The following is a 72089-nucleotide window of genomic DNA, read 5'->3' as shown; positions in this document are numbered from 1 at the left end:
TTAAATATATTCAATCACCCAGCCTCCACTGCCTAGGCTTTTTTTTCACAACGCACAATAGGCTCTTTTTTCGCGGGTGAAAGGGCTACAATCATTTTAAGTTTACCCATGGCTTCACCATTCTGGATTAGCGCTCCCGCCGCTTCAGCGAGTGGGTTGAATTCCATTGCTGCCATAATTTCAGGTGGGGCTGATTTTGGCCTCATCCAAAAAAATCCACCTTTTCTAAGCAGTGCTGTGTTTGACTTTGCTGTGGTCAGAGCAGATGTGCAGCTGCTGATGTGGGGCGCTGTGATTGTATAGTAGTTAGTAGTCTGTGTTGTGGCCTGTGCAACCTCGATTTGTATCGAAGTTACGGCACAGGGTGCTTTTTATATATTGTCCTCTGTGGCACCAGCTGATAGAACACAGCAAATCATCAATCTTTACCATATAAAACAAATATAATTTTGTTGGAGGTAGAAGCATGTTTGCTCATTCAAGCGCGCCTCTTGTCTCACCTTTTCCTTCTTTGCAGAAACATATAGCCGTTTGCTGACCATTCTCCCCACAACAATTGTTGTAGCGGCAGCAGTGGCTGCGTGGGCTAATGGAAAAGGCGCTTGACTTCGATACTAATAACGACCTGGCATGGTCGTTTAATTCACTGTGTCAAATATATTTTTTGTCTGTTCTGAATCTGTTTCACTTTCTGGCACTCTCTCACCTGAGGCAACAGAAGGACTTTTACTGACAGAGGGCTAATTGTGCACCTTGACCTTTGTTGTAACTGGGTGCACGGACAGGACAAGCGTTGATTACCGTTTGTAGCTGAGGATTTCTGTTTGGGTGCAAAATGCAGAAAGCAGAATGACTGATTGCACTTTACCAGTAATACGAGGTGGCCGAGTGGTTGAGGCGAAGTACTACTGATCCAGTATGCGCTACACGCGCGCATTCAAATATCACTCTCGTTGTTATGGCGTTGAACATTTGATAACTCTGTTTGTTTTGTTAATCATCGTAAGCTTCATGTCCAAATTCATCTTTTACTGCAAGTATGCTACACTCAGCTCATGTCATGTCTCAAATTACTAACATTTATATTAATGGGAAAACTTTTGCAGGATTATATGGAGTCAGAGTAATTTGCTAGTTCTCTCAGGGACACTGCACAGGCAGGATAGGAGTTTACACTTTCTTCTTTACCAACGGAATATGAGATTTCAATAGGTAAAGAGTTGCGTTGTTTTTTATCGGAGGCTTGTTGGTCCAGCGATTTGATTCTCGCTTTGGGATTTTCAGCGTTGCAAAGCGACAGATCCTGTTCTGCAAATCCCGGACTGTGGTCCCTCGAATTTAGTCATAAATCACATTCTAACAGCCGAAAGGCACTGCAGAAAAGGTCAATAATTTAATGTAGAAACCTGTGAACTTGCGCCGTATTTTGCATATCGTCCAAAATCACAGAGCTTCACAGGAGCAACGTTGAAACCAATCAACTGAGTTAAGTTATTGGCTTCCGGGTGTGTGAGGCTCAGTGTCTCATTGGACGTCTTACACACGTGGCGGGTGAGAGGAGCCTGTTTCAAGAGGCAGAACATGAGGAGCGGATGTTCAAAGAGCGGGAGCAGAGAGGAGCGGCTTTTCATAGAGCGGGAGCAGAGAGGAGCGGCTGTTTCAGAGCGGTAGGAGGCTGAGAGGCAGTACCTGGTGCTGGGCCTCTGGCGGTTTTCGAGCAGTTGTTGAATAAATTCTTATTCCTCCTCTGAAGTACTTTGCACCGCTTTATTGTGCTTCACTTCTGTATCAACAAAGGCAATAATTAATTGCACTGGGTAGAAAATTAAATGACGAAACAATTTAAGCTTTGGTCATTCAGGGCTGTAATATTCACCTGCCATGCAGGATAAATGGTTATTGTGCAAACAAAAAATATTTCAAATCCCTTAAACATTGTTGCAATATAAAGTATAAATTAAATAAAAACTGTAAGCGACAATCGAAATTAACAGATCACTTGATTCTGACAATATTTATTGCCCCAACAAGGAACGTCGATTCCTTGAATGTGAGGCTGGCCCAATGAAATCGTGCGATCGAGACGTGATTGGAATAAGCTGCCGTCTGAACTGGAATCAGAACCGCTGCCATTGCAGCAGAAATTCCAAAGCCGACAAGTGCAGCCGCATCTATAGGAAGGGTATAAACTGGACATGCTGGGAATACACAGAAGCTCAGGCAATATCCGTCGCGTGCGAAACGGAGTTAACATTTCAAGTCCACAATGCTCCCTCAAGACATATCGATAGGAGGGTGCAGTGACGAGCACCTGTTTAAATGTGGGATCAGAGAAGACACAGTTTCGATTCCCGGCCAACGCCGATTCCCAGCCTTTACTGAGGAATTTCAGTAAACAAATTATATTGAAAAAGTTACATGCAGCGCTGTACAAAGAAATCTCTCACTGTGTGTGTCAGACCGTCATATCTCGGTCTGTGACGCTGCTCTATTTGCCTTTGAATCGCGGTGCAGCATATATCGGCCAGACTTGGACTACGTTCATGCAAAACAGTTCAGTTGTTGCTTTTCTTGTGACAGGAAAGCTGACTGCCCTAATTGCTCAATGCAGCAACAGAATATATATAAAAGGCCGCTTTTGATCTATCGGGCATTGCTCTATTCCGGCGCTGCGCGGTGTGTGTTTCAATTCATTCACCGGGTGGCTAGATTATTGTTCCAACAAAATGACTACTTCTTCGTCTGGGTTTGGAATCGCAACCACGTCCTCATCACCCAAGCCATGACAGGATCTGATGACTGCTGGATATAGCACCTCCTAATGCACCCTGTTATTAAAATTAATGTAGACTGAAACAGAAGCGGGAACAGAAAGGCTGGCGCAGGAAAACCAGCTCTGGAAATCTGAAAGCACAATTCAGACAGCGCCCCACAACCAACTTCAGGAATTCCAGTCAGCCGGAGAGGCAGAGTGTCCATAGTGACTGGTCTCCCGTCCAAGCCTCTATATTTAGCACCTATGTTGAGACGCTTGGCAAATCCACCAGGAAACATCAAGACTGGTTCGCCGAGAATGACGAGGAGATCCAGGAACTAATAAGACAAAAATGCATGGCATTCTTGAACTATAACTAGAGGCACAATTCGAGAGCAAGAAACCAGTTCTTTCGATGTCTGAAGGACGAGGTCCAAGATGAAATTCGCGACCTAAAGTACCGATGGCTCGTGGAAATAGCGTAGGAGATCGAGCAACTAGATGACAAAAAAGATGAGTATGGATTCATTGACGCAGTCAAGACCAGCTGCGGTCGAAGCAGTGAAGTGTGTACCCCACTGAGGGACAGGAACAGAAAATTGCTTATCAAAGAAAGACAGGCACTCTGTGACCGCTGGAAGGAGTACTTCGAGATTTCCTTAAAAGAGGCTCTGTCTTCGACATGAGTGCCCTCGATTCCATCCGACAGCATGCTACCCGCCACCAACTCAGTGCAAGCACAGCCCGGTAGGAGGTTGAAAAGGCCATCAGATAATTGAAGAACAAAAAGTCCTATGGAGCCCATGGAATCCCCACAGAAGCACCAAAGCATGGCGTGTAATTACTCTTGGGGCGACTCTATGAAATAATTGTTCTTATTTGGAATGAGGAGAGCATGCCAGGGTATCTTGGAGAGGCTGTAATCGTGATGTTCTTCAAGAAGTGCGACAAGTCCAATTGCGGTAATTACAGAGCAATTTCACTGCTGCCTGTCCCAGAGAAAGTCAGCGGAAGAATCCTCCTCAATCACGGTCTCCCAATGGCTGAAGTGTCGCAGATCCGTAGTGCTGATTCTGCCCACTAATGTACACAATGTCCATGACCTGCACCACGCGCCAAATTCAAGAAAAACTCAGGGAGAAACATCAATCTCTATATATGGTCCATTTTTACCTCAATAAGCCCTTTCGCACCGTCAACTGTGAGGGATTATGGAGTGTGCTCTTCAAATTCGTCTGCCCACAAAAGTTTTTCACTGTCGACCGCCTGTTTCATGATGACAAGCAAGCCGTGATACAGACCAACGGATCCAACACACATGTGCGAACCGGAGTCAAGCAAGGATGTGTCATCGTACCAACGCTCTTCTAGAGCTTCCTTTCTCTAATGATCCATCTCACCCTCAATAAGCTGTCTGCTGGATTTGAGCGAATCTACGGAATAAACAGAAAATTGTTCACTCCGTCACCTCCAGTCCAGATCAAATGGTCGTCCCATCATCTGCGATTGTATTACCGTACGCAGACGATGCTTGCGTCTATGCATAGTGGGTGGTCGAACTTCAAACCGTTGTCAACACCATCACTGAAGCGTATGTGAGCGTACTGCCTTACATTAAACATCCATAATGCAAAAGGTTTTCTACCAACCTGCCGCCGCCACTCAGTATGGCCCGCTTACTTTCAAGATCCATGACGAGGTCTTTGAAAACAAAAGAACATAAGAATTAGGAAGAGGAGCAGGCCATCTAGCCCCTCGAGCCTGCTCCGCCATTCAACAAGATCATGGCTGTTTTGGCCGTGGACTCAGCTCCACTTTCCCGCCCGCTCCCCGTAGCCCTTAATTCCCTTATTGGTTAAAAATCTATCTATCTGTGACTTGAATACATTCAATGAGCTAGCCTCAACAGCTTCCTTGGGCAGAGAATTCCACAGATTCACAACCCTCTGGGAGAAGAAATACCTTCTCAACTCGGTTTTAAATTGGCTTCATGTATTTTGATACTGTGCCCCTAGTTCTATTCTCCATGACCAGTGGAAACAACCTCCCTGCCTCTGTCTTGACTATCTCTTTCATTATTTTAAATGTTTCTATAAGATCCCCCTCATCCTTCTGAACTCCAACGAGTAAAGACCTAGTCGACTCAATCTATCATCTTAAGGTAACCCCCTCATCTCCGGAACCAGCCTAGTTAATCGTCTCTGTAACCCCTCCAAAGCTAGTATATCCTTCCTGAAGAAAGGTGACCAAAACTGCACGCAGTACTCCAAGTGCGGCCTCACCAATAACCTATACAGTTGCAGAAGGACCTCCCTGCTTTTGTACTCCATCCCTCTCGCAATGAAGGCCAACATTCCATTCGCCTTCCTGATTACTTGTTGCACCTGCAAACTAACTTTTTGGGATTCATGACAAGGACCTCCAGGTCCCTCTGCACAGCAGCATGTTGTAATTTCTCCCCATTCAAATAATATTCCCTTTTACTGTGCACCATTTGCCATACCTTGTGAGTCTACCGTCAACAAAGGAAGACGTCCATGGCAAAGTCCAAAACCGACTTCAGTGTGCCAGTGCGTCATTCTGTCGCCTGAGGAATAGAGTGTTTAAAGACCAGGATCTCAAGTCTGGCATCCAGCACAATGCCTACAGGGCAGTCGTGATGTCCGCCCTCCTTCTTGCTTCACAGACATGGCCTGTGTACTGACACGTTACTGGTTATGAGGGATTTATCCTGTCTATATGCACTCACTAAAACCCAGTGCCCATTGAACTACAAATATACACCGCCCATTTCCTAACATGGGATGGTTTCATTCTATGAATAAAATCTCTGAATAGACAGTAAACATTTACATTCCAATATACAAAGCCCATGACCGGATATTGATCCATGGGAGGGATTTCTCTGCTGACTATAATCGGTATTATTCAATCTCATTATATTTCCAACACATTAAACCGATGCCCAATATTGACATGACTGTTATGGTAGGGATTTATTTTGTCAACATCCCCCCATTTATTGACGCACAAAATTGGGTGGTAATAGGGCAGTAACGAAAAAAAGATTGTCCATAGTTGGTGTTAGTGTGAACAGCAGAATCATTACCAGCATCTACTGCCCATGAGAGCGGGAACACTGGGTAAGATCCGATTTATTGTTGAGGCCAGAAGGTTGCAAAGTTCCGAATTGAACGATCAGGTGTGCAGCCCATTTAATAAGACCAGGGAGCCTGGCCAAGCCTATTTCATTCCTGGCCAATACAGAACCCTGTACGGTTTGTATTCGGCATTGTGCGACAAAATCAAAATCCAACTTCTTATATCTTTAACCTTTAGGGCGGCTGACTAAGTGCCGTGTGGCTCTTTGTCGGCTGGTGCGGACACAATGGGCCAGAATGGCCTCCTTCTGCGCTGTAAACGTCTATGTTTCTATGTTTCTATCTTTTCAGCGCAAGAATAAACACATCTGACTGATATTCTGGGCAGAGGGTGTTTCAAGAAGATGTGAAGTTGACGATGAAAGTAAGTTTGTCCCAACTCAGCCGCGCTCGTGGAATCAGAAAGTTAAATGTTAAGGTCCTGCATTGGCCAAAATCGAAAACAGGTGTAAGACATCCAATGACACATGGAGCCGATACACCTGGAAACATTTAACTTTATTGAGTTTCTTGGTTTTCATAATGCTCCTCTGCAGATCTGGGATTTCAGTCCATGTGGCAAAATGACACGGGAGCACAAGAATTTAATTTAAAATATTTATTTTTTCTGCAAAGTCGATCAGATTTGGTTATCTGATTTTAGACTAAAATTGAACGTCGTTCGTCCAGGATTTGAACACGGAGCCGCTCGCAACTCAGCTCTAAGATCCCGAAAGACAGAATCATACCTCTAAAGCAAAGCAACCCGGTATTGAAATTTCAGATTCTGACGGTCCTGCAGTCGGCTATTGGGTCCATCCTGCCTGTGCTGGCCCTCTGATTGTCCCAAACCTCTTGGTCCTATAAAGTATATATTAATAATTTAAGACGTGATATGAGTGCAATGTAGCATGCTTGGGATATAAAGGTGAATTTGGACATGAGGTTTCAGGTGAATGACAAAATACTACAGTCATCGTATGTTTGACACAATAACGACGAAAATGGGATTCAAAGCCACTACTGCAGAGCACAATGGATTTACAGTCTGTCGCCTTGACCTCTCAACCAATTCCTCTCCATGGTAAAGTGCGATTCGCCATTCCATTTCCTGTCCATGCACCTTGATCGGCAATGTTGAAAATGTACAATCAGCTTCTGTCGTTAAAAAGCCTTCCATTACTCTTTGTGAGTGTTGATCACAAGTGACTGGTTTTGAGACAGAATCAGAAAAGGGAAGAACACTTTACGATGGGTGAGTTACATGACGACGACAGGACGTCATCAGCATCGAAGTCAGGCGCCTTATCCATTCGGCCAGACGGCAGCGGCCGTCGCCAGAAAACTTGTTCTGGAGCGAATTATGAGCAAAGAGTTATTGATTGTGCAAGGCAGATAAAATCTGGGAGGTGAGGCGGAGTTAAAGGAGAAAATAGGTTTTCAGCACCAACAAAATAGTATTTGTTTCCTGCAGTAATGAATATCTATCAGAAGGTTCTGCAGATAACAAAAGATATAAAATGAGCTGTGCCATAACTGGGATTTAAATATGGGTTGCTGCGGCCACAACGCAGAGTATGAGCCACTACACAATCAGTGCGCCACACATCAGCTACTGAAATTCTGCTCTGACCAGAGCATAGTCTCACACAGCACTGAGAAAAGATGGATTTTTTTGATGAAGCCTAAATCAGCCCCGCCAGAAATTATGGTAGTGGTGAAATTCGACCCAAACACCGCAGCGACGGGAACCTGAATCGAGAATGCGAACTCGCATTGCCGTAGACATATTTAATATGATTGGAGCCCGTTCACACGGGAAGAAATTCGCATATCGTGTGTTATAAAGACAAAAAATATCAGGCCCCGCTGGAAATCGAAGCCAGATTTATTTATTGACTCGAAAGGCGCTCGACCAGGTAAGCCACGGAGTCAAATCATGCTTTTGATGCATCGCCTCCACTAACTGATATCTATCAGATGTATGTCACTGTCGGATGAAGGCTGAGGCACTTTTTACCTCAATGCATCTCTCTTGTCTATTCCGCCATGTGTGCCGATACGGCCCGTAGCACTTGCTGCTTTTATCTCTGTGTCAATCTCTGAATTGATTCGGAATGTATACCTGAGTTTATTTCCGACATGGAAAAAATGTGAGGATAAGACAATTTCTATTCTGACACTGGGTAACTAATGTGGCAACATTTAAAAAAATATATTGTTTTCTGTGATGCAGTAAATAAATTAATCCATCTTGAATGATGTACGTTCCATTCTGTTAAAAGCGAAATGGTGACACAAGCATACTTTTATTAATCATTTATATTTGATGTCAGAAGCTCTAAGGTGATTCATAACTAATAAATACAGATATCAAGCAGTAAAACCGTTTTTGTAGAAAGTTTTGCGAGACTGTGGACATCACTGGCCCAGAGCAGCAGATTTAAAATAAGATTTGAACATGGCAACGTGTGGGCGAAATTGGAGCGAGAGACAAGCGAGCCACGAGAAAGCTGCACAGCAGCTTCGAGAATTTATTTCTGACCAAAGCATTGTTGCGTAAGCACGGATTTCTTTGCTGTTAAATATTAATAAAATGCAACGTGTATTTGCACCTGTTTCTAGTCCTATCCTGTTACATTCATAGGCTATTAGAAACAGGAGGTGGCCATTCAGCCCCTCGGGCCTGCACTGCCTCTTAAATATATAACGGCTGATATGTTTGATTTGCCTGTGATAAGTCCGTAAATTCTAATATTCTAGCTTACCAAATATCTACGTATTCTGTATTTTGAAATTGATAATTGACCCCCAGCTTCAAAAGCTTTTGAGGGAGAAAGTTCCATGTTCCGCTATCCACTGCGTCAGAAAGTGATACCTTATATCATCAATGAATGGGATATCTATACTTTTACGGTTTTTCCCAATTGAGCTGGAAACTCGCAGCAGAGGGAATAGTTTCTCTCTATCTCATAATTATGTGTTTGCAGCTCTGACCGAAGTCCACACCCCAGAAAATTAACTGTTCCTCTGATCCTGTCTCTTTCATTTCGAGTTTGAACTCATGCCTCTCTCCCTGATGATACTTTGTGTCAAATATTAGCAGACTGGTATTTAACCGGTGGCATAACTTTAGTTAGTTGGTAGAAGGATTTGAGAGGAGGGGATAAGGAAACAGTTCTTCAACCAGAGAATGGTATGAGTCTGGAACTCAACACATGAATGGACTGCAGACGCAGAAAGCATTACCACATCGAAAAAATATTTGGTGGTGCTCTTAAAGAGCAGTCATCTGCCTATCCCTATCCCTACCGCTGAAACCCAACAATAGAGCGCCTACCCCTATCCCCATCACTGTAAGCCATCCATGGACCGCCTATTCTTATCCCTTCCTCTGTAAAGCATCGTTGGATAACCTAATCATATGCCTACCGTTGTAACCCATCTATGGGCAGCCTATTACTATTCCTATCTATGCAAACCTGCCATGGAATGCCGATCTCTATCCCTATCTCTGTAACCCATCCATGGAGCGCCTACCCCTATCCCCATCACTGTAACCAATCCATGGACCGCCCAGTCTTATCCCTATCTCATTACACCTTCGTTGGACAGCCAAATCCAATGCCTACCGCTATAAGCCAACCATAGACCGCATATCGCTATCCCTATCGCTGCAACCCATTCATGGACTGCCTAGTCCGTTCCATATCTGTAAACCATCCATGGATCACCTACCCCTATCCCCATCACTGTAACCCATCCATGGACTGCCTATTGCTATATCTATTTCTGCAACCTATCTATGGACTGTCTATTCCTATCCCTATCGCTCGAACACAACAAGGCCTGCCTATTTCTAACACTGTCTCTGTAACCCATCCATGGACTGCGTATCTCTAATGCTATCATTTAACCCATCCATGGACCGCCTATTGCTGTCTTTAACACTGCATCCATCCATTGTCGAACTATTCTTATCCCTATCACTGTATCCCCATTGCTGTGATCCATCCATGGATTGCCTACTCCTATCCCTGCTATCAACCACTGGGAAGGTTGTTGCTAGAGTTCTCCTCAATCGTCATTTCCCTGTGGCCAAGGAGCTCATCCCAGCTTTCGTCCCCTGTGGGGAACAACGGACATGATCTTTGCATCACGACAACTGCAGGATAAATACAGGGTTTAGCTCCAGCCCTTGTACATGGCCTTTTTCGATCTTACAAATACCTTTGACACTGTCGATCGTGAGGGCACATGGAGCGTCCTCCTCCATTTTGAATGTCCCGAAAAGTTGTCAACATCCTTTGGCTGCTCCACGAAGACATGCAGGCCATGATCCTTACCAGCAGAACCGTTACCTATTCATTCCACGTCTGGACGGGTGACAATCAGGGGTGCATCATCGCTCCAACCCTCTTTCCAATCCACCTCGCTGCCCTGCTCCACCTCAATATCAACAAGTTCCCCGCTAAAGAGATACTTCACTAAGGAACCAGTGGGAAGCAGTTTAACCTACGCTGCGTCCAGCCCACACCTAAACCTCTGTCGTTGTACTGCAGTACGCGGACAATGCCGAAACCTGCACACATTCAGAGGCCGAAATCCAGGATATAGTCGATATATTTTCCGAGGCATATGAATGCATGGGCTTCATGCTTAACAGCCGTAAGGCAAAGATCCTCCACCAGCCTGTCCGCGCCGCACAACATTGCTCCGCGGTCATGATTCATGGTGCAGCCCTCAACAACGTGGACCACTTCCCATACTTCGGGAGCCTCTTGCCAACAAAGGCAGAGATGGCTGTGGAGATTCAACATCGTCCCCAGTGCGCCAGAGCAGCCTTCAGCCGCCTGAGGAAAAGTATGTTTGGAGCCCAGACGCTCAAACCTACCATCAAGCTCATGGTCCAAAGGGCTATAATAATACACACCCTCCTGTGTGGATCTGGCATGGACGATGTACAGAAGACACATCAAGTCGTTGGTGATAAATCACCAACAATGTCTATGCAAGATCCTGAAGATCCCCTGGGAGGACAGATGCACCAACATCAGTGTCCGTGCCCAGGTTAACATTACCTGCATTGAGGCACTAAACACTCTCGATTAGCTTTGTTGGGCAGGCCACGTAGGTCCCTCGCCAGACACGAGATTCCCGAAGCAATTATTCTACGCGAAGCTCCTTCTTGGCAAACGAGCCAAAGGTGGGCAGCGGAGACAGTACAAGGAAACCCTCAAGGCATCCCTGGTAATTTGCGACATCACCACTGATACCTGGGAGAGCCGAGCCGAAGACTGCCCTAGGTGGATAAAGTGCATCGCGGAAGGCTTTGAGCTCCTCGAATCTGAACGCCGTGAGCATGAAGAGAATAATTGGAGGCAGTGAAAGTTGCGTGTTTTAAATCAGTGCCACCCCCCACGTTCCCTCGACGAATATCTGTAGCACCTGTGTCCGAGGGGGACAGCATCGCGAGAGGAGCGGTGCGGGAGGATAAAGGACGACGGCAGCGAGTGTGTGTGGAGGCAGTCCGAGGGGCTTGCTACTACTGGTGCAGAGGCCGTAGGTAAAGTAAAGAAGTAAAACAAAATCGAAGTGTGACATCACCGCCAAGCCGGTAACTGACTGGCTGGATTGGTGAGAATTTAATCTTTTACTTTTTCTTTTTTTTTTCAGTTGGTAACCTTTGGCATTGTTGCCAAATTAAGTTAATTTAATGATTGTGTCATGGCAGGAAAGCCCAGATCCATGTCATTCTCCTCCTGTGCGATGTGTGAAGTCAGGGACGCTCCCAGTGTCCCTGGCCGCTATGTGCGCAAGAAGTGTATCCAGCTGCAGTTCCTGACAAGACCGCTTTGCCGCATTGGAACTGCGCATGGACTCACTCTGGAGCATCCACGATGCGGAGGCTATCGTAAATAGCATATTTAGTGAGTTGGTCACTCCTCAGGTAAAGGTTTCGAAGGCATAGAGGGAATGGGTGATCATCAGGCAGAGCAGTGGAAGGAAGGTAGTGCAGGTGTCCACTGCGGTCATCTCCCTCCAAAACAGATATACAGTTTTGAATACGATTGGGGAGTAAATTATCAGGGAAAAGCAGCAGCAGGCAAGTTCATTGCACCAGGGGTGGTTCTGCTGCACAAGTGGGCAGGAAAAAGAGTGGGAGAGCTATAGCGGTAGAGGATTCTATTTTAAGGGGAATAGATAGGCGTTTCTACAGCCACAATCGAGACTCCAGAATTGTATGTCGCCTCCCTGGTGCAATGGTCAAGGATGTCTTTGAGCGGCTGCAGGGCATTTTGGAGTATCTGGATGAACAGGCAGTTGGCATGGTGTATGCAGATTCTATTTAGGTTAAAGCGGTATCAAGTCCTACAAGCAGAATTTAGGGAGCTAGGAGTTCAATTAAACAGTAGGACCTCAAAGTTAGTAATCGCAGGATTGCTACCAGTGCCATGTGCTAGTCAGAGCTGAAGTAACAGGATAGTTAATATTAATACGTGACTTGAGGAATGGTGCAAGAGGGAGGAATCAAATTCCTGGGATAATTGGAACCGGTTGTGGGAGAGGTGGGACCAGTACAAACCTGATGTTCTGCACCTGGGCAGGACCAGAATCAAGATCCTGGGGCGGGGCATCGGAGAATTTGCTAGTGCTGTTGGTGAGGGTTTAAAATAACATGGCAGGAGGATGTGAATGCATGCAGAGAAACAGATGCAAGTAAAATGGGGACAGAAGCAAAGGGTAGGAAGGAGATAAGGAACGGCGGAGAGCACAGAAATCAAAGGCAAAATCAAAAACCAACATAGTACAATATTATTCTAAAAGGATAATGAGTTAAAAAAAAACAATCCTGAAGGCTCTCTGCCTCAATACAAGGAGCATTCATAATGAGGTGGAAGAATTAACTGGACAGAAGTCTGTTTACGGATATGATGTAATTGCGATTATGGAGACAGAGCTCCAGGGTGATGAAGGCTGGGAACTCAACATCCAGGGTATTTTAATATTCAGGAAGGAAAAGAGAATGGAAAAGGAGCTGGGGTAGCGTTGCTGGTTAAAGACAAGAATAACGCAATTTTAAGGAAGTATATTAGCTTGGATGATGTGCAATGTGTATTGGCAGAGCTGCGGAACACCAACGGGCAGGAAACGCTGGTGTGTGTTGTGTTCCGTTCAACAAACAGTGGTAGGGAGGTTGGGGATGGCATCAAACAGGAAATTAGGGATGTGTGCAATAAAAGTAGAGCAGTTATCATGGATGACTTTAATCTACATATAGCTCGGGCTAACTAAACAGGTAGCAATACGGTGGAGGAGGCTTTCCTGGATTGTGTAAATGATGGTTTTCTTGATCAGTACGACGAGGAACCAACGAGAGAGCAGGCAATCCTTGAATGATTCTTGTGTAATGAGAGAGGATTCATTGGCAATCTTGTTGAGCGAGGCCCCTGGGAGAAGAGTGAACATAATACGGTAGGATTCTTCAGTAAGATGGAGAGTGACACAATTAATTTAGAGACAATTTCCTGAACTTATAGAAAGGTAACTTCGATGGTGTGAGACGTGATTGGTTGGATAGTCCGGCGAATGATACTAAAAGGTTTGACGGTGGATAGGCAATGGCAGACATTTAAAGATCACATGGATGAAGTTCAACAATTGTATATCCCTGTCTGACGTAAAAAATAAAACGTGGAAGGTAGTTCAACTGTGAATATTACAGGATATTAGGGATAGTGTTAAATTCAAGGAAGAGGCATATAAATTGGCCAGAAAAAGGAGCAAATCTGACGACTGGGAAAAATTTAGAATACAGCAGAGGAGGACAAAGGGTTCAATTAACAGGGCGAATAGAGTATTAAATAAGGTGCAAAGAATAAAAAACTGACTGCAAAAGCTTCCATTGGTATGTGAAGATAAAGCGATTAGTGAAGACAAAGGTAGGGCCCTTTCAGGCAGAATCAGGTGAATTTACAATGGGGAACAAAGAAATGGCAGACCATTTGAACAAATATTGTGGTTCTGTCTAGATTAAGGAAGACACAAATAACCTTCCAGAAATACTACGGGATCGAGGGTCTAGCGAGAAGGAGAAACTGAAGGAAATCCTTATTAGTAAGGAAATTTTCTTATGGGAATTAATGGAGTGAAGGCCGATCGATCCCCAGGGCCTGCGGGTCTGCATTCAGGAGTAGTTAAGCAAGTGGCCCGAGAAATAGTGGATGCATTGCTGTCGCTTTTCAAACATTCTACAGATTCTGGATTAGTTCCTGTGGATTGGATGGTAACTAATGTAACCCTACTTTTTTAAAAAGGAGGGAGAGAGAAAATATGGAATTATAGACCGCTTAGCCTGGCATTGGCCGCGGGGCATGTGTTGGAATCAATTATGAAAGACATAAAAGCAGCGAATTTGGAAAGCAGTGACAGGATCGGTAAAGTCAGCATGGATATATGAAAGGAAAATCATGCTTGACCACTCTTCTAGAATTTTTTAAGGACGTAACTAGTAGAGTGGACAAGGGAAAACCAGTCAATGTGGTGTATTTCGACTTTCAAAACGCTTTTGACAACGTCCCACAAGAGATTAGTGTGCAAAATTAAAACACATTGTATTGGGGGTAATGTATTGACGTGGAGAGAGAACTGGTTGGCAGACAGGAAGCAAAGAGCAGGAAACAACGGGTTTTTCAGAATGGCAGGCAGTGACTAGTGGCGCACTGCAAGACTCAGTGCTTGGCCCCGAGATATTTATAACTTTCATTAATGATTCCCGGGATGGCGGAACTGACATATCAAGAAAGACTGGGTCAACTGGGCTTGTATTCACTGGAGTTCAAAAGAATGAGAGGGGATCTCATAGAAACGTTTAAAATTCTGACGGGTTTGTTCAGGTTAGATGCAGGAAGAATTTTCCCAATGATGGGGAAGTCCAGAACCAGGGGTCACAGTCTAATGATAAGGGGTAAGCCATTTAGGACCGAGATGAGGAGAAACGTCTTCACCCAGAGAGTGGTGAACCTGTGGAATTCTCTACCACAGAAAGTTGTTGAGATCAATTCACTAAATATATTCAAAAAGGATTTGGATGTCGTCCTTATTACTAGGGGCATCAAGGGGTACGGCGAGAAAGCAGGAATAGGGTAAAGAAGTTGCGTGTTCAGCCATGAACTCATTGAATGGCGGTGCAGGCTCGAAGGGCCGAATTGCCTACTCCTGCACCTAGTTTCTATGTTTCTATGTTTCTAAGATTTGAACGAAGGAACTGAATGTAATATCTCCAAGTTTGCAGATGACTCTAAGCTGTGTGCAGTTTGAGCTGTGAGGACGATCCTAAGAGACTGCAAAGTGATTTGGACAGTTTAGGGGAGCGGTTAATGCATGGCAGATGCAATATAATGTCGATAAATGTGAGGTTAAACACTTTAGTTGCAAAATCAGTGAAGCAGTCTATTATCTGAATGATGACAGATAAATAACATTTAGGACTGAGATGAGGAGACATTTCTTCACTCAGAGAGTTGTTAACCTGTGGATTTCCCTGCCGCAGAGAGTTGTTGATGCGAGTTTGTTAGATATATTCAAAAGAGAGTGAGTAGATATGGCCCTTACGGCTAAAGATATCAATGAATATGGAGAGAAAGCACGAAAGGGATACTGATGGAATGATCAGCCATGATCTTATTGAATGGCGGTGCAGGCTCGAAGGGCCTAATGACCTACTCCTGCACCTGTTTTTACGTTTCTATGTTTCGATGTTTCTATTATTGTAAATCATCCATGGCGTGCGTATCCCTATCACGATCGCTGCAACCCATCCACGGACCACCTATTCCATTGCCTATCTGTAACGCATCCATGGATAAATGGAGCTGAGTCCACGGCCAGATCAGCCATCATCTTGTTGAATGGCGGAGCAGGCTCGAGGGGCTAGATGGCATACTCATGTTCCTAATTCTTATGTTATGTTGTTATGATCACTTACCGCTATCCACTTCACTGTAACCCATCCATGGATTGCCTATTCCTATATTTATTTCTGCGACCCATCCATGGACCGACTAGTCCTATCCCTATCGCTGTGACCCATCAAAGGATTACCTATACCTCTCCGTATCTTTTTAACCCATGCATCGACTGCCTATCCATTTCGCTTTACCCCTCATTGGACTGTCTATTCATATCCCTGTCGCTCAAACCCAACATGACCTGCCTATTGCTAGCCCTAAATCAGTAACCCTTCCATGGACTGCGTCTCCCTAACGCTATCATTGTAACCTATCGATGCACCGCCAATTCTTATCCCTGTCTCGGTAACCCATCGTTGGACAGCCTAATCCTATGCCTATCTCTGTAACCCATGCATGGGCCGCCTATTACTATCCCTAGCTCTGTAACCCATCCAAGAACTGCCAACCCATAATCCCATCATGGTAACCAATCCATGGACTGCCTAGTCTTATTGCTATCTCTGTAAAACTTCGTTGGACAGCCGAATCCTACGCCTACCGTTATAACCCACCATGTGCCACGAATTACTAACCCTATCTCTGTAATCCATCCATGGTCTGCGTATCCTTAACGCTATCATTGTAACCCATCCATGGAACACCTATTCCTGTCTTTGATGCTGTATCCGTCCATTGTCTACCCATTCCTATCCCTATCGCTCTATCCCATCCATGCACTGGCTATCCGTATCCCCATTGCTGTAATCCATCAAACGATTGCCTACTGCTATCCCTGCTATCAACCACTAGGAGGTTGACGCTAGAGTTCTCCTGAACCGTCTTCTCCCTGTGGCCGAGGAGCTCCTCCCGAAGTCACAGTGCAGATTTCGTCCCCTATTGGTAACAGCGGACATGATCGTTGCTGCACGACAACTGAAGGAAAAATACAGGGAACAGCGCAAGCCCGTACACATGGCCTTTTTCGATCTTACAAAGGCCTTTGTCACTGTCAAACTTGAGGGCTTATGGAGCGTCCTGCTCCATTTTGAAAGCCCTCGAAAGTTTGTCAAGATCATTCGCCTGCTCTATGACGACATGCAGGCCATGATCCTTAACAGCAGATCCATTAACTACCAATTCCACGTCCTGGCCAGTGTCAGTCAGTGCTGCATCATCGCTTCAATCCTCTTTTCAATCTTCTGCGCTGCCATGCTCCACTTCATTATCAACAAGCTCACCTCCCAAATTAACTAAACAACAGAACCAGTGGGAAGATGTTTAACCAAGCCACATCCAGGCCACATCCAAGATCACCCAAACGTCTCTCGTTGTACTGCAGTATGCAGACGACGTCTGCACCTGCGCACATTCTGAGGCTGAATTCCAGGTTTATTCGATGTATTCACAGAGGCATATGAAAGCATGGCCCTCATGCTTAATACCGGTAAGGCAAAGATCCTCCAACTGACTCTCCTCGCCGCACAGCATTGCCGCCCAGTCATCAAGATTCACGGCACAGCCCTGGACAACGGGGACCACTTCCCATACCTCGGGAGCCCGTTGTCAACAAAAGCAGACGTTGATGCGAAGATTCAACATCGCCTCCAGTGTGCCATTGCAGCCTTGGCCGTCTGAGGAAAAGAGATTTCGAAGACCAAGCCCTGAAACGTAACACCAAGCTCATGGTCTACAGGGCTGATTAATACCCGCTCTCCTTTATGGATCAGAGGCATGGACGATGTGCAGAAGACACATCAAGTCGCTGGTGATATATCGCCAACGATATCGCCGCAACATCCGGCAAATACACTGGGAGGACAGAGCACCAACATCAGTATCCTCGCCCAGGCTAACAACCCCTGCATTGAAGCAATCACCACTCTCGATCCGCTTCGCTGGTCAGGCCACTTAACTCGCACGCCAGACGCGAGACTTGCGAAGCAACTATTCTATGCAGAGCTACTTCATGGCAAACGAGCGAAAGGTGGGCAACGGAAGCGTTACTATAGGACCCTCAAAGCCTTCCTGATGAAGTGTGACATCACCACTGACACCTGGGAGACGCTGGCCGAAGACCACCCCAAGTGGAGAAAGTGCATCATTGAAGGCGTTGAGTACCTCGAGGTCAACGCTGCGAGCATGATGAGAACAGGTGCAGGCAGCGGAAGAAGCGTGTTGTAAACCGGTTCTGGGGGAGCTTGGACCTATACAAGCCTGATGTCTGCACCTGGTCAGGACCAGAACCAATGTGCTGTGGGGACTGTTTGCTGGAGCTGTTGGTGAGGGTTTAAAATGCTATGGCAAGAGGATGTGAATCTATGCAAGGAGACAGATGGAAGTAAAATGCGGGCAGAAGCAAAAGGTAGAATGGAAGTAAGGAAAGGTGAACAGCACAGAAATCTAAGACAAAATCAAAAACGGCCACATCACATCATAATTCTAAAAGGACAAAGAGTGTTAAAAAAAACAACCCTAAGTCTCTGTAACTAAATGCGAGGAGCATTCGTAATGAGGTGGATGAATTAACTGCACAGAAAGCTGTTAACGGATATGATGAAATTGGGATTATGGAGACATGGCTCCAGGGTGAACACGCTTGGAACTCAACATCCAGGGCTTTTCAATATTCAGGAAGGATAGACAGAAAGGAAAAAGAGGTGGGATAGCGTTACTGTTTAAATAAGAGATTAACGCAATCGTAATGAAGGCTATTAGCTTGAATGATGAGGAATCTGTATGGGTAGAGCTGCGGAAAACTAAAGGTCAGAAAGCGCTAGTATGAGTTGCGTACAGTCAATCCAAACAGTGGTAGAGAGGTTGGGGATAGCATGAAACCGAAAATTAGGGATGCGTGCAATAAAGGTGCAGCAGTTATCATTGGTGACTTTAATCAACATGTAGATTGGACTAACCAAACTGGTATCAATGCGGTGGGGGAGGATTTCCTGCAGTGTAAAAGTAATGGTTTTCTGGACCAGTATGTCGAGGAACCAACTAGGGAGCAGGCCATCCTAGGTTGGGTCTTGTGTAATGAGAGAGGATTAATTGGCAATCTTGTTGTGCGAGGCACCTTGGGGATGAGAGACCATAATATGGTAGAATTCTTCATTAAGATGGAGAGCGACACAGTTAATTTAGAGACTACTAAAAAGCAGCAATCCTGTGGGCCTGCAGACATTTAAAGATTAAGCAGAGGAGGACAAAGCTTTATAAATAGGATGGTAAAAATAGATTATGAGAGAAAGGTTGCAGGAAACATAAAAAACTCACTCCAAATGCTTCTTTAAATATGTGAAGAGAAAAAGATTAGTGAAGACCAACACAGGTCCCTCGCAGTCCGTATCAGGTGAGATTATAATGGGGAACAAAGAAATGACAGACCAGTTTACCAAATACGTTGGTTTTGTCTTCATGAAGGAAGACACAAATAACTTTCCAGAAATACTAGGGAACGGAGGGTCTAGTCAGAAGGAGAAACTGAAGGAAATCCTTATTAGGCGGGAAATTATGTGAGGGAAATTGAGGCATTCAAGGCCAATACATCGCCAGGACATGATAGTCTGCACCCCAGAGAAATAAGGAAGTGGCCCTAAAAATAGTGGATGCATTGATGATCATTTTCCAGTCGTCTATCGACTCTGGATCAGATCCTATGGACTGTAGGGTAGCTAATGTGACACCACTTTTAAATAAGGAGGGAGAGTGAAAACCGGTAATTATATACTGGTTAGCCTGACATCAGTAGTGGGAAAATGTTGGAGTCAAATATTTAATGTGAAATAACAGCGCATTTGGAAAGCAGTGATAGGATCGGTCCAAGTCAGCATAGATTTATGAAAGGGAAATCAGGTTGATAAATCTTCTAGAATTAATTGAGGATGTAACGAGAAGAGTGGATAAGGGAGAACCAGTGGATGTGATGTATTTGGACTTTCAAAAGACTTTTGACAAGGTCCCACACAAGATTTGACGTGCAAAAAAAAAGCACTTGTTATTAGAGATAATGTACTGACCTGGATAGAGAACTGGTTTCAGACAGGAAGCATAGAGTCGCGATAAACGGATCCTTTTCAGAATGGCAGGCAGTGACTTTTGGGGTAATGATTTGGACGAAGGAATTGATTGTATAATCTTGCAGATGACTCTAAGCTGGGTAGCGGTGTGAGCTGTGAGGAGGATGCTTAGAGGCTGCAGGATGACTTTGACAGGTTAGTTGAGTGGGCAAATGCACGGCAGATGCAGTATAATGTGGATAAATGTGAGGTTATCCACCTTGGTAGCAAATACACTATGGCAGAATATTATCTGAACGGTGGCAGATTAGGAAAAGGGGAGGTGCATCGAGACCTGGATGTCATGGTACTTTACTCATTGAATGTTGGCATGCAGGTACAGCAAGCGCTGAAGAAGACAAGTGGTATGTTGGCCTTCATAGCTAGGGGATTTGAGTATAGGAGCAGGTAGGTTTTACTGCAGTTGTACTGGGCCTTGGTGAGGCCTCACCTGGAATTTTGTGTTCAGTTTAGGTCTCCTGTCCGAGGAAGGACGTTCTTGCTATTCAGGGTGTGCAGCGAAGCTTCACCGCATTGATTCCCGGGATGGAGGGACTGACTATGGGGAGAGACTGGATCGTATGGGCTAGTATTCACTGGAGTTTTGAAGGATGAGGGAGGATGTCGTAGAAATATATAACATTCTGACGGGATTGGACAGGTTAGATACAGGATAATCATCCCGATGTTGGGGGAGTCCAGAACCAGGGGACGTAGTCTAAGCTTAAGGCGTCAGCCATTTAGGCTTAAGATGAGGTGATACGTCTTCACTCAGAGAGTTATTAACCTCTGGAATTCTCTATCGCAGAGAGATGCTGATGCCAGTTCATTAGATATGTTGAAGACGGAGTTGATATGGCCATTACGGCTAATGGGATCAAGGGGTATGCAGAGAAAGCAGGAAAGGGCTACTGAGGTGAATGATCAGCCATGATCTTAGTGAATGTTGGTGCAGGCTCGAAGGGCCGAATTGCCTACTCCTGCACCAAATTTCTATGTTTCTATATTTCTAAACTGGTCCCACACATACTACCCTGCTCATTACGTCCTCAAAGATCTGCAGCAAATTCGACAAACATGATTTTCCTTCAATAAAACCATGCTGACTCCGTTTCATTGAATCATGCTTTTCCAATGTCCTGCTACTGCATTTTTAATAATGGACTAAAGCATTTTCCCAAGGACAGATAATCGGCTAATTGGTCTATATCATCCAGTTTTTGTCTGCCTGAGGAACACCATCATATGTGTCTAGACAACAGATGTCACCAATTAGTGCAGGCGCGAGATGAGGTATTTGAGGCTGTGTGTTAGGGATTATCATCTTTTACAGGTCACTGGTGACATTCCAGAGGGTCCTGACAGATCGGCTCTCCGCTCCCAGGGAGCTCAGTGCAGGCAGCGTGTGAGTGAGTGTGATAATATTCACAACAAATCAGAGCGGCTGGTACAGAATGGACCTAAAATTCTGGCATGGTCCCGGCGAGGCCTCCCAAAAGCTCGTTTTCGGGGTGCGATGTACATGCGCGGAAAATCGACATTTCCAGTCTGACAAAAATTTCTCCATGTGGATTCTCCACATCCCTGAGACACTGATATTCAGACGGATGAGATTGGGCTATTTGTTCAACTCATGCCCAGCGAATGTCCTTCAATTTCTGAAGACTGGTAAAAGCAGGTGCAGAGCCTACCAGCGTAAGAGTTATAAAATATATAAAAATTTAAGTTAAGTACACACTTTTATCATTAAAAACCCTGTCCACTATGGTTAGTTTATTTTAAAAACTTGTAGAACGCATTTTTTTTAATCCCAAAGACATGTATTTTTCCAGTATTTAATTAACTTTAATTTCAATGAATTTTATACATGTGAGCTGTTTTTTCATTTATTTTGCTGAGTTTCTTGTATTAGGGGGATATTCGCATTTATAGTAATCGGAATTAGTAAAAACGGAGTTCCCATTATTACCAATGAGATTACTGAAGAGTGATAGGTGGTCCAGGCCCACATAACTTCAGCTTTACCGGACGTATGAGGAAGTTATTTTCCCGTATGCTCCACATGGAATAAAGTCCTCTGATGGGAATCGAAGGCACCTCCGTGACCACCTCTTAATTTCGCAAAAAAGCTTCGTATCAGGGCGTTCCCAAAGGAAGCCGGCATCTGCAATTTCCCTCCCAATATCAGGCGTTATTGCGCTCTGAGGCTGTAAAGTCTCAACTGCATGTTATCGTTTAATGACTTTTACAATTAAATAAAGGGATATTTCATCACATTCATCCACTGCTCCTGGAACCTAGTCAGTGTCACGACATAAATACCAGTATTTGTGCAGTAACTCACAGTGACAGCATTCTATGATTATGTCCCCGAGTTCAAATCTCGCCTATCAGTGGAAACATCCTCTCTGCATCCAAGTAATCAAGTTCCCGAATTTCCTTATATGCTTCGATATGATCGTGTCTCATTCTTCTGAATTTCAATGCGTAGAAGCCCGACGTACGCAACCTTTCCTCAGATGTCACCCCCCTCATCACCGAGTGGAACCTCCCTGTGCTGCCTCCTAAGCAAGGATATCATTTTTCAAATATAGTAACCAAAACTACACGCAATATTCCTGGAGTAGCCTCACCAATACCATGTATACAAAATATCAACAAATATTAACTAAATGCAACAACTTGAACGACAGCGTGCCATTAATAACTGATTATCCCTTGGTATATAGCAAGAATGATATTACATTGCAACGTGGTGGACACAATTAATAACTGAACATTGATATTAAATGGAACACCAACAGCTGCTAGTAGAGGATTGTAAATGTTTTGTATATCCCACAAATTTTATTTTTATCTGCCCTTCCAGCAGCCACCTATCAAAATTGGTTTGCAAATCATCAGTAATGGAAGGGGGTGATGGCGAGTGAGGCACCGCCATGACTACCCTTCTGTGGGTCACTTCTGGTATCTGTGCTGGAGTCACCACGTTGATTGCGTGAGCTTACACAGTGAAGTGAGCTCCTTACATAGAGCAGAGGGAAATCTCCAAATGACATCATTAAGCGTCACTGTAAGAGGCATTAATTACAGTCAGTGTACAAATAGACGCATTGAACCATTTCACCACAACACTTTACTGCAACTTCATCTAGCTCACCTTATTATACACAGTTTTAAATTAAAAGTAAGATAATGTGTAATTTTTCACCAAACCATAATGTACCGAAAACTGGGCAGAGGGAACAGAATTCATCGTTCTGTTCTGAATTAAAACTGAGAACGAAAGTGGAGAAAGTGACAGAAACAAAGAGGGAATAAAAGGTGAAAAGATTTAGAGTCCCAATCTTGTCTCTGTTTTAATCGAACCCATGCCATCAGGATAAAAATATTCCCCAAAAATAAATGTGCCTAAACTGCAATATCTGGGAGATAATCGCTGCAATGAAACAATGGGACACGCCGAAACGACACAGCTCCAGCCTTAATCCATGAATTCCATTCCGAGAGCCCGATAGATTAGAGTGGTTCCACTTCAGTCCAGGAGTTCCATTCCCGGGGTTTTCTACATTGTCTGACACTCGATCCAGAACAACAGTTTAATTCTAAAGAATGACATTACCCAGCAAAACGCCCTTTATCGAGGGGAACAATCATAAAAGGAGCAAAGGGTTGATACCAAATAATCAAAGGCAAATTCTTAAAATATTAACCATTGAGGTAAATACCCTGTATACAATTCAATACTCCATGAAACGCTCTGGTTACATTGGATCCTCGCACAATCTTACTCAGATAAACGTCCCTAACTATCAACATTCTGGACTATTCTATCATCATCCCAGTGTAAGTCCTGTTCCAACGGCAGCACATCACCAGTGAAGTTGGTGGCACATTAGTCTACATTCGGAAAGAAGTGGCCCTGGGATTCCTAACATTGACTCCGGACCACATGACTTCTGATGGAATTAGGTCAATCACGGACAAGAAAACCTCATGCAGTTTACCACCTGTCGCCCTCCCCCAGTTGAGGAATCGGTACTCTTCCATGTTGAACAACACTTGGAAGAAGAATTGAGAGTAGCAAGGACACATAATGCACTCTCATTTGGAGATTTCAATGTCCTTCACCAAGAGTGGCGCTGGGGATCCAGTACTGACAGAGCTAGCTGAGTTCTGGTCATGTGACAAATGGTGAGAGGACCAACATGAGAGAAACACCAACTTGAACAGGTCCTCCCTAATCTACCTCTCGCACACATTATTGAAAACTGTGAACACAACACAGTCATTGTGGAGACAAAGACCCTTCTTCACATTAAGACACCCTCCATCGTGTTGTGTGGCACTACCACTGTGCTCAATGTTATTGCTTCAGTACAGTATTGGCAGTCCAAAACTGGGCATCCATGATGGTCCAATAGCAGCAGCAGAATTGCATTCCACGACAATCTGAAACCTCACGGACCAGTACGCTCCTCACTCTACGATTATTGTCAAGCCAGTGGCCAACACCGTTTCACTGTGGAGTGCAGATGAGCATGCCAGAAGCCGAATACAAAAAAAATAACGAACCAACCTTGTGAAGCAATAACACAGGACAACATATATGCTAAAGTGTGGAAGCAGCAAGTAAGCTAGTAAAATACAAAGCTAAGAGAGATGACAATCAAAGTAAAAGATAAAAGCTCTGCAGTAGTTTCGCATCGAGGCTTGAACGGCGATGGATGATTAACAATTAATAGTCAGAGAAGGCACCATGAACGTGTTGCCCTTGTCGTTCAGGTTAGGCTTAGTCGGGAATTTGGGAGGTGCAGCCGAAGAAGCCTCGGCGAGTTGCTGCAGTGCATCTTATAAATGGTACACACATCACTTCAAAAGTCTTGATGTTAGAATCCGTGGATACACCTTGTAACTCCGAATTAAACCTACTGGGAATGTGTTGCATTTTCAAAAGCAGCCCAGTTAAAATCGCAATAGCCCATCACTCTACAACAGATGGGCACCAATATTCCAGTCTCCGACCCATCAAATTCAGAAAGTTTTTTATTTTCTGTTGCAATTGCCATGGAGTATTTTATGAAGCCGCACAAAGTTTTATAAATCAGAATGTTAAAAAATACTTCGTCCACGTGGGGAATTTGATTCCCGGTGTCCTGTGAGACAGGCGTGGATACTCACCATTATATAACCGAGCAACTGACAAATGTAGAAACTGTGAGAGCAGGAATCAAGCTGTGATCACAACTGGAGACAGTGAGAAAGGAATATTAAAACAGAAAATGCTGGAAATCTCAGCCAGGAGGCAACATCTGTCGGGAGAAAAACACTTAACGTTACAGGTCGATGACCCTTCGTCAGTTTCTTCCTGACCTGATGAGATTTCCTGCATTTTCCGTTTTATTATAGATTCTGGCATTCACAGTACTTTGCTTTTGTATTAGTGAGGAAGAGAAAGACAAATTGTGAGACAGAGACAAAGCATTTGTTATAATTTGAACAAGAGTCCCTAAACTTCGAAAACTTCTGGAACTTTTCAAGGACCGATGTCGAGATCCAGAACCTGTTACCAATACTGTCTTCTGGTTTTTACATGGCTTCCAGTTAGGCCGTTTCAGTGTCCGCAATATGCTGGTGACGGAACCTCGCTACCAATTCCTTTGGCTTTCCCATTGTGTACTTGGCGAGAAAGTTAAGCTTCTGCATGGCTGGTGTGGTCGCCAATCTACCATGGCTTGGAACGTGTGGCGCCGTGACTGAAACATGATCGGGTGCCCCTCATAAACATCGGTCTTGTGTGCAGGCTGGCGCTGCTGAACATGATTGTTGGTAATGCTATCATTAGGTCGAGATTTGGCTCCCCACTGTTGCTGCCAGCTCAACAGGACGGAGGATAGAATAGCTCTTAGTAACTGCTGACTGGTGGCACAGTTCTTCGTTCCGTTCCAGATGGATGAAAGATTGGGTCCGCTGGCTGAACGCGGAAAGAAGGAAGACTGCAAGGTGCAAAAACTAAGAGGCATCATCATTTGGGGTCTGCTTCGATATGGTTCAGACCCAAGGGCTCCGTACCTCTTGCTCGGCTTGCTGCATTTCCTCGACCCTTGCTTGCTGTACGTCGGTGGTTTTCCAGGCTCGAAGTATACTGAGGTCCGCCGCGATCTTCACTCCTGCCACTTTCACCTCAGCCGTTTGTCTCGCTATGACCTCCTCGAAGTCTGAATTCTTTGCGGCAGCGGCAGCTTCGGCACGAGCATGGATCAAACAAAAGCAGTGCAGATGCAGTACAATGTGGAAAAATGTGAGGTTATCCATTTTGGTGGCAAAAACATAACAGGAATGCTGAATATTACCTGAGATGCGACAGATTTGGAAAAGTGGAGGTGCAACGAAACCTGTGTATCATGGAAGATCAGTCATTGAATGTTGGCATGCTGGTTCAGCAGGCGGTGAAAAAGGCAAATGGCATGTTGGCCTTCAAAGCGAGGAGATTTAAGTATTGGAGAAGGGAGGTTTTACTGCAGTTTTACAGGGCCTTATTGAGGCCTCAACTGGAATATTGTGGTCAGTTTCGTCACCTAATCTGAGCATGGGTCTTCTTGCTATTCAGGGAGTGCAACGAATGTTCACCAGACTGATTCCCGGGATGGCTGGACATTCATGTGAGGAGAGACCGGATCAACTGGGCCTGTATTCACTGGAGTTTAGAAGAATGAGAAGGGATCTCATAGATACATATAAAATTCTGACGGACCTGGACAGGTTAGATGCACGAAGTATGTTCCTGATGTTGGGGAAGTCCAGAACCAGGGGTCACAGTCTATCGATAAGGGGTAAGCCATTTAGGACCGAGATTAGGAGAATCTTCGTCACTCAGAGAAGTGTTAAGATATGGAATTCGCCGCCGCAGAGATCTGTTGAAGGTAGTTCATTAGATATATTCAAGAGCGAGTTAGAAATGGCCCTTACGGCTGAAAGGTTCAAGGGGTATGGAGAGAAAGCTGGAAATGGGACTGAGATGAATGATCAGCCAGAATCTTATTGAATGGTGGTGCAGGCTCGAAGCCGGAATGGCCTAATCCTGCACCTATTGTCTCTGTTTCTCTGTTTCTATTTAGTCCGACGAGAGGACGATGCACTGCAGGTCCTTGTGGAGCGTCCCAACCATCTCTTGCCATTCAAGCTAATGCTAGACGGTGAATCCAGGGCCGTGGTGCGGAGCGACTCCGTCACATGAGCAATGGCGACGATGCCTGACCGTGATTCCCGGCACGCGGAGTGGAGACCGTCCGTCATGTGGGCGATTGCGTTTCTCGCGAGTGCTCGTTCTCTCGGAACTTCGACTCTGTTTGTTCAGCATCTTCCTTAAATGCTCCAGATTTATCTTGAGGGGTCGCAGATCGCAGATCGCAGAACACAGGTTCTGATAAGTTTGGATTGCTGAGAAAACCTCGACCGTGGTTGTGGCAGGGCGTTCTCATCATCTGGAACATCTTGAAGTTTTTGAAGAATTACTTGAGTTCTCCACTCGTGACGATGTCATTTATTTTTCTTGCTTCTCTGTCATTGCTGAGGACTTTTACGGCAGTGTATCTCTCTCCATGATCGACTCCGAGTGTCTTGCTCAGGGGAAGAGATCTGTTCGAGCTCTCAGCATAGAATGTTGTCGTGCAGGGTGTTTGTGCAATCGGGAATGCCTGACATGATAATCTTCTGCTGGTGATCTGAGCGATTACTCGAGTAATACTTACGTCGTGCTTCACCGTTATTTTTCACTGTACCGGTTGCTGTCAGAGTGCAGCACACCACGACCCAGCTTCAACAGTGCAGCAAGAAAGAGCGTCCGAATCCCAATCCTTTATATAAGGCAGTTTGCACCTGTTGATAAAGAATAACAGACAGATGTTACATTCTTGTAGCTGAAAGTTAACAATGAAAGAAAACAGTTATACAGAGAGGTTGCTTATCTCTTACTTTACATCACATATAAATACAACATTTCCAGACCAATTGGATGCGGGGAATTTAATTACATAACCATACATCTCGGATGGTTTGCTGCTACGGAAGATTCGTTTCTAATCATTAAAGTTACAGATAGTGTGAGCTAAAATTTATGCTGTTATCCATGCTTGCAGTTTTGTTTTCTCTTTCCTTTTGTCATTCCAATCGGAAAACGCGTCCAAGTCTGGTGGTGTGTGGGGGGGGGGCGGTTGGGGGATGGGGGGAGCGATATGACCAGTACGGTATCCCTAAACGTGCAAGAATTCTTCAAATGAATATACTCCCAGCATTACATAAGTCTCCACCAAAGTCATAAAGCATTTAAACTTTTCCAGATTCCAATACCAAGACTTTCACCTGTTCTTGTGGTACATAGAAACATAGAATCATAGAAAATAGTTGCAGGAGTAGGCCATTCGGCCCTTCTACCCTACACTGCCATTCAATAAAATCATGGCTGATCATTCCCTCATTATCCCTTCCAAGCTTTCTCTCCATACCCCTTGATCCCCTTAGCCGTATCGACCTTATCTAACTCCCTCTTAAATATATCCAATGAACTGGCATAAACAACTCTTTGCGGCAGGGAATTCCATAGGTTACCAACTCTCTGATTGAAGAATTTTCTCTTCATCTCAGTCATAAATTGCCTACCCCTTATCCTAAGTCTATGTCCCCTGGTTCTGGACGTCCGCAACATCGGAAACATTCTTCCCGCATCAACCCTGTCCAATCCCGTCAGAATCTTATATGTTTCTAGGAGTTCCCCTCATCCTTCGAAACTCCAGTGAATAAATTCCCAGTTGATCCAGTCTCTGCTCATAATACAGTCCAACCATCCCTGGAATCAGTCTGGTGAATCTTCGCTGCACTCCCTCAAAAGCAATAACGTCCTTCCTCAGATTAGCAGATCAAAACTCGAAACAATGTTCCAGGTGAAGCCTCACTAAGGCGCTGTACAACTGCAGTAAGACCTCCCTGCTCCTATACTCAAATCCACTAGCTATAAAGGCCAGCAAACCATTTGCCTTCTTCCCGCCTGCTGTAACTGCATGCCCACTTTCAGTGACTGATGAACCATGACACCAAGGTCTCGTTGCACCTCCCCTTTCCCTAATCTGCCGCCATTCACATAACATTCTGCCTTCGTGTTTTTGCCCCCAAAATGGTGACCTCACATTTATCCACATTATACTGCATCATCCATGCATTTGCCCACTCACCGAACCTGTTCAAGTCAGCCTGCAGCCTCTTAGGCTCCTCTTCAGAACTCACACCGCCACCCAGTTTAGTATCATCGCCAAACTTGTAGATGTTACACTCAATTCCTTCATCAAATCGTTAATGTATATTGGAAAGAGCTGGCGTCCCAGCACCGAACCCTGCGAAACCCCACAAGTCACTGCATGCCTTCTGGAAAGGATCGGTTTATCCCGACTCTCTGCTTCCTGTCTGCCAACCAGTTCTCTAACCACGTCAGTACATTAGCCCCACTACCATGCACTTCGATTGTGCACACCAATCTCTTGCGCGGGATCTTGTCAAAAGCCTTTTGAAAGTCCAAATACACCATATCCACTGGTTCTCCCTTTCAACTCAGCTAGTTACCTCTTCGAAAAATTCCACAAGTTTCGTCCAGCTTGATTTCCCTTTCATAAATCCATGCTGATTTGGTCCGATCCTGTCACTGCTGACCAAATGAGCTGCTATTTCATTCTTATTTATTGATTCCATTATTTTCCCCACTACTGATGTTAGGCTAACTGGTCTATAATTACCCGCTTTCTCTCTCCCTCCTTTTTAAAAAGTGCTGTTATATTAGCTACCCTCCAGTCCTAAGGAACAGATCCAGATTCGAAAGACTGTTAGAAAATGATCACCAATGCATCCACTATTTCTTGGGCAACTTCCTTAAGTACTCTGGGATGCAGTCTACCAGGCCCCGGGGTTTTATCGGTCTTCAATCCCATCAATTTCCTGAACACAATTTCCCGCCTAATAAGGATATTCTTCAGTTCCTCCTTTGCTCTCGACCCACTGTATCCGAGTACATTCGGAAGGGTATTATTGTCTTCCTTCGTGAAGACAGAACCGAATTATTTGCTCAATTGGTCTGCCATTTCTTTGGTCCCCATCATATATTCACCTGAATCCTACAGCAAGGGACCTACATTTGGCTTCACTAATCTTTTTCTCTTCACATATTTATAGATGCTTTAGCAGTCAGTTTTTATGTTCCTTGCAAGCTTCTTCTCGTACTCTATTCCCCCACACCCCTTAATTAAACCCTTAGTCCTCCTCTGTTGAATACTACATTCTCGCATCCTCTGTTTGTTGCTTTTTCTAGCCAATTTATATGCCTGTTCCTTGGCATTAACACGATCCTTAATTTCCCTAGTTAGCCATTGTTGAGCCACATTCCCCGAATTATTTTTACTCCAGACAGGGATGTACAATTGCTGAAGTTCATCATGTGATCTTTAAACATTTGCCATTGCTTATCCACCGTCAACCCTTTAAGTATCCTTTGCCAGTCTATTCTAGCCAATTCACGCCTCATACCGTCGAAGTTACCATTCCTTAAGATTTGGACACTAGTTTCCGAATTAACTGTGTCACTGTCCAAATTGATAACTAATTCTACAATACTATGGTCACTCTTCCCCAACTGGCCTCGCACAAAAAGATTGCTCATTAGTTCCATCTCATTACACATCACCCAGTCTAGAATGGCCAGCTCTCTAGTTGGTTCCTCGATATATTGGTCTCGAGAACCGTCCCTAATACACTCCAGGAAATCCTCCTCATCCGCATTGCTACCAGTTCGGTTTGTCCAATCAATATGCAGATTAAAGTCGCCCATGATAACTGCTGTACCTTTATTACACACATCCGTTATTTCTTGTTTGATGCTGTCCCCAACTTCACTACTACTGTCTGGTGCTCTGTGCACAACTCCCACTGACGTTTTCTGCCCTTTCTAATTCCGCAGCTCCACCCATACCGATTCCACGTCATCCAGGCTCATGTCCCTCCTTACCATTGCATTCATTCCCTCTTTAACCAGCAACGCCACCCCGCCTCCTTTTCCTCTCTGCCTATCCTTCCTGAATGTTGAATACCCGTGAATGTTGAGTTCCGAGCCTTCATCAATCTGGAGCCATGTCTCCGTGATGCCAATTATATCATATCCGTTAACTGCTGTCTGCGCAGCTAATTCGTCTACCTTATTCCGAGCACTACTCGCATTGAGGCACATAGCCTTCAAGCTTGTCTTTTTAACACACTTTGCGCCTTTAGAGTTTTTCTGTAATTTGGCCCTTTTTGTTTTTGGCCCTGGGTTTCTCTGCCCTGCAATTTTACTATTCTCCTTTATATATTTTGCTTCTGCCTCCATTTTATTTCCCTCTGTCTCCCTGCATAGGTTCCCATCCTCCAGCCATGTTAGACTATCTCCTCCCCAAAAGCATTGCCAAACAGAGCTTCCCTTTCATAAACCATGTTGACTCTGCCTAATCATATTGCGATTGTCCAAGAATCCCTTTGGCACGTCTTTTATAATAAATTGGACCATTTGCCATACTACGGATGTCAGGCTCACTGGTCCATATTTCACTGTTTTCTCACTCCCTCCTTTCCTGAATAGCACGGATGCATTTCTACCTGAAATGGACCGTTCTCAAATCCACGGAATTCTGGCAGAACAAACCAAAGGCTTACACGATGTCTGCAACCAAATTTCTATCAGCGTAGGATGTAGCGCACTAGGCCCAAGGGAATCACAATATTAGCTTTGACCAGAGTGAGAAATGTAATACGTTAGATTATAATATGTAATCTTTATAACTGTAGTTATAAAAATATAATAAATATAATTATTAACCACTGGCGGGCTAATATAGAGAAAATTAGAAAATTATGAAAGAAAAGTATTTTTACATTATTTATGTGGCTAGTCCAGTTAAGATTATGTTAAATGGCTTATCACTGGATGTAGATGGTATGGGTTTTGAAGATGTTAATGCAACTAAATAGCAAGGAGCGGTGCCTTTTCTTTCACTTGTTGGAGATGATCATTGGCATGTGTGTGTTGCGAATGATACTTGCCAATTATCAGCCCATGGATGAAACTCGTCCAGATCATGCTGCATGTGGTCATGGACATTTCAGTAACTGAGTCGTTGCGAATTAGGAAATATATTATGAGCACATCTTCTGCGATCCACCGTACCTTATATTGATCATTCAATCAGAGTAAACATCAAGTCGCATGTGTCCACAGTAACTAACAGGTGGTCAGCCCTCTGGCTGGAACCTCGAGCGCCCTGACCTTGTTCTCCGGTGTCAACACTCCTGATTGGCCCCATGCATCAGCATCCCCACACTTCCATAGCATTTAGTGAAACATATCTGGCACCTGATTCGTCATTGTCTTCTCTACTGCGGTTTTTCTGGAAGCGAGGAAAAAACAGCTCGAACTTTTCTAGTCTATGTTTTGCAAGGACACATTCGTTGGTTCACAGCAGTTACTTCCTTTCATAATTTTCTCATTTTCTCTATATTAGCCTGCCAGTTGTTACTAATTATATTTATTATATTTTTATAATTATAGTTATATAGATTACAGATTATAATTTAATGTATTACATTTCTCACTCTGGTCAAAGTTTATATTGTGATTCTCCTGGGCCTAGTGGCCTACATCCTATGCTAATACAAATTTGGTTGCTGACATCGTGGAAGTCTTTGGTTTGATGTTCCAGAATTCACTGGATTTGAGAACGGTCCAACTGGACTTTCAGGTAGCAAATGCACCCGTGCTGGTCAGGAAAGAACGGAGCGAGAAAACAGTGACATTTCGGCCAGTAAGCCTGACATCAATAGAATGGAAAATGGTAGAATTTATTATAAAAGACGTGCCAAAAGGGTACTTGGGAAATCGCAATATGGTTAGGCAAAGTGAACATGGTTTTATGAAAGGGAAGTCCTGTTCGATAAAAATGTAACATTTTTGTGAGGGTGTATCTAATAACATGGATATTTGGATTTTCGGAAGGCGTTCGATAAGGTACCATATAAAGCTGATATACGTATATATTTGGTGTCTCGGGGAATCAATAGATTATGGTGATAGGGCGGGAAAGTGGGGTTGAGGTCGTGGATCTCAAAGGATCTTATTGAATGGTGTAACAGGCGCAAGGGGCTAAATCACGCTGCTTATTCTTATAATTTTAAGAGATTATTACACAAGGTAAGGGCTCCTGGTTTTGGAGGCAATATATTATCATAGGTTGAGGATTCGTCAAGAGAGAGTAATCAAAAACAGGTCATTTTCTGGATGGCAGTGTGCTACTAGCCGAGTGCAGCCAGGACCAGCGCTTTTGACTTCGTTATTTACAATCTATATCAATGAATTTAATGAGTGTACCGAGTGTAATACCCCCATGGCTTCAGATGATACAAAGTGAAGAGGGGAAGTATGCTGGGAGAACGATGCAAATGGAATGCAAATCGATGTAGACATGTTAAGGGTTGGGCCAAGAAGGAGGCTGATAAATTATCATGTATATATACAGATCCACTTTAGTAGGAAGAAAGGAAAATGATCAGAGACTCGCAAATCTTGATATTCAGAGTAATGTTGGTGTCCAATAGTGCAATAAATTTAACATGCAAGTACAGCAAGCAATTTGCCTAGATTGCAAGGGCGTTGAGATGGAAGGTTTTGCTGCAATAATATCGAGCTTTTGTGAGACCACACCTGGAGTACTGTATTCAGCTTTCGTCTCCTTAAATTAGGACGAATATATTTGTCTTAGCATGGCTGCAACTAAGGTTCAGTAGGTTATTTCCGAGGGTGAGAGAGATGTCCAATGAGGAGCAATTGAGTAGAATGGGCAGCAATTCTATGGAGTTTCGAAGAATAAGATGAGATTGAAACGCATAAAATTCTTATAGCCGTGGACAGAGCAGATGTTGAGCGGATCTTTTCCGTGGCTGGAGAATTTAGCTTTCAGGTTCATAACCGCAGGATAAGAGATTGGCGATTTCGGATTGAGATCTGGAGAACTTTCCTCAATCAGGAGAACGTGAATCTTTGGATATCTATACACCAGAGGGCTGTGGATGTTCAACGATGGGTATATTCAAGACACACAGAATGTTGGCCTACAATGGAATCAGGGGACGTGGGGTCACGTAGAAGATTAACCATGATTTGTTGAATCGCGGAGCAAGCTCGAGTGTCCATATGGTCTAATCATGCTGCTTTTTCTTATCTTCCTACATGAGCAAATAATTTCGGTCCAAATGAACGATCAATACGTTTCATCATTTTAAATTCTGACCAAATCACCAGTAACTCTCCCATACTCATGAGAATAGAACACAAAGGAATGCAACCTGTCCTCATAATTTAATACATAAAACCCAGGTGATATTCTGAGGAATCCTCGTGGAACCCTCACCAAGGCCAATATATCCTTTCTGAGGTGAGGTGCACAAATCTGAACCAAGTTCTGCTTTCGGCGAATGACCAAGGCTCTAAACATGCTGAGACAAGAGGCGGTGAGGGAATGAAGATGCTTGCAATGGTACAAAGATTGCGGCGGGGAATGAACCCAAAGGTTCAAAATGGAACTGGGGTAAATACAACCTCCTCCAAGACTGGGTATCAGAGGAACAACATGTCCCCACACTGGCAATGCAGGTAGGGATATATCAGAAGCTTCAGGCTAAGGTGTGCAAGTTCCACACTGAATCCAATCAAGGTAATTATCAGGCAGTGCGCTATGTAACTGCTGAATTGGACCTTTCCTAATCGAATGTAACTGTATTGAACTGGACAGCTACACATTAAATTTAACCTTGCTCAACTGGGCCTCGCCAGATTGAAGGTAACAGTACTCAACTGGATTTAACTAAACTGAATTCAACTGTGCTGAACTGAACCAGTGCACACTGGATGCAACCGTGCTCAACTGGTCCTGTCTACACTGAATGCAAGCGTGCTAAACTGGATTCATCCACACTGATTGCAACCGTGTTTAACTGGACTGGTCCATACTGAATATAATTAAGCACAACTGGGCTTCTCCACACTGGATGTAACCGCTCAACTGAAACTGTCCAGACTGAAAATACATGTGCTCAAATAGACTTGTCCACACTGAATGTAACTCTGCTGAACAGGACCTATCCACAGGGAATGTGCAGACACCTGAGTTAAAGTGAGTGATCAGTCTTGGAGCTAGATACTTGTGGCAAGTGTTTACTCGGACACGGGCTGGATAATGACAGGAGCGAAAACGTGCTGCGTTTGCCTGCTGCAGGATCAGAATTTATCTGGTCAGGTGCATCTTGTGCTGAGAGCACTTAACACCGCATTAAGGGCTTTAAACGCTCGAATTTCTTGTGTACAATGCTGACTCTCACCATGTCAACCACATATTTAGTTTTTTTAAATATTTTATGAAGTAATGTCGTCTTGTACTCTCTGGGAATTAAACTTAATTCCCGTGTCCGAGCTGTCTATATATATTCCACGCCGTAAAACCGTAAAGATGATCCCGCCAGCGGCTGCATTAATCTTTCTGTTTCAATACCTGTAATTAGTACACAAGATCACGCCACCTGATGATGTCCCTGGAGCCTTGCATCATGTATAAATGTGATAATCTCTGTGTTTTGGGCAGGGCGTGCTCGAAGCTTCTGCAGAAAATGCACGGGTCACCAAAAGGTTTGGTATTTGCCATTTACTATCCCGTCATTGCAGCTATCGGGGTTCCAGGGAAATATTTCTGTTAGTATCTAGATATGCGAATGATCAGTCAACTGTATCACTCTTACGAATTACCGCTGTCGCTTCTCCCCTTTAACTGTAATATTTCTGCTGCTTCAAGGCCTATTTTATCTCATTTAACGGAATAATTTCTTTCCATTAACGGAATCACTACCTATTTTTGAGTGTCTGATTCTCAAATATTTGTTTTATTGTGTTTTACACAGAGCCGCCTCTTCAGCGCGATCAGTTTATTTGTTCAGAGTGATGGTTTATTGAAATTGAACAGTATATCGCACTGTGAGTGGTATCACATTATAACTGTACATATATTTCCTTTGTGTTATTGGCCCTCACTGTGAATTAATGTTATCAAACCAGTATGATCCTGCATATATATTGTTTATTGTGTTATTTGTATTTGATTGTGAAATGGTATTATCACACTATTATATAGTACATATATTTGCCATTTTGTTAGTCGTATTTCACTGTGAATCGTGTTATGACACTATTATAATTGTGTATATATAATTCCTATTGTGTTCTTGTTACATCACTGTGAGTGGTAACATACTAGCATAACTGTACATACATTTCCATTTGTGTTTTAGATATTTCAGTGTGAATAGTATCAAACTAATATTACTCTGAAGACATAATTCCAAATGTGTTTTTGGTATTTCACTCTGAATGGTATCTCACTAGAATAACTGTGCAGATGTAATTCCTAACGTGTTTTAGGCATTTACCTTTGAGTCGTATCACACTATTATTACTATACATAGTCTTCCTGTTGTGTAATTGGGTTTTCACCGTGAGTGGTATCACACCATATAACTATGAAGATATATTAGCTTTTTTATATTACTAGTATTTCAATGTGCGTGGTATTAGAACACTATCATAATCATGTGCTTATATTTGCTGGTACTTCTTCTAATTCAGTATCGTGTATTTGCTGTTTACGATGCGGTATCATCTACACTGGGAGATCATATGAACATAAGAAAATGAGAAATAGGTGAAGGTTTACGCCATTTGCCCCCTGGATCCTGCTTCGCCATTCAGCAAGAGCACTGCTGATCTGACCATGGATTCAGTTGCACTTCCCCGCCCGCTTCCCGTAACCCTTTATTCCCCTATCGCTCACAAATCTGTCTATCTCAGCCTTAAATATATTCAAACAATCAGCGTCCGCAGCTCTCTGTGGCAGATAATTCCATAGACTTAAACCCCTCTGAGAGAAGAAATTCCTCCTCATCTCAGTTTTTCATGGACGGCTGCCCCTTATTCTGAATCTATGCCCAATAGTTTTTGTTTCGACTATGAGTGGACATAACCTCACCACATCCACCTTGTCGAGCCAGCTTATTATGCTATACGTTTCATTATGATCACCTCTCAGTCTTATGAATATTGAGTATGGGCCAACCCTGCTCAACCTATATTCATAAGTCAACCCCCTCATCTCCAGAATTAACCAAGTGAACATTCTCTCAACAGCCTCCAATGGAAGTATATCCTTCCTTACATACGGCTCCCAAAACTGTATGGAGTACGTTAGGTTTGGCCTCACGAATACCCTGTACAGTTGTAGCAGGACATATCTGCTTTCAAAAACTATAACCCTTGCATAAAGGCCAAGATTCCATTTGCATTTTTGATTGCTTGCAAACACTGGTCTGGTGATCGCTTTGCTGAACATCTTCAGTCAATTGCAAGTGTGAAACTGAGCTTCCATTCTTCTATTGTTTTATTCTCCACCTCACTCCCACTATCAGTCCTCGGCCTCCAACACTATTCCAGTGAAACTCACCGCAAACTCGAGGATCAGCACCTCATCTTTCGATTATGTACTTTACAAACTTCCGGACTCAATATAGCTTTCACATTTTCAGATAATAACCACCATTTTTTTCTGGACAGCAGTTGTTTATAATGATTCTGTTGTTACCCTTTAAACTTCTGCTCGACCCATATATTGTTTCTTTTCTTGCTGCATTAGTATGCTTTTTTCGCGTTGACCATTATCCTTTTTGTCATATAACCATTCCTGCCGTCTACGCAATCACTGACCTTCCTTTTTTTTTCTTTCCTCCACACCACCCTCCCGCTTTACTAGCCTCTCCAATTGCATCTCTTATCATTATTTAGTTCCGACAAAAGGTAATCGACTTGAAATGTTAAGTCTGCTCCTCTCTCCATCGATGCTGCCTGACCTGCTGAGTGTTTCCAGCATTTTCTGTTTTTGTTTCAGATTTCCAGTGTCTGTATAATTTTGCTTTTGTACATTTAATTACCATTGTGCTTTTGTTGCACTCCTGATAGACATGTTTTCAGCAGCAACAAAGTGAGTTTATGCAGCTAATTTAACATAGTAAAATGCTTTGATGGAGCGTTATTGAAACACATTTTCGCACCGAGCCATAAAAGAGAAATTAGCTCAGCAGAAGGTTGGGCAAATGGTTAGATATTCACCAGATTCTTAAACGAGGAGATAGGCAATGCTCTCGGAGTGATGTAGGTTAGGAGCATCTTACAGAGATCGGAAGGAGCGAAGCTATTGATGGATTTGCAAACAATGTTGAGAATTTTAAAATCGCGTTATTGCTGGACGAGGAGCTTATGTAGTTCAGCGAGCAAAGGAGTGACCTGGACTTAATACGATTAATGATACGTGCAGCAGGAGTTGGGAAGAACTCACGTTTATGGATTGTGAAATGTGGGAAACCAACGAGGTTAGCATTCGAATAGTTACGTAAAGAGGTAACAAAGACATGGATGATGGTTTCACTGCTTATGTTGTGAGACAGGGGTGAAAACAGGCGCTGTTGAGGAGGTGTGAATTATCGGTCTTGGTGGTCGAGCGATATGTGGTTGGAATCTCAATTCAGGATAAAATAGATCCCCAACTTTGTGAACTGTCTGGTCAGACAAAGGCAGTTGTCAGGCACAGGGATAGAGTCGGTGGCAAAGGAACAGTCTTGGTGGCAGGAACAAAGACAATGGCTTCGTTCTTCCAAATATTTTATTGGAGAAAATGTAAGCTCATCCTGTTCAAGAAATCAAACTTCAATCGAAAACCTAAAAATTGAAAATAAAAGGTAAAATACATTATGAAGGAAAACTAGCAACTGATATAAAAACAATTTGTAAAAGCTTCAACCAGTATGTAAAAAGAAAGAGAGTATCAGAAGTCATTATTCGTCACTTCGAGCCTGAGAGGAGAAATCAATATAACGAATAAGGAAATGGCAGAAACGTTACATAAATGTTTTGCATTTGTACTCACTGTAGAAGATGCAAAAAGAAACCTAAAATCTTGGGGTACCACGGGACTAAGGAGGTTGAGGAACTTAACATAATTAATATAAGTAGAGAAAAAGTACGAAAGAAACAAAGGAAATAAAACCGACAAAACACCTGGACTTTGCGGGCTCCATCCTAGAGTTCTAAAAGAGGTGGCTGCAGAGATAGTGGATATAATGCCTTTGATATTTAAAAATTATCTATAATCTGGAATGTTCCCAGCGATGCAATGTAACAAATGTAACATCGTTATACAGGAAAGGAGGGAGAGAAAAACTGAGAACTACGGGCAAGTTAGCCTAATATTTCGCGTCGGGAAAATAGTGGAATCCATTGATAAGAATGTGGTATCAAGGCACTTAGATAATCATAAAATGTTTAGACAGAGTCACAAGGTTTTCAGCAAGGGCAATTGTTTTTTGCAATTAATTTTAGAGTTTTTTTAGTAAATAAATATCAGGGCACATAAAGGAGAAGCAATGGATGCAGTTTATGAAATTCCATAAGGCATTCCATAAGATGACTCAGAAAAGGTTATTACACAAGGTTTAATGGGTTTGGAGGTATTATATAAGCATGGATAGATAATTGGATAATGGACAGAAAACAAAGCGTCCGGGTAAACAGGTCATTTTCAGGTTAGTAGGATGTAACAAACGTGGTGCCACAAGAATCAGGGCTCGGGCCATACCTATTTAAAATCGATATTAATGATGTTGATGAAGGGACCCAGTGCAATTTATCCAAGATTGCTGACAATACAAAGGTAGTTAGGACAGTAAGCTCTGAGGAGAACACAATGCGTCTGGAACGGGCTTTAGATAGACAAAGTGAATGGCCAATAAGATGGCAGCTTGAGTATAATGTATGGGAACGTGAGGTTATTCACTTCGGTCGGAAGAATAGAAAAACAGAATATTTTCTGAATGGTGAGAAAATGTTGAATATTGTTGTTCAGCGAGATTTAGGTATCCTTGTGCAAGAAACGCAGGGAAATTGACTGCAGGTGCAGCAAGCAACAAAGAAGGCGAATGACATGTCCTTTATTGCTAGGTGGTTGGAGTGTAAGAGTAAGAAAAACTCGCTCCAATTGTACAGGGCCTTCGTGAGTGCACAATTGAAGTACTGCCCACAGTTTTATTTGCCTTGGAGGCAGTACATCGGAGGGTCACCAGACTGATTCCTGGGATGAGAGAACTGTCTTACGATGAGAAATTATATAAAATGTAACGATTCTCTCTGCAGTGTTCTCACCCACATTAACTCCCTCTTCCTCCTTCTTACAAATATTCACTCTCTTCTTCTTAGTCACAGAAATTAACCTGCTCTCCCTCTTTCTCACACAAACTAACGAGCTCTCTCACTCTGTTACACATTCACTCTCTCTTGCTATCTCTCACATTCTCGCTCTCTATCTGTTACAGCTAACTTGGCAGTGATTATGATCCTACCCCGAGGAAGGTGCGGTCTCTCCAAATGTATCACTCAGTATCTCGTTTCCATGGCGGTGACGGATCTCCTGGTCATTGCAACTGCCGTGATATTAAACCGGATTGTAGGTATTTATTTCCCATTAAGTTTCCTATCCCTCACTCCGTTCTGTAGTTTCCGTATTGCTCTAATCTATGCAGCCATCGACTGTTCTTTCTGGTTAACGGTGGCTTTCATCTTTGATCGATATGTAGCCATTTGTTGCCAGAAGCTGAAAACAAAATATTGTACCGAGAAAACTGTGGCAGTGGTTATTGGAACGGCTTGTGCCCTGAGCTTCTTAAAAAATACCTTCTTGTATTTTTTATATGAAACTTTGTATACAGTTAACAGTACACCCTGGTTCTGCAGCATAAAAATAACATTTTATACCTCTCCTGCATGGGTCGCTTATGACTGGATTTTCCATATTTCAACCCCATGTATTCCATTCATTCTGATTTTACTGCTCAATACTCTGACTGTCAGACACATTCTAGCGGGCAGTGGAGCCCGCAGGAGACTCCGGGCCCACAGCAATGAAGAGAATCAGAGCGACCCAGAAATGGAGAAGCGGAGAAAGTCCATCATCTTGCTCTTTTCTAGCTCAGGCAGTTACATCTTTTTTAATGTGTTATTAATTAGAACATTCATCTATGTCCAGATTGGGAGAGTTAGTTATTTCGCAGGATCTAGTATCAATGAATCAAATATTATTCTGGAGGAAAGCGGATATATGCTTCAATTTTTGAGTTCCTGCATCAACCAGTTTATTTATGCAGGTACCCAGAGTAAGTTCAGAGAGGAGCTTAAGAAGGGAATGAAATATCCACTGAGACATATTGTTAATTTATTACAATGCTGAAAATATTAAAGTATAATATGAATTGCACGTTATATTCCGTGCAGTGCTCTTCTTGCGGGTGTGAGAAAAGGTATCCCCTCCCAAGATACACATTCACAAAAACAAAGAATCTTACCGAATTTGAAATTAAAAATGTATGAAGCACATTGCATTAGTGCACCATTCAGTGTTGCAATCGATTGTCAGTTAGTTTCCTTTTCTCATTTCGGTGCTGACGCAGGCCTGCGGCATTCCCACCAATCCCGAAGGCCCTGGATTTTTTCTAAATTCAGGCGGGAGACTGAGAGTCTGACCTACAACCTGTCATTGGAGATCAAGGTCAAATATTAAAGGAAGGGCCCCAATATCCCATTACCTCCTCTCTCGCCCCAGGTAATGCTTTCGATCCAGAGTGTGAGACACAGTGGGCAATGTGAGCCCGCACTGTCCCCACATTTTGTTCCCACTCACTGGGTAATGCAAGCCCGCGCTGTTCTCACACATTGTTCGCATTCACTGGGTAATGGGAGCCAATACTGGCCCCACACATTTTCCTCACTCACTGCGCAATAGGAGCCCGCATCGTCCCCACACATTGTTCCCACTCACTGGGCAATAGGAGCCCACATTGTGCCCGCACATTGTTCCCCATTCACTGGGCAATGGGAGCCCGCACTGGCCCACACATTTTTCCGTTCACTCCGCAATGGGAGCCTGCACTCTCTCCACACTTTGTTCGCACTCACTGGGCAATGGGAGCCGGCACTGGCCCGACAAATTGTTGCAACTCACTCGGCAATAACTGCACTCTCCCCACACATTGTTCACATTCACTCGGTAATGGGAGCCCCCAATGTGCGCACACTTTATTCCCCACTCACTGGGCAATGGGTGCCAGAACTGTCGCCACACACTATTCCCGCTCACTGTGCAATGGGAGCCCGCACTGGACTCACATAAATTTTCCACTCATTGAAAAATGAGATCCAGCACTGTCCCCACACATTGAGCAATGACCACACTGTCTGCACACATTGTTCCCCACTCACTGGGCAATGGGAACCCGCACTGTCCGCACACAAATTTCCCCATTCACTCGGAACAGACGGCACTGTCCTCACACATTTTTTCCACTCACTGGGCAATGGCGGCCCGCATTATGCCTGCACATTTTTCACAGGCACTGGGCAATGACCGCACTGTCCCGACACATTGTTCCCACTCACATGGCAAAGGCAGCCCGCACTCTCCCCACATACTGTTCCCCACTCACTTTGCAATGGGACCTTGCACTGTCCCCACATAGTGTTCACACTCACTGAGCAATGACCGCACTGTCCACACATATTGTTCCCCACTCACTGGGCAATGACCGCACTGTCGCAGACATTGTTGCAACTCATTGGTCAATGGGAGCACGCACTGTCCCCACACATTTTTACCACTCACTGGGTAATTGAAGTCCGCACTCACCCCACACATTGTTCTACTGTCACTGGGCAACGGGAGCCTGAACTCTCTCCACACATTGTTCCCCACTCAGAGGCAATGGGAGCGCGCACTGTCCCCCCACATTCTTCTCACTCACTGGGCAAAGGGAGCTCGCAATCTCCCTACACTTTGCTCCCCATTGACTGCATAACACTCGATGGTCGCGCGGTCTTCACGCGATTTTCTCTGCTAACTTTACAACGCTCCATGTCCGCTTACCTGTGTCCATAAACATATTAACAGAGGGATTGCTGCAAGGAAAGGACAATCGACCGTGTAGGTTGTTATCTGCCATCCAAACAGAGTTGTTTTCTAATCAAGGCAATTAACCTCTATCAACCAGCCTGCAATAAACCCACACACGAGGCGAGTATAACCCCAGTGTCATGACTCATGTTAATTCTTAAATGTCTCCCCTGAAAGATTTCTTCATGAAATAAGTCGATACAATTCGCTTTAAACTGTATAATTTCTGAATGCTTCCAACGTATCTCAAGGGTGATTCTGCATAGATTGACCACTCGCCCTTTGAAATAATGTTTCCACAGAATATGTTGAATATATCCACTTGAAGCGCAGGCCCAGTCCTCCAGTCCGACTGTTCTGCCCAAGGTGCCAATCCTGGCCATGTTCGGAATATCATCTCTTTAGAATCGCAAAAGCAGCAAATATATCACATCTTCACTTTCTCTTTTCCTGCGAGAAAATGTGCAATTTACATAATCGATTCTCACAATCCAAATCCTCCATCACATTAATCATTCTTGTTAATCGCCACTAGTGACCCTTTAATAGCTGCAATATTCTGTGGTGCCCATATCGGCACACAGCATTTATTAGTACAGTTGCAGCAACGATTTATATAGTGACATCTGGGCTCAATAAAAACCTATTTACAGCATCTGATTGCATTACTCATTGCACCGATAGTTTGAACTGTTTTCCTCAAGGCCCCTCAGACTTCTAACTTTTTCAATACAAATGCATTTATTTATATTTACATATTAGTTCCTTCCTGGGTTTTTTCGTTCCATGTGACTTAATTAGTAATTCTCTACTTCCATGACATCTGCTGCCTGTCTGTCCAATTATTAAGTGTTTGAAACCTTCTGTAAATTATCATGCTCAGCTTTACAGTCTGCAAACCGCATCAGCTTTGTGTGTTCTGTAAACGTTGTGACTCCAAGTTCCAATGATTTATAAAGCTATTAAACAAAATATGTCCAAAAAGATCTCTGTGGAACTCCACTGGTAATATTCTCTCAGTCCGATGACAATGGCTGTACCACCACACACTGCGCTCTATTGGTATGCAAATTACAAATCCTTTGTGAATTATTATCAATGAGCATCGCCATCTTTTTTTCAGTGCCATCCTTTCCACAGGAACTGTATTAAAGACCTCTCTGAAACGAAGTATACCTCGTCTATAGCCTAACCCCTGTCAAGCTCCTAATTCATACTGTCAAAGTGCACCATATCCATTGCCTTTCCCCTGCCAAGATCTTATGACATACTCTCAAACTACACCACAACCATTGCCTCACCCCTGTCAAACTCCTCTCAAACTATCGAAGAGAACTAGTGAATGAGATTGACAAGTGCTCTTCTTCATTAATATGCTGGTTATATTTTTTTATTTTGTGAATACATTTCGATCAAGATCTTCCAAGATCTTATCTTTAATCAGTGTTTATCCTGATTTTACACACAATGGACGTCTAAATCATTTATCTGTAGTTTTCTGCGAGACTTTTGATACCGTGTTAATGGAGTTTAGGCGTGCCATCTGACACCCTACAGTCCCAGGCACCTCTCTGAATTATTCAATAATTTATCCCAGATTTCTGCCCGAGTTCCTGCAATTTTCCCCCATTCTCCACAAGGATACTCAGATGAATCTTTCCCGATCCCTGAGATTGATTCCTCTTAAGATTGCACAGTTCTTCATCAGCCATGATGGTGGTGATACAAGAAGTGCCATATCTTACATCTGGAACACCCTATCGTTCCCAAATCCTGAGCAATTAAATTACCTGGCACCTCTTTTGTAGAAATCGAAGCACAAACCATATTTAGTCCTTTTGCCACCTGTTTACAATCAGTGATCATGTGCATGCAGCATCAGTTTCAACCCCTCACTCGATCACAATTTCAGAGCCCCCACTTCATCCAATCATTTCACGTTTTCTCGTAATGCTGCTAAAAAACAACTTATCAAACTCTTCGTTTGCCGTTTTGAAATCAGAATTTTTCATTGCCATCTTCATGCACATTTTAGACTCCAGGCTTGCGTTTAAGATTGCCTCAATCCAAACTACTTACTGTGCCATCAAAAATGTGGTCTCTAATTGTGGATTTAGGGCTCTCAAGGCTTCCATCTCCAGGCATGCATTTTGTTATGAATCCAGCTAAATGTTGTGCCCTTTCTTTCATGTCCTTAAATACTTTATTCTTTACTTACTTTCGTGTCAGGGTCAAGGTAGCAGGCACGCCTTCCCAGCATATCAACGTATAATCACTAGGCTAGTGTCTATATATGTTGGTGGAAACACAAGTTCGTTTGTAATATCAGGCAGTTTTATAATTGATTATCAATAGCTGTCATCACCCATTGGTTTATACTGTAAATTGATTGAATGCTAACACAAAATGCTCACAATATGTGGTTGATTTGATTCTGTCTTGACAATAGAGGCGACGTCTGTCAATCACACCATAGCTTACGGTGTGAGGAGGCTGGAGCAATTGGATGCGATAAAGCAGATGAAACGCTTGGCAGTGATCCGAGTGGAAAAGTCTCCCGGTCTGGCTGGAATGCATCGTAAGTCATTGAGGGGGAAAACGTTGAAATAGCACAGGATCTGGCCACAATTTACAACCTTCCCTGGATACACGAGTGGTGTTAGAAAATTGGAAGGTTGCAAATGTGGCATCCTGTTAAAAACGGGATGCGTTTGACCCGTTAACTGTAGACCAGTCATTGGTGGCGGTAAAGGGCCCAATGAGTACAATGCAGTACAACGTTAATTGTCACTTGGAAGAATACGGCTTAATAAATGACAACCAACACGGATTTGTAAAGGACTCATCATTTTCCACAATCTTGATTTAGTCCATTGATGAAATAACAGAGAGTACTGGTGGATGTATCGTGATTTATGTGTATATGGAATTTCAAAAGGAACTAGACAAAGTGCCATGTAATAGAATTGTAAGCAAAATGGAGGTCCATGGGAATAATAAGGTAACATGGATGCAAAATTGGTAAGGAACAGAAAGCAGTGGTGATAAGGTACTCTTCGAATACGTAAGGACTGTATAAAGTAGTGTCCCCCGATGGGCGGTTTTAGGATCACTGCGCTTCTTCATATATTTTAATGAACTGTACCTCGGAGCCATAACCTCAAAATTTGCGCATGACACAAAACTTGGAAATTTTGTAAAAAATCTTCTTCCTTCGTATTGTAGTAGCAAAGTAAATCATACCATAGCTTCCAGTGTGATAGTGCGGATATTTTGTAGGCTGCCTGCAAATTTAGTCTCGGGGCAGTGCCCAATGATGTACTCCAGGGTCTGAATAAGAATTCCATCGTCTCATGTTGGGAATGCTTTAATTATCCACCTATTGAGAAGGTGGGAGCATCTGACATGCCCGGTTGTGAGGAGGTTCATATCTGTCCACTGTTGGTGAGGAAGGTTTCATCCTTCACGCTGTACTGTAAGCTCCTCGATAAGGAATCCATTCTATATTTCGCAGCTCTTCAATATTTCACCTTCGATCCTCAAGGCTGATGGCAGATCGTAGAAGGACTTCTGAGACAGTCCAAAACGGTCTTCTAGATTTGACACATGTTGATGTTCTGTAGCTCAAGTCGACCTGGATCGTCGTGCATTTCTTGGTGTAGCGGTTGTAATCAATGACGAGGAGAGAGGAGTGTGGCAGATGTTCACTGCCCTTTTTGTGAAGAAGTGCTTTCTGGCATCACCTCTGAACAGGGGAAGAGCTTTCAGAATTTCTCTGTCGAGTGTCACACGTGTAGATTCGACATATATGTCACATATCGGAGAGAAAATGGTGAGTGTTGAACTGAACCCAGCCAGCGTCAGTTCCTTCAAGGAAGGACAGGAGGGGAAGCAATGAGTGAACAACTGAATTCAGCAAGAGTCAGCGGCTTACGGCGAGGAGAGGGAGGGGACCTAGGCCTAACTCTAACTGCAATTTATGCCTTCCTGTTCTGGACTCCATAACAACATGAAATATTTTCTCACTATCTATGCTTTCAAATTATTTAATCTTTCAAAGTTGCGTTGAATTCTAGACTTTGCAGTACGCCTCCCGCTCCTGCCCTGAAGGAGTTGACTCTGTCTAGGTTCAGTTCTACACTCACTAGTCCCCCTCCCTATTCTCCCCTGAATGTGCTGACTCTGGCTGTGTTCAGTCCTACACTAACTGGTTCCCCTCTACCTCATCCCGCGAGGTTGCTGAGCGAGGCTGAGTTCAATTCTACACTTACAGGTTGCCTTTTCGAGATTCCCCTTAAGTGCAGAGTATTGCTGAATTCAGTTCTGTACTCATTGTTTCCCCTCCTCTCCTTCCTTGAAGGAACTGACTCTGGCTGTTCAAAATTCAACATTTTCTCTCCGATATGTGACTCATATTCCCAATCTACATCTGTGACAGTTGACAGCTAAATTCTGAAAGCCCTTACACTGTCGTCAGCTGCCTCTTCACATGTGCTCTCCCCGGCATGTCCACCTGATCATCCTCCCAATGGCTCAGTGGTTAGAGACACCGCCCTGTGCTGGTGAGTCATAGCAACAGGAATCGGCTATTCAGCCCCTCCAGTCTGTTCAATAATTACATTAAATAATTGCTGAGCTGTATCTCAAATAAAATTAAACTACTTTGCTCCATATTCCTTGATAAATGTAGCTCGGTCGGCAACACTCTCGCCTCTGGGTAAACAGTGTGTCGGTTCAATCATCCATCTCTCTGCAGCAGAATGGCCGAAACATTCTGGATGAGAAATTCTCCTCTTTATGATTTGTTACTGTTCTATATTAATCTGGAAATTTTTAATACAGATCTACACCAAGAACAGTGGTAATATTCGACATCTAAAAAATGCTTCCTCCCCTTCGAGAAATTGAATCCAGGTCTCATGATGGAGGTAACACGTTTTTCTGGAAAAGAAAGTGAGAGGAATAACGCTGCCTTCATGGAGTCGGCTTCGCCGTCAAAAATGAACTCGTTGAAGCTTCAAATACTCCCCCAGTGGGCATAACGAACGCCTCCTCACTCTTCGCCTTACCGTATCCCAGAACCAAAGTGCCACAGTCCTCAGTGCATAAGCCCCAACACGCAACGGATGAGGCTAAAGAGGCTTTTTATTCCAACTACGAGGCATCCTTGTCCCGCGTCCCCACGAGCGACAAATTGATCTTCTTGGGTGACTTGATGCCAGGGGTCGGCCATTGGTGATGCGTGACTGGTATAGAGGCGGTAGGTAAAGACAACTCCTTCGTTAACCTACTCCTGACAAAATGTCTAGAACGTAAACTCCTCATCACCTACTCCATGTACTGCCAGAGGGAGAAACATAAGGCATCGTGGCAACACCCTCGCTCCAAACACCGGCACCTGCTCCAATATGTCATCGTCCGAGCCAGGGACCGCAAGGATGTGCACATCACCGGCGCCATGACAGGAGCTGACGACTGCTGGACGGACCATCGCCTAATCAGATCCATCATCAATATATACTTAGCCCCAAAGCAGAGGGGACAATAGAAGCAGAGCCGCCAAAAAGTTAATGTCGGGGCACATAACGACACAGCTAAGAGAACCCAATACAGCCTGTGCCTCACAGCTAATCTGGCGTGCCTTGATTACCCTGAGATGCTATGTGCCAACAGCACTTGGTCTGACCTCGAGGTCTTCATAACCAGTGGCTGTGAAGAAACGGTTACTCAACCAGAAAATACCAGCACTGGTTTGATGAAAATGATCAGGAGATCGTAGTAGATCATAAGCGCAGAGCATTTCTAAGCCTCAAGCAAAAACGCCACTCGGGAGCTGCAAAACAACATTACAGACGGCTTAAGGCTGAGGTCCAACAAAAAACCCGGCACCTAATAAACAGTTGATGGGTAAAGAAACCAAGGAGATACAACAGCTGTCCAACAGCCACGACATGCGAGGATTCTTCATTGCAATCAATGCCACCGACGGACCAAACTCCCAAGGACCCGCCACACTCATGGCCAGGAACGTGGAAACATTCATCAAGGACACCGAGGCTGTCAGGGGCCGCTGGAAGGAGCAGTTTGAATATCTCGTCAATCGAGACTCTGACTTTGACTCGAGTTTTCTTAACTCCATCCCGCAGATTGCTATCCGCCCCCACCTCAGTGAAACCCGAAGGCTGCATGAGGTACGCAAAGCCATAAACCAGCTCGAGAATAACAAGCCCAAGCTTACGGATGGAATTACTGCTGAGGCACTAAAGTATGACGCAGAGGCACTGTTGACGCGAATACATGACCTAATCTCTCTCATTTGGAGGGAGTAGAGCATGCCGGGAGATCTCATAGATGCAGTGATCACAACCATCTTTAAGAAAGGAGAAAAGACCGACTGCAGCAACTAGAGGGGAATCTCCCTGCTGTCCGCCACTGGGAAAGTTGGTGCTGGAGCCCTTCTCAACTGTCTTCTTCCTGTGCGCGAGGAGCTCCTCCTGGAGTCACAATGTTGATGTTGTCCCCTACGTGGCACAACGGATATGGCCTTTTTCCACCTTTCAAAGGCCTTTGACACTGTCAACCGTTATGGCTAATGGTCCTCCTCAGGTTTGGATGCCCCCAAACTTTGTCAACATCCTTCACCTGCTCCACAACGACATGCAGACCGTGATCCTTACCAGTGGTTGCATTACAGAGCAAATTGATGTCCAGAAGGGGTCAACATGTGCTGGGTCATCGCCCCAACACTCTTTTCAATCTTCCTCGCTGCCGTGCTCCACCTCACAGTCAACAAAGGCCCCGCTGGAGTGGAACTAAACTACAGAACCGGTCGGAAGCTGCTTAACCTGTGCTATCTCCATGCAGGTGCAAAATCAACACAAATTCTGGCGTTGATCTTCAGTACGCAGACAACGTCAGCATCTGCGCAGCATATTCTGAAGCTGAACTCCAGATATAGACGATGTATTTCCCTAGACACATGAAAGCATGGGCTTTACGCTTATCATCCGCAAGACAATGGTCCTCCACAGGCCTGTTTTCGCCACACAGCACTGCCCTCCAAAAATCAAGATTCAGGGCGCGGCCTTCCACAACATGCACTGCCTCCCATACTTTGGGTGCCTTTTATCAAAAAAGACAGACATTGATGCGGATATTGAACATCACCTCCACTGCACCAGTGCAGCTTTTGGCCGCCTGAAGAAAAGCGTTTTCGAAAAGCAGGCCGTCAAATCTACCACCAAGCTCATGGTTTACAGGGCTGTAGTAATACCCGCCATCCTTTATGGATCAGGTGCATGGACGATGCATAGAAGACACATCAAGTCGCTCGAGATAGAAACTTAGAAACATAGAAACATAGAAAATAGGTGCAGGTGCCGGCCATTCAGCCCTTCTAGCCTGCACCGCCATTCAATGAGTTCATGGCTGAACATGAAACTTCAGTACCCCCTTCCTGCTTTCTCGCCATAACCCTTGATCCCCCGAGTAGTAAGGACTTCATCTAACTCCCTTTTGAATATATTTAGTGAATTGGCCTCAACTACTTTCTGTGGTAGAGAATTCCACAGGTTCACCACTCTCTGGGTGAAGAAGTTTCTCCTCATCTCGGTCCTAAATGGCTTACCCCTTATCCTCAGACTGTGACCCCTGGTTCTGGACTTCCCCAACATTGGGAACATTCTTTCTGCATCTAACTTGTCTAAACCCGTCAGAATTTTAAACGTTTCTATGAGGTCCCCTCTCATTCTTCTGAACTCCAGTGGATACAAGCCCAGTTGATCCAATCTTTCTTGATAGGTCAGTCCCGCCATCCCGGGAATCAGTCTGGTGAACCTTCGCTGCACTCCCTCAATAGCAAGAATGTCCTTCCTCAAGTTAGGAGACCAGAACTGTACACAATACTCCAGGTGTGGCCTCACCCAGGCCCTGTACAACTGTAGCAACACCTCCCTGCTCCTGTACTCAAATCCTCTCGCTATGAAGGCCAACATACCATTTGCTTTCTTAACCGCCTGCTGTACCTGCATGCCAACCTTCAATGACTGATGTACCATGACACCCAGGTCTCGTTGCACCTTCCCTTTTCCTAATCTGTCACCATTCAGATAATAGTCTGTCTCTCTGTTTTTACCACCAAAGTGGATAACCTCACATTTATCCACATTATATATTTTTTTTTAACCAAAGCTATCTCCGCGAGATCCTGCAAATCCCCTGGGTTGGCAGGCGCACCAACATCTGTGTCCTCGCCAAGGCTAACGTCCCCCCCATTGAAGCACTGACCATACTGGATCAGCTTCGCTGGGCAGGCCACGTAGTTCGCATGCCTGACAAGATACTCCCAAAGCAATTGCTCTATGCGTAGCTCCTTCTTGGCAAAAGAGCAAAATGTGGGAAGTGGAAACGTTACAATGACATCGCCAATGCCTCCCCACCGACCCCTGGGAATTCATGACCAAAGACCGCCCTAAGTGGAGGAAGTGCATCCAGGACGGCGTTTTTGTCTTCGAATCTCAACGCCGCGAGCGTGAAGAGGTCAGGCACAGGCAGCTGTTGGTGCGTGCGGCAAATCAGTCCCACCATCCCTCACCTCCCCGCCTCCCACTGCGAATGCCTGTCCCATCTTTGAGAGGGTCGGTGGCTCTCGGATTGTACTGTTCAGCCACAAAAGGATTCACGTTGTCAGTGGAGGCAAGTCTTCCCCGGTTCCAAGGGACTGCCTATGATGACACCTCGAAACAGAACTAAAATTCGAAATATTAAAAATGCTTCCACCCCATCGGGGAATTGAACCCCCATCTCCTGTGTGAGAGATGGAGATGCTCACCACTATATGAACCGATATGTATTTTGTCAGCGCAGGAATCTAGCTCTGAACGCTACTGGACACTGTGAGAAAGCCAGAGATAAATTGATAGACAGCAGCTAACATTGGAACAAGGAGAGACAGACAACGAGATAGAGACAAAAAGAGAGAGGGAGACAGATAAAGAGAGAAAGATAGAGTGAGACTGAAAGATTGAGACAGAGAGAAGCAGATAGCGAGACACAGATAGAAAGACTGAGAGTGACATAATTCAAACACACAAACACATATATAGCTCTCTAAAGAGGTACACACAGACAACACAGAGAGACACACAAACATACAGAGACACACACACAAAGAGCAGGGAGAGACACACACATGAACGCTGAAAGGCACAGAAACACACAGATACATACACATAAACAAAATCAAAAATATACGCCCACCACCGGATATACTCACAGTTAATTAGACATATAGAAGGATAGAGAGGCAGAATCACTATCGCTACGTAGGCCGAATTTTGCTCTGTTTCTGTCCATACGTATCGTGAATATTTGCAAATCAATAACAATTATTGTGGAAGTGCAGAATATTGTGGGATGTGGTTCCACCCAATGCTGGATTCGTTTTGCAGGGTTTGGTTAAATTTTCAAACGGAATGAAAAATGTTATAGGCAGGATTCGAAACTCGGCAGGGAAGTCTTCATGGATTTATCAATCCATCTCCTTAACCATCCGGCCATGAGTACGAAGTCTTTTTAAATGCTACTCTGCTAAAACTCAATCAACCATCTCTCTGAAGCAGAAGGGCACATCGTCCCACAAATGTCTCCGTTTGCTAAAGTATTGCAGGAAAAACTCTCATCTCATTGTATGTTCAATTGTCTATATGATCCTGGACAGGTTTTGCACCAAGAACATGATTAAAATTCGAAATCTTATAAAGATTTCCTCCCCGTCAGGGAATTGAATCCTGGCCTCGCGTATGACAAGCGGGGATGATCATCACGAGACTAAAGATTGTTAATATTGTCAGAGCAGGAATCGAGCTGTGAGCACAATTGGCAGCGTGCAAAAGAGACAGACAAATTGACAGACAGTGCCAATCAGAGAAACAGGAAGAGAAAGACAGCGAGACAGACACAAAGATTGAGACAGAAAAAGAGAGATAGATAGTTTGAGACAGACTGAGAGATGCAGATACAGAAAGGCAATCAGAGAGCGTCCGAGACAGAGAAGAGCGAGCCAGAGAGAGGGAGACAGAGAGAATGACGGACATAGACAAAGTTAGACTGAGCAAGACAGAAAGATAGACAGATAGATTGACAGAGGAAGAGACAGAGTCAACTAAATCGTGACTTGGAGAGAGCTAAATCGTGACTTGGAGAGAGTTGAAGAGATTCTGGGAGAGACAGAGAGATCGAGACAGATAGAGATAGTGCCAGAGTCTGGAAAAGATCGAGAGACGGAAAGAGAGAGACAGGGAGTGGCAAAGAGAGTGTCTGGGAGAGAGAGAAAGGGAGAGAGAGAGGGAGGAGATTATTTGAATGAATATATAGGCAAAACATATGCACTAATTTTGCTATGTTTACAAATCAAGCTTAACCCCTTGTGTTCTATTTCACGTAGGATACCTTCGCTCTTGATCAGACGCTTCGAAACATGATGACCAACTTGGACTCATTCTGGGCTGAACCTGAGGAAAGTTTTCCTCCAATGAAAGCCCTTTAATTACTTTTGAACTCTCTTCAATTTCACACTGTTTGTCTGTCTGACTCGGACACAAATTAAATTCTGACTTTCCATTGGTCTTGTTTCCAGTGCATTTGATGTAATATATGCTATTGAATTCTAGTTGTATCAAATCTACCTGATGAGTCGGAAATAATCGAATCATTCCAACCTTCAACTCCTTCCACATTTGTAGGTAGAATATGATCAATGTGACCCAAACTAACCTGTTCATGATCAAACATAACAAATATGTGAGAAGACCACATCTCTTCACCACTCTTCCTCGTAAACACATTAACGATTTATGGTGAAGCTTACATATTATGCACTTCTGATTTAATTTCACAACTTCATTCTTCTCTCTATTACTCTACTCTATCATGATTCTCTTCCTGTCTTAATTGTTTCTCGTCGACGGAGCATGCCGTGTTAAGTTTTAACAATGATAATCTGGTTCGTGGCTGTTGTTTGAGAAAGAACTCTGCTGGTGTTCTACCAGTCGTTGCATTAGGAGTATTACGTTCACAATAAGAAAATTAAGCAATTTGTGGACTAATGACAAATGTCTTTCCTGGATTTGGATGAACATTCGTTTGATGAGGGCACGTTTTATAATTTGTACTCTGCGCTCTGCTGCACGATTTGAAGCAGGCTTGTACGGTGGATGCTTGAACTGATACAGTCCATCAAACTATTACAGTCCCTCAAACTAATGCAGACCCTCAAACTAATACAGTCCCTCAAACTAATACAGCCCCTCAAACTAATGCAGTCCATCAAACTACGACATCCCCTCAAACTAATACGGTCCATCAAACTATCAAACTAATACAGACCATCAAACGAATACAATCCATCAAACTAATACTTCCCCTTAAATTAATACATTCCCTCAAACTAATACAGTCCATCAAACGAATACATCACCTCAAACTAATACAGACCCTCAAAATAATACAGTGCATTCAAATAATACAGTCCATCAAAATAATACAGACCCTCAAACTAATACAGACCCTCAAACTAATACAGTCCATCAAACAAATACAGTCCATCAAACTAATACAGACCCTCAATCTAATACAGTCCATCAAACTAATACAGTCCCTCAAACTAATACAGTCCATCAAACTAAGACAGTCCATCAAACTAATACAGACCCTCAAACTAATACAGTCCATCAAACTAATACAGTCCATCAAACTAATACAGACCCTCAAACTAATACAGTCCATCAAACTAATACAGTCCATCAAATTAATACAGACCCTCAAACTAACACTGTCCCTCAAACTAATGGAGTCCCTCAAACTAATACAGTCCCTCAAACTAATACAGTCCCTCAAACTAATAAAGGCCCTAAAACTAATACAGTCCCTCAAACTAACACAGTCCATCAAACTAATACAGTCTCTCAAACTAATACAGACCATCAAACTAATACAGTCCGTCAAACTAATACAGTCCCTCAAACAAATACAGTCCATCAAACTAATTCAAACCATCAAACTAAAAGATACCCTCAAACTAATACGGTCCATCAAACTAATACTGTCCCTCAAACTAATACAGACCCTCAAACTAATACAGACCCTCAAACTAATACAGTCCAGCAAACAAATATAATCCATCAAACTAATACATTCACTCAAACTAATACAGACCCTCAAACTAATAAAGACCCTCAAACTAATACAGACCATCAAACTAATACAGAACCTCAAACTAATACAGTCCATCAAACTAATACAGTCCATCAAACTAATACAGATCCTCAAACTAATACAGGCCCTCAAACTAATGCAGTCCATCAAACAAATACAGTCCCTCAAACTAATTCAGTCCCTCAAACTAATACAGTCCATCAAACTAATACAGACCCTCAAACTAATACAGCCCCTCAAACTAATACAATCCATCAAACTAATACTGTGGTGTATGTAGCACAAAAATCACTGACTACACACGGTCTTCTGTAAATCTAACTGCTGTGACCTTCGTCCTTTAGTGTTCAGCTCCAGACTGTCTTCAGCCTTATATAGCACCTGTTGTAGTTACTACCACGGTTTCCCAACACAGCCCCCTCTGTGGTGTGGCATCGTGGACTGTATAAGTTTGATGGACTGTATTAGTTTGAGCGCCTGTATTAGTTTGAGGGACTGTATTGGTTTGAGGGTCTGTATTAGTTTGTGGAGCTGAATTAGTTTGAGGACGATTGACACAAATGATTCACTTAAATATTTTAACTGAATGGCTGCATTTAAGGAAGGCTGCTCCATCCTAGGTTGCAGTAGAGTAAAATTGAGGGGGCACTTGAACATTTGGAATGTAGTTTCTGAATGGCCATAGCAGAGTGAAAGTCATCAGTGGATCAATATCATATCTAGATATGGGCCTGATGTTGTTTCAAACAACAATCTGTTGCTGGCAGGATATAGAAGGCAATCTTCATTTGTTAATGGATATAATCAGAATTGTCCAGTCTTTGTTTTTTCCAATTTCAACTCCAAATGTATTCCATCACAACAGGGACTTTTCTCCAATGTCGTAATCTGTTTGTTCAAATTATAACAATAACCAATTTGAGCGATGTCGTAACCTCAATGTCCCTGTGGTGATTCTGCAGGGTATAAATTGAATGCTCTGGATTGCATCTCCACAGAGTATAATACTGGGAGATTGCCTGCAGAGCGAAGGGGCACATCGCATCACACAGAAAATGTATCAGACTTTTAGATTAGCAAGGAAAATATGCTACATGATCATTGCCGTCACCGGCGTTCCTGGTAAGTGACTATAACCATTGAAGTTGTGTAAATCTCTGCATGGACTGGTCTCTGGTTTTGCTCTGTGACTGATAATGTTAAATGTTGGTGTAGTGGTCACTGTTATACAGACACACGATCAGTGATACCATTCGAAAAGTCAATTGTGCTCAATTACATCTGCAGTTTGATTCCTTTGTCTCATTTGAATATAAACATCTGCTTGCAACTAAGAGGCTCATTGAATTATCAAGTTATGCCTTGAGTGGAACATCGTGTCGTTGTAACAGTCCTCAGTGCAGCAACTCTCTGAGAGAAGGTTTTACTGGCAGTGTGTGTCACTGTAGGATATACTGAGTGTGGGTCACTAACCGGTGTGGAATACCATACCCGAGTGACCATGTTTTACTGAGAGTGTGAGTCACTGCAGGATATACTGAGTGTGGGTCACTAACCGGTGTGGAACACTATACCCCAGTGACCATGTATTACTGGGAGTATGTATAACTGTAGGATATACTGAGTGTTGGTCACTAACCGGTGTGGAACACAGTACGCCAGTGAGCATGTATTAATGTGAGTGTGTGTACCTGTAGGATATACTGAGTGTGGGTCACTAACCAGAGTGGAACAGTGTACCCCAGTGAACATGTATTGCTGGGAGTGGGTGGCACTGTAGGATATACTGAGTGTGGGTCACTAACCGGTGTGGAACAGTGTACCCCAGTTACTATGTATTACTGGGAGTGTGAGTAACTGTAGGATATACTGATTGTGGGTCACTAACCGGTGTGGAACACCATGCCCCAGTGACCATGTATTACTGGCAGTGTGTATCACTGTAGGATATACAGAATGTGGATCACATACCGGTGTGGAACACCGTACCCCAGTGACCATGTATTACTGGCAGTGTCTGTCACGGTAGGATTTACTGAGTGTGGGTCACGAACCGGTGTGGAACACGGTACTCCAGTGACCATGTATTACTTGGAGTGTGTGTCACTGTAGGATATACTGAGTGTGGGTCACTAACCGGTGTGGAACACTGTACATCAGTGACCATGTATTACTGGTAGTGTCTGTCACTGTAGAATATACTGAGTGCAGGTCATTAACCGGTGTGGAACACAGTACCCCATTAACCAGGTATTACTTGGAGTGTGTATGTCTGTAGGATAGACTTAGTGTGGGTCACTAACCGGTGTGGAACACAGTACCCCAGTGACCATGTATGGCTGGGAGTATGTATCACTTTAGGATAGACTGAGTATAGGCCACTAACCGCTGTTAAACACCATACCCCAGTGACCATGTATTACTGGGAGTGTGTATGACTGTAGGATATACAGAGTGTGAGTCACTAACCGGTGTGGAACACAGTACCTCAGTGACCATGTATTAATGGGAGAGTGAGTCACTGTAGGATATAGTCAGTGTGGGTCACTAATCGGTGTCGAACACTGTATGCCAGTAACCATGTATTACTGGGACTGTCTGTCATTGTAGGATACCTGAGTGTGGGTCACGAACCAGTGTGAAACACTGTTCTCCAGTGATCATTTACGCGGAGTCAGAGGAAATGTATTACCATGGATCGAAAATTGGCTGGCTACCACAAAGCAGAGAGTCTGGATAAATGGATCCTTTTCAGGTTGGAAATCGGTGGTTAGTGGAGTGCCAAAGGGATCGGTGCTGGGAACACAACTGTTTACAATATATATAGATGATCTGGAAGAGGGGACGGAGTGTAGTGTCACAAATTTGCAGATGACACTAAGATTAGTGGGAAAGCGGGTTGTGTCAAGGACACATCGAGGCATCAAAGAGATTTAGAGAGGTTAAACGAATGGGCTAAGGCTTGGCAGATGGAGTGCAATGTCGGAAAGTGTGAGGTCATCCACCTTGGAAAAAAAAACAGTAAAAGGGAATATTATTTGAATGGGGAGAAATTACAACATGCTGCGGTGCAGAGGGACCTGGGGGTCCTTGTGCATGAATCCCAAAAGGTTAGTTTGCAGGTGGAGCAGGTAATCAGGAAGGCGAATGGAATGTTGGCCTTTATTGCGAGAGGGATGGAACACAAAATCAGGGAGGTCCTGCTGCAATTCTATAGGATATTGGTGAGGTCGCACCTGGAGTACTGCGTGCAGTTCTGGTCACATTACTGAAGGAAGGATATACTAACTTTGGAGGGGGTAGAGAGAAGATTCACGAGGCTGATTCTGGAGATTAGGGGGTTAACTTATGATGATATTTTGAGTAGACTGGGGCTTTACTCGTTGGTGTTCAGAAGGATGAGGGGTTATCTTAGAGAAACATTTAAAATAATGAAAGGGATAGACAAGATAGAGGCAGAGAGGTTGTTTCCACTGGTCGGGGAGACTAGAACTAGGAGGCACAGCCTCCAAATACGGGGGAGCCTACTGAAAACCGAGTTGAGAAGGAATTTCTTCTCCCAGAGGGTTGTGTATCTGTGGAATTCTCTGCCCAAGGAAGCAGTTGAGGCCAGCTCATTGAATGTATTCAAATCACAGATAGATAGATTTTTAACCAATAAGGGAAGCAAGGGGTATGGGGAGCGCTCAGGTAAGTGGAGCTGAGTCCACGGCCAGATCAGCCATGATCTTGTTGAACCGCTGAGCAGGCTCGAGGGGCTAGATGGCCTACTCTTGTCCCTAATTCTTATGTTCGTATGTTCTAGTATATGTGTGGAACACCATACTCCAATGACCATGTATTACTGAGAGTGTGTGTCACTGGAGGATATATTGAGTGTGGGTGACTCACCGGTGTAGAACACCGTACCTCAGTGACCATGTATTACTGGTAGTGTCTGTCACTTTGGGATATACTGAGTGTGTGTCACTAACCGGTGTGGAACACAGTACCCCAGTGACCATGTATTACTGGGAGTGTGTGTCACTGTAGGATGTACTGTGTGTGGGTCACTAACCAGTGTGGAACACCGTACTCCAGTGACCATGTATTACTGGGAGTGTGTGTCACTGTAGGATATACTGAGTGTGGGTCACTAACCAGTGTGGAACACCGTACTCCAGTGACCATGTATTACTGGGTGTGTGTCTAACTGATGGATATACTGAATGTGGTTCACAAACCGGTGTGGAACACAGTTGCCCAGTGACCATTTATTACTGGTAGTGTCTGTCACTGTAGGATATACTGAGTGCAGGTCACTAACCGGTGTGGAACACAGTACCCCAGTGACCATGTATGTATGTATCATTTTAGAATAGACTGAGAGTGGGTCACTAACCGCTGTGGAACACCATACCCCATTGACCATGTATTACTGGGATTGTGTATGAGGGTGTAGGATATACAGAGTGTGCATCACTAACCGGTGTGGAACACTGTACCCCAGTGACCATGTATTACTGGGAGAGTGAGTCAGGGTAGGATATACTCAGTGTGGGTCACTAACCGGTGTGGAACACCGTACCCCAGTGACCGTGTATTACTGGGAGAGTCTGACACTGTAGGATATACTGAGTGTAGGTCACTAACCGGTGTGGAACACTGTACCCCCAGTGACCATGTATTACTGGCAGTGTATGTCACTGTAGGATATACTCAGTGTGGGTCACTAACCGGTGTGGAACACTGTACCACCAGTGACCATGTATTACTCGGAGTGTGTGTCACTGTAGGATAAACTGAGTGTGGGTCACTAACCGGTGTGGAACACCATACCCCAGTGACCATGTATTACTGGGAGTGTGTGTCACTGTAGGATATACTGAGTGTGGGTCACTAACCGGTGTGGAACACTGTACCCCAGTGACCATGTATTACTGGGAGTGTGTGTCACTGTAGGATATACTCAGTGTGGGTCACTAACCGGTGTGGAAGACTGTACCCCTGTGACCATGTATTACTGGGAGTGTGTGTCACTGTAGGATAAACTGAGTGTGGGTCAATAACCAGTGTGGAACACTATACCCCAGTGAACATGTATTACTGGGAATGTGATCTCTGTAGGATATACTGAGTGTGGGTCACTAACCGGTGTGGAACACTGTACACCATTGACCAAGTATTACTGGGAGTGTGTGTCACTGTGGGAAATACTCAGTGTGGGTCACTAACCGGTGTGGAACACCATAACCCAGTGACCACGTATTACTCGGAGTGTGTTTCACTGTAGGATATACTGAGTGTGGGTCACTAACCGGTGTGAAACACCATAACCCAGTGACCACGTATTACTCGGAGTGTGTGTCACTGTAGGATATACTGAGTATGGGTCACTAACCGGTGTGGAACACCATAACTCAGTGACCACATATTACTTGGAGTGTGTGTCACTGTCGAATATACTGAGTGTGGGTCATTAACCGGTGTGGAACACCGTACACCATTGACCATGTATTACTGGGAATGTGATCTCTGTAGGATATACTCATTTTGGGTCACTAACCGGTGTGGAACACTGTACACCATTGACCAAGTATTACTGGGAGTGTGTGTCACTGTGGGATATACTCAGTGTGGGTCACTAACCGGTGTGGAACACCATAACCAGTGACCATATATTACTGGGAGTGTCTTTCACTGTCGGACGTACTCAGTGTGGGTCACTATTTATTCTACTTCCGCTTCTGAGGCGTACCCTCGGACTCGAGGATGACTCGATTCCATACGAACAATTATTTCCCAGAGTGCTGAAGAGTCCAATGCATGACCTGCATTCTCTCTCACAAATCGGGCAGACGCTGGTTGACCGAACGGCAGTGTGGGGTGCCCGGGTTGCTGCGCACTCCTTCCAGTATCTACGCTTGGCTTCTGCTTGCTCTGGGCGATAAGACTCGATGTGCTCTGCACCGCACGGATGCTTTTCCTCCACTTGGGCTGTCTAGGGCCAGGGATTACCAGGTATAGGTGGGGCCATTGCAATTAGTAAAAGAGGTTTGGAGTGTGTCATGGTAGGTTTCCTCTGCCCACCTGTGGCTCGCTTACAATAACGAATCACCGTGTGGAGCGTTTGCTTTTTGAATCTAATGTCAGGCATGCCAACGATGTGGCCCGTCCAACGGAGCTGATCGAATGTGGTCAATGCTTCGCTGCTGGGGATATTAACCTGACCGAGAAAACTGATGTTGGTGTGCCACTCCGGCCAATTAATTTGCAGGAAATTGCGGAGACTGCGTTGGTACTTCTCCAGTGCTTTGTGGTGTCTGCTGTAAATATTCCATGTCTCTGAACCATATAGGAGGGCCGGTATCACTACTGCCCTGTCGACCATGAGCTTTGTCCTGGGTTTGAGGTCCTGGTCTTCAAACACATTCTTCCTCAGGCGTCCGAAGTCTGCACAGACACACTGAAGGCAATGTTGGACTTTGCCATCAAAGTCTGCCTTTGTTGACTGTAGGCTCCCGAGGTCTGGAAAATGGTCCAATTGTACAGTAAACCCGAGCATCCCTGAAACTCGCAGCGGATGGCGAGTTTCCCTGCGCCTATCGCCGCTGATACATTCTGAGTGCCCCATTTACAATTTAATTCACTCGCCATTCACACTGGAAGTCGTCTCGCCCTCACCGGCTTTGGGCTGGGAATGAAAACCCTTGCAGGTTGCTGATCCTGATCCTGACCCCAGTGCACTGCCCCTGCTGAAAGTACAAGTGCTGGACCTCTGGTCTGAACAATATTCTATCTCCACTCTCCAATGGTCCTGGTATGGGAGCTCGGATGGTCCCTTGCTATGCTGCCTTTTCTTGGGATACAGGGAACCTTCGTTTTTCCAATTCTACTCCGGTCCCCTCCTTCACATATTGTTCAGGTACATTGATGACTGTGTTCGCGCAATTTCATTTTCTAGTCATGACGTGGAAAATGTCCTAACTCGCACAAAGTCATGATCAGCCATCACCTCAGCTCTGTGCTTTCTGACATACATTGGCTTCCGGTTAATGAACGCTTCGATTTTGAAAATGATCATCCTTGTTCACAAATCTCTCCATGGCCTTGCACCTCCCTATCTCTACAATCGTATTCTGCATCATAACCCCTCAAGGTATCTCCGCTCTTCAAATGCTGCCCTTTCGAACATCTCTCATTATACTGCTCAACCATCAGTGGCCTTACCTTCAGCTGTTTGGGCCCTAAACTCTGGAAGTCCCTCCTTAAACCTCTTTTACCAAGCTTTTGGTCATGTGCTTTAATTTCTTATTTTTTATCTCGGTGTCCCATGTTTCTGTGTTGTCCTGTTAAGACTGTTCTGAAGCACCTTGGGATGTTTAACTAAATTAAACGCGTGATATAAATAAAAGTTATTGTTATTACTATTAATAATATAGTTATTATTAATATTATTAATAATCATTATTCTAATTATGCAGTCAACCTTGCTTCTAATTTACGGCCCTCTGTCTCCTTCACATACTCCGTCTGACACTACACTCCCCTTCCTCGACATCTCTAAGTCCATTTCTGAGGACAGGCTCTCGACAAATATCTACCATAATCCGGCAGAGTGCTCCAGCTACCTTGATGATATGACCTCTCAACCAGCTTGCGGGAATGACTCTATTACATTCTCCGAGTGTCGCTGCCTGCGTTGCATCTGTTCCGATGATGCCACCTCCCACACCAGTGCTTACAACACGTCTTCCTTTTTCTGAGATGAAGATACCCGCCTTCTGTGGTCCTGATCCTGTGGGCCTGCAACCTAGTGTGGAATGGGTAGGAGAGGAGGGAGGAGGCAGAGTCATGGAGACAGTGACCAGTTGAGTCAATAACGCGGGCTGAGGGGCTACAGTAGTGGGGTGGTTCCCCGGTCCCCGATCCCCTCTGGTTGATTATCTTCCTGCAGTGACCATGCACTGTTCAGCGAAGGTTCACCAGGCTGGTTCCTGAGATGAAGGTCTTGTCTTACGAGCAAATGTTGAGCAGGCTGGGCCTATAATCGTTGGAGTTTAGAAGAATCAGCGGTGATCTTATTGAAACGTATAAGATTCTAAGGGGGCTCGACAGGGTAGATGCAGAGAGGGTGTTGCCCCTCGTAGCGGAATCTAGAACTAGGGGTCATAGTTTAAGAATGTTCCCGATGTTGGGGAAGTCCAGAACCAGGGGACACAGTCTAAGGATAAGGAGTAAGCCATTTAGAACCAAGATGAGGAGAAACTACTTCACTCAGAGAATTGTTAACCAGTGGAATTCCCTGCCACATGGTTTTGTTGATGGCAGTTCATTGGATATATTTATGAGGGAGTTAGTTATGGCCCTTATGGTTAAAGGGATCAAGGTGTATGGAGAGAAAGCAGGAAAGGGGTAAAGAGGGAATGATCAGCCATGATCTTATTGAATGGTGGTGCAGGCTCGAAGGGCCGGATGGCCCACTCCTGCTATTGTTTTCTATCTCTCTATGTTACCATTAATGTTGCCGACTTGCCCGCTGGGGTGGCTCGGCTTCCCTCCCACTGCCCCGTCTCTGCTAAACTGGGAAGTAGCGGGTTGGAGGTAGGTTGCATTGGGATGATATACGTTACATGTTAACTCCTGAGCCGATGTCCACCCGACTGTTTTTGTGCAAAATGACAGGCCTTACTGTCTGGGCTCAGTCACCGACAATGTGTGACCAATAATTGACTGTCTCTTTTCCCTTCTGTTTATTACAGTGAATTTAGTGGCGATTGTGGTCCTGTCCCGGGGAAAGTGCGGTCTGTCCACCTGCACCACTCGCTACCTGGTTGCCATGGCAGCGGCGGATCTACTGGTGGTCATCACTGCGGTCATACTGTACCGGATCAGTTGGTATTATTTCCCGTGGTCTTTCCTGGATATCACCCCTGTGTGTCGCGTTATACGTCTCCTGTCCTGTGTAGCCACTGACTGTTCTGTCTGGTTCACCGTCGCTTTCACCTTTGATCGATTTGTGGCCATTTGTTGGCAGAAGCTGAAAACCAAATATTGCACCGGGAGAACTGCGGCTGTGGTCCTGGCAACAAGCTGCATTCTGCTCTCTTCAAAAAACGTTCCCTTCTACTTTACAATTGTACCTGGATGTATAATCGACAATGTTCAGTGGTTCTGTTATTCAATGCCAGCCTATTATACTGATCCCGGATGGCTGGGATTTGACTGGTTTGATACGGTATTAACCCCACTGCTCCCATTCGCTGTAATTTTGTTGCTCAACGCTCTGACAGTCAGACACATTACAGTGGCCAGTCGAGTCCGGAAGGGACTGAGGGGTGAGAGCAAGGGGGGGAATGGCAGTGACCCAGAGATGGAGAGCAGGAGGAAGTCTGTCATTTTACTCTTCACCATATCCGGTAGCTTCATACTGCTGTGGCTGATATTTGTTATAGAATTCTTATATTATAGCATTGCAGGAATAATTCCCACTGATTACAATGTTTCTTTATATACCTTTCGACAAGTCGGATATATACTGCGGAATTTAAGTTGCTGCACAAACACATTTATTTACGGGGTGACCCAGTCCAAGTTCAGAGAGCAGTTGAAGAGCGCGGTGAAATATCCGTTTACCTCAATTATACATTTAATTAATAAACAGAACAACTGAGCACAGGCCAGAGGCGGGTCCCAGTGTTTCCAGTCCAGGAATATAATATTTAGCCCCAGACTTCCATCCCCTGAATTACACCAGGAATGGCTGGTGATCTGATAATACACCCAGCGACCTGTTTAGGACACGGCACTATTTCTGATTGACATGTCCCACCTTGTCTTTCTGGTCAGCACCACGAGCTTGTTGCATTCTGTCAGAGTTCTTCTGTAAAGGGTCACTGCAGCTATTTAGTGAAGGAATTCATTGCAGCTTCCAGAGTGAGAGGCTCGTCAATAGTTAGGTCGGCAGAGTGGAGGTGTAGTTCAGAGGATACAGTACATAGAATAGACAGCACAGAAACATATAGTTCGGCCCGACTAGTCTGTGTTGGTGTTTATGCTCCAGACCAGTCTCCTCCCATTGCAAAAACGTCGTCTCAGCCTCTCAGCATATCGTTTATTTTATGTTCTCTCATTTACTCGTCTAGTTTCCCTTTGACAGCATCTGAGCTATGTATCTCAACCACTTCCTGACGTATGGAATTCCACATTCTAACCACTCTCTGAGTAAATACATTGTTCTTTATTTCCCTATTGGTGTTATTCGTGATTATCTTGCATTTATGGTTCCACAGATTTGGATGCTCCCACGAGTATAAACTTTTCTGTCACCATCGACCCGGTCCAACACAATCATAATTTACAAGACTTCGATCAGGACTCCTCTATGTTCTCTGTCTTCTACAGGAACCAAGCACAACCTGTTCAATCGTTCCTGATAACTGTTATCTTTCAGTTCTGGGGCAGTCCAACCAAACATTTGTGAGACCGTACTAGTGGCTCCCATCACCATATCCATTGCCCTAGCCACCGACTCCATCCCTCTTCCTGTCAGCAGTCTAAGGCTGAACCCAGCCGTTCGCAACCTGAGCGTCTTATTTGAGCAGGAGATGGTCTTCCGTCCCCATATCCACTCGTGCACCAGGACGGCATCTTTGTGCCTCTGTTACAGTTAATTTGCTGCTCAAAACTTCATCCGTGCCTTTACCAGCTCTAGATATGACTCCTCCAATGCTCTCCTGGGTGGCTTCCAATCTCCCACCATCCATATACCTCAGCTCATCCAAAACTCTGCTGCCTGTGCCCCTGATTTGCACCTTATCGCAATACCCCATCACACCTGTGCTCGCTGACCTACATTGGCTCCCTGTCCGACAGCGCCTCAATTTTAAAATGATCATTCTTGTTTTCAAATCACTTCATGGCCTCTGCAACCTACACCAGTACTTCGTCCTCCTGAGATCTCTGTGCTGCTCCAAATCTGGCAGATTGCACATCCCCGATTTAAACTTCTCCACCAATGGCAGGCCTGCTTTCAGCAACCTGGGTCCCAAGTTCTGGGCATCTCTCCCTAAACCTCTCCACCTCTAATTCTCCTCCTCCTTCAGCTGCCTAGGTCCCAAGCTCTGGGATTCTCTCCCTAAACCTCTCCACCTCACGAACTCTCCTCCTCCTTCAGCTGTCTAGGTCCCAAGCTCTAGCATTCCCTCCCTAAACGTCTATTCGTCTCTAACTCTCCTCCTCCATTAAGATTCCCCTTAAGACTAAATATTTGATGAAGATTATTTGCTAAAACCTCCTTTTGTGCCTCGATGTCAAGATGTCCTTTATTCCCTGTTGGATTTATTAATGGCTGTCTTCAATCTATGTCCCTGAGTTTTGGTATCTCCCACAAGTGGAAACATATTTTCTCCCTCTCCCCTATCAAAGCCTTTCATATCCTGAAAGACACAATCTGACCATCCCTCAGTCTTCTGTTTGCTAAACAAAAGAGCCACGGCCTGTTCAACATTTCCTGACATGTACACCCTCTCAGTTCTGGTATCATTCCAGGAAATACACTTTGCACCTTCTCCAGTGCCGCGATGTCATTTTATAATATTTACACCAAGGATCCAATCAAGTTTACATAACTTCAATGTTTTACAATTCTATCCCTCGAGACACGAACAAAAGCCTGTTCTTTGTTTTTTATGGATTGATGAACCTCCAGCGCTGCATTTAGTGATTGGTGTAAATGTACTGTCCCATCCCTCTGTTCCTCATTCCTGTTTCGATAATTATTTTCCAAGGAGAATGTCACTTTCATATTCTTCCTATTAAAACGCACCAACTCACACTCCTCTATTTTGATGTATTGTGTTCCTAACACAGATGAGACTGCACACAGTGAGATTAAAGTAACAGTGACCTAAGTCATTATTAAGACACTACAGAGTGAGGAACAGGCCTTAGAGGCCGGCTTATATAGAGTGCTCCCAAGGTATGCTGGGATCCCTTGGGACTTCAGGGGATGCGCTCCCTGGTGGTGGAACATGGGAGTGCATGCTTGACAGATACACAACAGAAGTTCCTTTGCAATTTACACGCCCAGTTTGCAAGTTTATTAATGTATTCAATGTTTTTTGCCGCTTAGCTCCACAGTGTTAACGATACACGCCCATTGTGGAAGCATCCACAAAATTTGAAATTTCACTCCCGCTTCCCGAGTCCGAATTGGTTATGTAAATGTTGAACAGGAGTGTTCCCAGCACCGATGCTTGTGGAACATCACTTCTCACCTTTGCCAGTTTCGCTGCTTTTGATTTAAATTGGCTGAGAAATAAACCCTAATTCACTGTTTCATTTGAATCGCTTTGCTGACCTGTGATACAGTTTGTAATGATTTGTTCACCTGAACCACAATTCACTTTGATCTTCTGGCCCATTCAGTTTCTTATTTGCTAAGGTGTAGGTGATCGTAGAATCATAGAATTGTACAGTGCAGGGAGAGTCCATTCGGCAAATCGTGCCGGCTCTGTCTCTTTGGTAGAGATTTCCAATTAATCCCACTCCTCTGCTCTATCCCCTGTTTCTTTTTTACTTCAAATATTTTTCGCAAATTCCCTTTTGAAAGATACTATTGAATCTGCTTCCTTCTCCCTTTCAGACAGTTCATTCCAGATCAAAACATCTCGCTGTTTAAACAAAATCTTCCTTTAGTCGTTTCTGATTCTTTTGCCAATCACATTAAATCTGTGTCCTCTGGTTACCGACCCACATGTCATTGGAAACATTTGCTCCTTTATCACTTTATTGAAACTATTTAGGACTTTGAAGACGTCTATTGAATCTCTTCTTAGCCTTCTCTGCTCTGAGGACAACATACCCAGCTTCTACAATCTCTCCACATAACTGAAATCCCCCATCCCTGGAGCAATTCTGGTAAATCTCCCTTAACCATCTCAGTTCTAAGGAGAACAACTCCAGCATCTCCCGTCTCTCCACGTAACTAAAGGACCATATTCCGGGAACCATTCTGGTCAATTTCTCATTAACATAATTACATGAGTACATAAGAAATAGGAACAGGAGTAGACAATTCTGCCCCTCGATCCTGCTCCGCCATGCAATAAGATAATGGCTGATATGATCCTGGACTCAGCTCCACATTCCCGCCCACTTCCCATAACCCCTTATCTCCTTATCGCTCAAGAAACTGTCTATCTCTGTCTTAAGTGTATTCAATGTCCCAGCTTTCACAGCTCTCCGAGGCAGCAAATTCCATAGATTTACAAGACTCTGAGAGAAGAAATTCCTCCTCATCTCAGTTTTAAATGGGGGGGGCACCTTATTCTAAGATCATGCCCTCTAGTTCTAGTCTCCCGCATCAGTGGAAACATCCTCTCTGCATCCACCTTGTCAAGCCCCCTCATAATATTATACGTTTCAATAAGATCACCTCGCATTCTTCTGAACTGCAATGAATAGAGGCCCAAATTACTCAACCTTTTCACATAAGTCTACTACCCCATCCCCAGAATCAACCGAGTGAACCATCTCTGAACTGCCTCCAAAGCAAGTTTTTCCTTTCGTAATTATGGAAACCAAAATTGCAAGCACTATTCCAGGTGTCGCTTCATCAATACGTTGTACAACTGTAGCAAGACATCCCTGATTTTGTACTCCATCCACTTTGCAATAAAGGCCAAGATACCATTGGCCTTCCTGATAAATATCTGTAACTGCATACTATGCTTTTGTGTTTCATGCGCAAATACCCCAAGTTCCCGCTGTAATGCCGCCCTTTGCAAACTTTCTCCATTAAATAATAACTTGCGCTATGATTTTTTCTGCCAAAGTGCTAGACCTCACACTTTCCAACATTATACTCCATCTGCCAATTTTTTGACCACTCATTTAGCCTTTTGCAGATTTTATGTGTCCTCCTCACACATTGCTTTTCCTCCCATCTTTGTATCGTCAGTGAACTTGGCTACGTTACACTCGGTCCCTTCTTCCAAGTTATTAATATAGATTGTAAATAGTTGGGGTCCCAGCACTGATACCTGTGGCACCCACTAGTTACTGATTGCCAACCAAGAAATGAACCATTTATCCTGAATCTTTGTTTTCTGTTAGTTAGCCAATCCTCCAACCATGATAAACTATTACCCCCAACCCCATGAACTTTTATCTTGTGCAGTAACCCTTTATGTGGCACCTTGTCAAATGTCTTCTTGGATTCGAAATACACCACATCCACTGCTTCTTCTTTATCTACCCCATTCGTTACATCCTCAAAGACCTCCAGCAAATTTGTCAAACATGACTTTCCCTTCATAAATCCATGCTGACTCTGTCTGACCGAATTTTGCTATCCAAATGTCCTGCTACTGCTCCTTTAATAATGGACTCCAACATTTTCCCAAGCATAGATGTTAGGCTAACTGGTCTATAGTTTCCTGCTTTTTGTTTGCCTCCTATATGAAATAGGAGGCGTTCAATTTGCAGTTTTCTAATCTGCTGGGACCTCTCCAGAATCCAGGGAAATTTTGTAAATTCAAACAATGCATCCACAATCCCTGCCACTACTTCTCTTAAGACCCGAGGATGCAAGCCATCAGGTCCAAGGGATTTACCTGCCTTTTGTCCCATTATCTTACTGAGAACCACCTCCTTAGTGATTTTGATTGTGTTAAGTTCCTCCCCCGCTATTACCCTATGACTATCCACTTTCTGAATATTGTTAGTATCCACTACTGTAACGACTGATACAAAATAATTGTTTAGAGTTTCTTCCATCTCCATGCTTCCCATTACTAGTTCCCCGGTCTCGTCCTCTCAGGGGCCAACATTTACTTTCGCCACTTTTTTCATTTCATATACCGAGGGAAACACCTGACCATCTCTGCTCAAATCAGTACAACACCAGTATCTCCAGTCAATCCATATAACTGAGGTCCCCATTCCTCGTATCAATCTGCCATTAATATCCTCTGTTCTTAGGAGAAGAACCCCTGTTCTCCAGTGTCTCCACATAACTGAAGACCTCATCCATGGAACCACTCTAGAATTTCTCTTCTGTACATGCTCCAATGCCTTGACATTTTATCCCAATGTGAGGTGCCCTGAAATGAACACCATACCCCAGCTGAAGCCTAAACAATGTTTTATAATATCTTAACATAACTTCCTTGCTTCCGTGCTCTATTGCACTATTAATGAAGCAAATGGCACAGAATGACATTTAACAACCTTTTCAACTTTCCAGCAGCCTTCAAAGATTTGTGTAAATACACACCCAGGTCTCTCTGTCCTTGCTCTCGCTTTAAATTGTACAATTTAGTTCATTTTGCCTCTCCTCAATCTTCCTACCAACATACTTTACTTCATAATTAAATTTCATCTGACATGTGTCTGCCAATTTGAATCAGAGTTAGGGATATGTTGTAAGGGAAGGGTTTGGATTTGGATTGAAACGCCATGCTGGAAGTGTAGGATCAGGTCAAGGACTTCTCTGTAGCTCTCAGACCCTCCAGCCTGAATAACGTTGCTGGGCATTTAGGGCCTGTTTTAGGCTCCACTGATATGTTATTCGATTGATGCAAAATTGGTAATTAGCTTTTCTTTTTTCTTTTCTCTATTAGTAAGTAATATTTAGCATTGTTGTTGCCAAATTAAGATTATCTAAGGGTTAAGTCATGGCAGGACAGCTCGGACACGTGTTATACTCCTCCTGTACTATGTGGGAAGTCAGGGACGCTTCCGCTGTCCCTGACGACTACGTGTGCGGGAAGTGTATCTTCCTCCAATCCTGACAGACCGCATTGCAGCGCTGGAACTGCGGGTGGATGGACTCTGGAGCATCCACGATGCTGAGAAAGACGTAAAGAGCACGTTTAGCAAGTTGGTCTTACCGCAGGCAAAGGGTACACAGCCAGATAGTAAATGGGTGACCAGCTGGAAGAGCAGTGCATGGAAGGTAGTGCAGGGGTTCCCTGCACAACAGATACACCGCTTTGGGTACTGTTGAGGGAGATGATCCATCAGGCGAAGCAGCAGCAGCCAGGTTCATGGCACCGTGGGTGGCTCTGCTGGACAGGAGGGCAGGAAGAAAAAGTGGGAGTGCTATTTTGATAGCGGATTTGATTGTCAGGGGAATAGATAGGCATTGCTGCGGCCGCAACCGAGAGTCCAGGATGTCATGTTGCCTCCCTGGTGCGAGGGTAAAGATGTCTCAGAGCGGGTGCAGGACATTCTGAAAAGGGAGGGTGAACAGCCAGTTGTCATGGTGCATATAGGTAACAACGATACCGGTAAAAAAAAAGGGATGAGTTCCTCCGAGACGAATTTAAGGAACGAGGAGCTAAATTAAAAAGTAGGACCTCAAAGGTAGAAATCTCAGGATTGCTACCAGTGCCACGTGCTCGTGTGCTAGTCAGAGTAGGAATCGTAGGAAAGCTCAGATGAATACGTGGCTTGAGGAGTGGTGCAGAAGGGAACGATTCAAATTACTGGGACACTGGAACCCGTTCTGGGAAAGGTGAGACCAGTACAAACCGGATGGTCTGTACCTGTGCAGGACCGGAACCAATGTCCTAGCTGGAGTGTTTGCTAGTGCTGTTGGGGAGGAGTTAAACTAAAATGGCAGGGTGATGGGAACCAATGCAGGGAGACAGAGGGAAATAAAATGGAGGCAGAAGCAAAAGATAGAAAGAAGAATAGTAAACGAGGAGGGCAGAGAAAAGCAAGGCAAAATACAAAAAGGACCACATTGCAGAAAAATTCTAAAGGGGCAAAGTGCGTTAAAAAGAGAAGCCTGAAGGCTGTGTGCCTCAATGAGAGAAGTATTCGGAATAAAATGGACGAAT

At 44.2% G+C, this 72089-nt stretch overlaps 2 protein-coding genes across 2 annotated transcripts; both read left to right on the top strand.

Moving 5' to 3' along the window:
• The first annotated feature begins 35623 nt into the window (after positions 1–35623).
• On the top strand, positions 35624–41331 carry LOC139241359 (G-protein coupled receptor 15-like). Its single transcript, XM_070869967.1, has 2 exons — positions 35624–35705; positions 40421–41331. Exons 1-2 carry the CDS (start codon positions 35624–35626, stop codon positions 41329–41331), a joined length of 993 nt encoding a protein of 330 aa, XP_070726068.1.
• An 8703-nt stretch (positions 41332–50034) lies between these two features.
• LOC139241358 (probable G-protein coupled receptor 139) lies at positions 50035–64912 on the top strand. Its single transcript, XM_070869966.1, has 3 exons — positions 50035–50313; positions 56259–56382; positions 64002–64912. The coding sequence occupies exons 1-3, from the start codon at positions 50035–50037 to the stop codon at positions 64910–64912; spliced, it is 1314 nt and encodes a 437-aa protein (XP_070726067.1).
• Positions 64913–72089: the final 7177 nt, after the last annotated feature.

This window comes from Pristiophorus japonicus, unplaced genomic scaffold (genome assembly GCF_044704955.1).
Source record: "Pristiophorus japonicus isolate sPriJap1 unplaced genomic scaffold, sPriJap1.hap1 HAP1_SCAFFOLD_105, whole genome shotgun sequence".
NCBI lineage: Eukaryota > Metazoa > Chordata > Chondrichthyes > Pristiophoridae > Pristiophorus > Pristiophorus japonicus.
This window is presented reverse-complemented; position numbering and strand designations above follow the sequence as displayed.

Bases quoted from the DNA above. Each gene is read 5' to 3' on its own strand.
- LOC139241359 (XM_070869967.1), top strand. From the start codon at position 35,624: ATGCACGGGTCACCAAAAGGTTTGGTATTTGCCATTTACTATCCCGTC. The intron at 35,706-40,420 runs GTTAGTATCTAG...TATCTGTTACAG, and splicing joins GGTTCCAGGGAAATATTTCT to CTAACTTGGCAGTGATTATG.
- LOC139241358 (XM_070869966.1), top strand. From the start codon at position 50,035: ATGGGCTTTACGCTTATCATCCGCAAGACAATGGTCCTCCACAGGCCT. The intron at 50,314-56,258 runs GTAATACCCGCC...GCATCTCCACAG, and splicing joins TCATGGTTTACAGGGCTGTA to AGTATAATACTGGGAGATTG. The intron at 56,383-64,001 runs GTAAGTGACTAT...TGTTTATTACAG, and splicing joins TGCCGTCACCGGCGTTCCTG to TGAATTTAGTGGCGATTGTG.